The sequence below is a fragment of the Delphinus delphis genome, chromosome 5 (genome assembly GCF_949987515.2).
Source record: "Delphinus delphis chromosome 5, mDelDel1.2, whole genome shotgun sequence".
Taxonomy (NCBI): domain Eukaryota; kingdom Metazoa; phylum Chordata; class Mammalia; order Artiodactyla; family Delphinidae; genus Delphinus; species Delphinus delphis.
The window spans coordinates 110,270,197-110,342,285 of NC_082687.1; positions in this window are offsets into that span (position 1 = coordinate 110,270,197).

Consider the following 72,089-nt stretch of genomic DNA (forward strand, 5'->3'; position numbering starts at 1 on the left):
ACTTACTGAGCACATATTACGGGCTTGGCCCTGTTTTAGGCACTTGGGATAACCCAACAGGGAAACAGTCCCCTGCTCACGTGGAGGCTATATTCTGGTAGAGAATGAGGGCACAGACAGAAAATAAACACAAGACATGATAAATAAGTCAATTACATGATTTGTTAGAGGATGAGAAGTCTCACGGGACAAAGAAAGAACAGAGCAGGATAAGGGAGATGGGGAGTGCTAGGGAGGAGGGAGGATGACGTTTCAAGCAGGTTGTCCAAGGAAGTCTAGTTGAAATGATGTGATTTGACTTTGGGAAGGACATGAAGGTGGTAAGAGAGTGAGCCATGAGGTTATCTGGAGGAAGAATGTTCCAGACAGAGGTAACAACAAATGCAAATGTCCTAAGGAGGGCATGTGCCCATGTTTACCTGAGGAGCAGAAAGGAAGGCAGTGCCGGAGCAGGAGTGGGTAAGGATGCAGTAGAAGGAGAGAGGTCCAAGTTGAGTTGGGAGCTTGTCCTGTAGAACTTATAGGCCTTTACCATGACCTTGGCTTTTATACTGATTCAAGTTCCTGGGAAGTGACACAACCTAAGTTTTTAAGAGAAATTATGATTTCTTTGTTAAGAATTGATGGTCAAGTGGTAAAGGGTGGAGCAGGGAGAGCTTTGGAAACTAATGCATGTTCCAGAGGAGGGCAGGGTGTTGCAGTCATGCTGCTAGATGAGTTTCACTGTCTACCAAATGTTAACTTCTTTAAATTTAGTTTTTACAGATGATACAAAACGTTATTCTCAATTGTCTGAATTTAGTTTTTAGATACTGTGTAAAAGTTTGTTTATAGTTTCCCTAATTATTTGTTTATTATTCTTTATTCATGTTCCTGATTTACATATAATGAGCTAAAATGCATATTTCATTTTATTTATTTAACATCTTTATTGGAGTATAATTGCTTTACATTGTTGTGTTAGTTGCTGCTGTATAACAAAGTGAATCAGCTATATGTATACATATATCCCCATATCTCCTCCCTCTTGCATCTCTCTCCCACCTTCCTTATCCCACCCCTCTAGGTGGACACAAAGCATGGAGCTGATCTCCGTGTGCTATGCGGCTGCTTCCCACTAGCTATCTATTTTACATTTGGTAGTGTATATATATCCATGCCACTAAGCTGGGACAAAGTGAGTGAGTGGCATATGTCATTTTAAATTCTACCCTTGGATTCCACAGATAAATTGTTCCTATAATATTTTGTATCAGTGGCTCATAATTCCAAGTGAAAAACTATCATTTACTGGCAATTTCTGGCAGTAGAAATAGTGTAATAGAAAGCATTGAAATGAGGTGGGAGGTAGAGAGTGGAGGGAACAAGAGACATACAAATACCGTGGCAGTGAAGATCTGGGCGTAAAGTATAAAAAACCTGAAGGTAACAAAGAGTACAGGTGTGCCTTGCTTTAAGAAAAAGAGATCTATAGAAATTCACATGTTCAAGGCAGAGTATCTAATATGATGACGACAGAGAGATCAGGTTGTCAAACCCTCTCACTTTACATATGAGAAAATAGGTGTCTGGGAGAGCCACGTGGGGAGTTCTGAGAACAGTGAAGATTTCCTGTCTCCTGGTATGTTCCCTGCTGCGCCCCACCTGCTAGTCAATTAAAGGGAGGTGATTATGGGTGTTGTAAAGCTGTTCCTGTTTGAACAGACCGTTCCCCTAGTGATTTTAAATATTTTACATGCCATTAACTACACATTAAAAAGACTGGTGGCTATAGAAATGCCTACCAAGCTCTTGCAAATATCGATGAATTAGAACAAATAAGAAGTTTTGAAATCAGAATTTTAGTTAATAGGAAAATATGATTTGATTTGTAAACATCAATTAATATGTAACCAGTACCATCGAGTTAGATGTTCGTCTGTGGGCTTGCAAAGACTGGCACCTCACAAATTCTACAAGCAAGACAGAGCCAGCTGAAGACGGAGGACACGTTTTTGTTTTCTTTCTGCCCAATACAGGGTCCTTGATGAAGACTCTGGAGTTGATTGTTAGGTGAAATTCAGTTTAATGTACAGACTCTCCTTCCCACACAGGAGCCCAATGGCAACATTACAAACATATTTACATATTATATACAACTTGGTCGGGATTTTTCTTAACTATACGAAAATTGAAATAATTTGTTTTGGGTTATCTTTTCAAACCTTACATTCACACAGAACATTCTTTGGCAATTAAATAATTCAAAGGGAAATGTCACCTCTTAATGAGTGCAGCCATATATACAAAACCCCTCAAATGTATACCTACATATATATTTACTTATTCTCACTAATGGTCTTCTCCCCACTCCAAAATGTCTGGAATGGGAAAAAGGGGGTGAGAAACAGAACAGTGAAAAGGGAAAGAGGAAGTTCTAATATTTCTCTATAATATCCTTTTCCTTTTTATGCATTTATACTCTTATAAACTGCTGTATATTTGGATATAGAGAAGTGTGGCATAGCAGTTAAGAATATAGCCTCTTGAGTCTGACACTTAGCCTTGGACTCCAGGTCTGCCACCTCTTCTTTGTGGGTCCACAGAAACTCACTTAACCTGTTTGCAAAATTAATGTGATAACAGAACCTACCTACTTCATAAGGCTGTTGTGAGTACATTAACCCTTAGAACACGTACACATAGTAAACTTTTACTAAAAGTGTTAAAATCATGGCTATATCTCCTTCCAATATAATTGCATTTCATTTTAGGTGGGTAAACCAAAGTGCAAAATAACCCTTAAGTGTATTGTTCTGCTCTTTGGCAATGAACTTACAGCCATAAAAAAGTCATTGTCATCGAATATTATTGTGGAATGAGTAAAAGGGAAATTCTGAAATGTAATAGATGAATTGGAACAGGAATTACACTGATTAATTATGAAACTGCTCACACCCCATTGCATTTTGATATTTTTATCTAAAAGCAAAGACCTGGATAAATGAATAGAAATGTTAAGGTAGAGAGCAACTAAAAGTTACTAAAAATATACATTTGAAAGAACTGTTTAAAAAGGCGTGCACTTATGTGAAGGAATTTACAGACATAACCTAGATAACTGATTTAAATTCTAAGACCACAAAATTTTAAAACTGACACTAGGAAGCTAGAGAAGCAAAATTCCAATCTATAACTTTAAAGATGTGGGAACAAATGTGCAAGGTGGTCTATGCCTTGTTTCTGTTGTGAGGCAGCACTTATTTCCCTCCCTTGGGCGTTCCTTCCACTGGGAGGCGACTCCTTTCGGTGCATCACTTCTGGCTTTGCTCTACCCGTCCACGTGAGGGGGTGAGGTGCTGTATTAGTTTCCTTGATGGTTTAAAACAACAAAATAGTATTCTTTCATTGTTCTGAAGGCCAGACGTCTGAAATCGAGGTGGCAGCAGGGCCATGCTCCCTCCAAAGGCTCTAGTGGGGGAACACTTCCTTGCCTCTTCCAGCTTCTAGAGGCTCCAGGCATGCTTTGACTTGTGGCCTCAGAACTCCAGGCTTTGCCTCTATCTTCATATGGCCTTCTCCTCTTCTCTCATAAGGACGCTTACCATTGGAAAGAGATTTTTCCACATTCCTCCCCCTTAATCATCTCCAGATCCTTGACTTAATCATATCTGCAAGGACCCTTTTCCTAGATAAAGTCACATTCATAGGTTTTGGGGTTTAGGACATGGACATATCTTTTTTGGGGGGCAACCATCCCACCCACTACAGGTATGTTTTCTATCTTCTAAGTTACTGCAGTCATATGTTTGCTGGTGGTTCTGTCACTGTATAATAGAGTTGGCCTATTTTTCCAGTCTCCTAATAGCAGTTTCTTTACAACTTTTATATCCTCTATGAAATTTCCTCTTGTGTTCTATCTTTTGCCCTCCATCCAAACCTAAAGTCAAAGCCACATATTTTAGGCATTTTTTTAATGGTAGCACCCCATTAAAGATACATTTCTGTATCTTGCTGGGTAAACTATTCCAAAATGTAATGACTTGAAGACAATAACCATTTCATTTGCTTAGAAAAAATTTAAGTCTAACAAATTGTCCTAGTTTCAGCTGGACAGTTCTTCTAATGGTCTTGTTGGGGTCTTTCATGTTGTTACAGTCAGAGGATGGATAGGCTGGGACTGAATGGTCTAAAATGACCTCAGTCACATGCCTGGGGCTTGGTGAAGAGAACCTGCTGAGGTTCTCTTTCTCCACTTGGTCTTTTATCTCAAAGGGGCTAGTTGTAGAGCAGGAAGATCTAGCTACCAATCCCAGGTGAGGATTCCCAATGCATGAGATGGCAAAGATTATCACAATGCTAACCCACAGTCCTTGGCCCGCTGCTTCTTGTAAGGGGTTCTGACCCCCTAAGAATGATTCAACATACAATGCACTGGTTAGAACAAACTTTACTTGCTTTCCAGGCATCTGCAGCATTCACCCGGCTCCAGTGACCAGCGGGTCTCTCCTGATAGCCCACGCAGGGCAGTGGGCTGCACCACCCATCTCTTGCTGCAGGCAAAGACCCTGCTCCCTTCTGGGTGGGTGGGGTGGGGGACAGATGTAATGATGGGGCTGGCCAGGTGCCGTATTAGGCACATGCTTAAGCAATACAAGGAAGTTCACTGCATACCCACAACAGGGGAAAGCTTCTCATAATAAGGAAGAAGAATCTAGGGCCAAGGAATGACCAGGCTTTCATATAGAAGAATGTTCCAGGCCCAGGGCGCCTTTCGGACAGTCCTGGAGAGGAGCGGCTCAATGGCTGCTTCTGCAGTACTAGCCTGGGTTTCACTACATGTGGCAACATTGAAAGAGGACAAGAATGGAAATGCAATAAAAATCGGGGTCTAGGTTCAAAACACATAATATTCTGTCTACAACATTCTATTGACCAAAGCCAGTCCCAGATTCAGTCGGTGGGGAACCTCTTCTGTTCTCACTTTTTGGAATCTTCCTGTGCACAGAAAGCATGCATTTTGTTCTCTTTCTCAATACCATGGGTTAGAGAAGCAGTCTCCACTTGGAGTTGTCCAGCTGTCTGTCAGTGTGTGGGTAAACTGTCCTATTCAGAGGTTTAGACCTAGGAAACCTATTTGTCTGCAGGTATATGTCACATTTTCTAATATCAACCTTATAAGTAACGAAAGTGATATTTTGCCCTCCTTCTGCTTGAAGTCTATAGCTCTTTTTTAATTGGTTCAGAGCTCATGTAGAGTGTAGGGACGTTATTTACTGAGCTTTACACAAACTCAATGATTTTGCAAGCAGTAAATGGCCAAGTGAGTCCTAGGGCTCAGGTCTCTTGACTTGAAGCCCAGGGTGGTTTTTCTACTGTATAGCCCTGGTGAGGTAATATCCTGAGCATATGCAAACATCGAACACTCTCTTATTTGCATCTAAAGTTCTGTGAAGTTCAGAGATTCTTCTGGAAAATGCTAATGAAAAAATTTAAATAATTCATATAATGAATAAAGCTGCTTCATGAGGGGAATGTTTGAACAAAATGATAATGCAATTAATTGTATGTAATGTATCCTGCACGTGCTATAAATACTGTACTGGAGGATAGGCATGCAGATAAGAAAAATACGTAGAAAGTTTTAAGCACTCTCACTTGACAAATGAAGCATGACAGAGTGGAGTAATAAGGTTGGTAAACCTCTAAGTGATGTCACTGTTTCATGCTGCTCCACATAGGATATTAGCAACAGACATTTATGTTATTTATTGCTGTCATTATGCATTTTTTTCATCCATGGCAACTTTTCAGAAACCATATTATTAGTTCAGATGAGGAAAGATACTATTTCAGGTTTTGGTCTAAAGCATTCTAGTGGTATTTTTATTATACAGAGGACCACACACTGTTTCAGACCATATCTTGCAATTTCTACGCTTGTTGAGTTTGCAATTAATACTCATGTTTTCTTTTAACTTCAGATATATTTGTAATATTGCTATATACTAAAAGATGGACACTTCTGTTTTCAACTTTGGTTTTCAAATGAATTATACCTTTAAGAATAAAAAGAAAGAAGAAAAAAATATTCATCCTGTTCCAAAGGTTTGAAGGCAGCGATGGACTATGTAACTCTGTGTCTTTGTTTTTCTATGTATCTCATTTAGACATTAGGTCTCTCAAGTCTAGCAGATTTAAAGCAAATCCACAAGACATGAGAGAGCATGAATGAAAAAGTAATTGTATCAGAAGAGCAATTCTGCTCCTCTTTTGTTATTGTTGTTGTTAAAATGATTTCTGCACTGAAAATCTTCAACGTAAAAGAATGTGGCCAAACAATCCTTTTCAATACAAGAATTTTAAGTATTTGTATATTTACACACACACACACACACACACACACACACGTACTCACACGCTTGATACTGGGTGAATATTTAAATATTTAATCTGAGCTGCTCACTTTGTTAGAAAATACTGTTCTTGAGACCAAGGTCATGAGTTCAAATTCCAGGTGGTCAAGAGCCTTTTGCCTGGAAAAGGACCTGGTTCCAAAGCCATGGTTAGCCTCCTTAATGTCAGTCCAGCATGCAGCATTTTTATTATTATACAGGTCAAGTCAGGACTGAAAGATTCATGCAAACCTGTCTCCAGGACTAGACTGACCACTCAGTAAAAAACAGAACTGGTCAATCACCAGCATTCTCTCTGCCTGTAAATAGCCTATACATTTAAGATGATTTTCATGTTTACTAAGCCGAAGGAAGATTGAAGAAAAGCTCAAAAGTAATGTCTACTTTTGTGGGTCGTCACTAAATTGTTGGTTTGTGGAATTTATTCTGAGAAGAAAGACTTCAAATCAAAATATCTATAATAAAAAGGGCCAAAGGGAGCCATAAAAATCCAAACCTTTAATAGTATTGCCTGCATTCCAAAGAATCCTTCTGTTCTTCCTTGCATTTCTTATTTCATCTTCTCCATCGTCTAGCAAAAATTATAATTGATATATATATATACACACACATAACATAGAACTCGAAGTTGTTATAAAAATTCATATAGACGTAAAGTTTCAAGACCACTGAAAACCTTCCTTTATGTATGAATGAAGTAGCTTCGTTCATTGCTTGGGAGGTCAGGGATGCAAATACTAAAGAGCAGTGAACTATTGAGCCAAACCACATGCAAATAAATAAACAGAAATAAAAATATTCTGGCTTCTGAAATCAGCTTTTTTTTTTTTTTTTTGCGGTACGCGCCCCCCCGCCGCGGGGTACAGGCTCCGGACGCGCAGGCCCAGCGGCCGCGGCACGTGGGACCCTCCCGGACCGGGGCACGAACCCGCGTCCCCCGCATCAGCAGGCGGACCCCCAACCACTGCGCCACCAGGGAAGCCCTGAAATCAGCTATTTTAAAAAGTTTCCTCGGAACTGTTAAGATCAGTTGCACTCAGTAAGTGAGTTCTTTAAGTATATTCATCTGGTAAAGCTCACGCACTAAAGAGATTCAGAGGAAAGGTGTGTTAAATCTAGGCTTGTGTTGCTGAGCCACACGTATTACTGAATTCATTTTCCGTAAAAATCCTTTTTCTCAGTCGAATGCAGACTAGAACTTTAGGTAAGAGGAGAAAAGTGCCACTTAAATTTTTGAAAGTTCATCAGGTAAATGTTCTCTTTCAAGTTGATTTCAAGTTGATATTATGTCTAGACTATCAAACTGGGATTAAACATCAAGTTCAGCGTTTGAGATTGTCCCTGATACCCTGAATGCTCCGTAGCCCTGGTTCCCTCACTTCTCAGGGCAAGCGTTTGCAGCTTATGAAGTAGCACTGATTGAGAAATGCCCGCACGAAACGTCAGTGAGTCTAATCCGAGTAGGTCAGAACACTAAACTAATTGAATCTTCACACAAATTGAGGCTAAAATGTAATTTAGAAGTAAAAAAAAAAAAAAATCTGAGAGCGGGAGGCCTTCCTCTCAAGCATCCGGAAGACATTAAGCTTGCAAAGGTATTTCCCTAGGAAGGGGATTGCTTTTTTGTTCTTGTTCACTGCTGGTTCATGAGAAAGCTTACACTGTCTTTGCATAAAACTTCATGGGGAAGGGAAATTGAAGATAAATGTAATATTGTTGGTTGGGCTGACAACCACAATGTTACTTACATTTTAGAATTTGGAAACCTGAAGCACACTGAGGTTAAATAAATTGTTCTCAGGTAGCAATAAAGAAAGATAATAAATCAGCGTAAGGACTCAAGGTTTTGGCTTTAGTCATATTCTTGGGGGCACTGATCTACACACTTCTTGTGTAATTTATTCCTTTCTTCTGTTTTTTTTCAGTCATCATAAATTTTGTTTTAGGTTTGACCCCAGAATTTTTATTTGTTGTAAACTGAAAGTGTGTATGAGCATGTTTGTAATTTAGAGAGACAGAGCTTCTTTACAAGGGTTTTCCTCAAAAGGGGACAGGGTGTACTGACAGGGATCAGAGCCTATGCTAATCTTCAGGCACATCTCCTCCTCTGGTGGCAAAATTCTTTTTGTGTAAAGAATCTCATATGCTGTTTAGGACAAAATGAAATCGGACAGTCATATACGTGTATATATATATATATATATAAAATATTATTCTATATATTATATCTGATCCTCCCAAAAATTGCATCCCTGACATCATATATTGATTTCTCTTCAACAACGTGAGGAGAGTTTAAATTTTAGGTATGACACATGTTCATATTTTTCAAATAAATACTAGGTGGCAGGGGGTGAGCAGCTCTGATAAGAGATGTGTCTGGTGATTATTGGTGCCAGACACTGATGTTAAGTGGCGAGTGCCTCTCAGGCGCACACAGCTTTAATGACATGATCTCTATGTCTTTAATAATTATAAAAAAAACCTTTATTTTGATGTATAGGGAAACTAGGGTCAAAATAGTTAAATGGCTTTGTAGTGGTATGTGGCAGTTTAGAATTAGATTTGGGACCTAAATATAACAGGAGTTTCCTAAATCTGCAAATGCTATTTTAATATTTGAATACTAATTATATTGACAGAAGAGCTATGCATACAAAAAAACATAGCTGCCTACGTGTGCAGTTTATTTGTTAAAGGTCCCATTTCTAGGAGTCGTTGAATAAATAATTTAATTACTGAAAGATAGAAATCAGATCACTTAAATTTTTTGGCAGTTACCAGTGGTTAATTCCAAGTTCTGCAGCAAATTCTCTAAATCATTCCCCCCAAATAAAGCCTACTTAAATGTTATGTTTCTTATTAATGTTTTTAAAGAATTACTGGCATAAGCAAAAACTGTGCTTTGTTTAAGCCCTAAAGTTCATCATCAGTTGACCCATATTACCCATCATTTATCCTGAGTGTTGTAGCCTATAAACAGACTAAAACCAAAGAAGACATACAGTTATTCTGGGAATGAACATGGTGTAATAGCTGTAGGAGTTTACTGGAAAGACCTAGAAGTCTTAGAGTCCAGATCTGGTTCTTGTACTGACTTGACATCCTCTCTTGGATGTTTCAAAGACACCTCAAAATCAGCATGTGTGAGACTGAACTCGTGATCTTCTCTTAGACGCGGTCATCTTTCAGTGTTTCCTATCTCAGCAGCAGCAGTAGCATCCACCTAGTGCTGTAGCTCAGAAACCTAAAAGTGGTCCTGTACACCCCCATCTTTTTAACCCCACCCCCATTCAATCCATCACTTGAGCCTGTGGATTTTACCCCTGTAATATCTCAAATCTGCCAGTTTATCTCCATCTCTGCTGCCTCCACCCTAGTCTAGGATGCCATTGTCTCTTGCCTGGACTCCTGTCTTCTAATTGGTCTGTGAGTGGTCACTCTGTGCACACTGCGGCAGAGTGATGCATTCAAAATGTAAATCTACCTCTACTTCCCTGTATAAATTTACTTATTTACTAATTAGTAAAATTTACTAATCTTCAGATAAATGGAGGGTGGAGAAGGATCTTCAACAGTAGCGGAAGGCACCACATGCTGTCTGCTACTGATCCCTCCAGCTTCACATTGCGCATTCTTCTTTCTCTGTTGAGGCCAAATGAAATCACCTTTCTTTTGGTCGCTCACGTTTTAGCTGCCCCAGGGCTTTTGCACTGGCTTTCCCCCTGCTTGGGACTCTTCTTTCTCTTCTCTGCCTTGTGAATTCCAACTCATTTTTCAGGTCTCAGCTTGCATCAGTTCCTCAGCGAAATCATCCCTGACATCATTAAACTTCCTACTTTGAGATTATCATTGCCCTCTATGTGGCACTTGTCTTGGTAGCACTCTTAAATACATTGGTGTGGTTAATTACTATAGTAATAGCACTTCTCACCTCCCTCCCCACTAGAGACGATACATTTTATAAGAGTGGAAAAAGAATCTATGTTTCTTTATCAGTATGTTTCTAGTACTTGGTAATATGCTGGGTGCCTAATGCTTAATTGATAAATATTTATTGAATGAATAAATGATCTATCTATATCTTTGGATAAGTTATTGACTACTTGTGCCACAGTATCCTTATCTGTACAATGGAGGAAGATTTAATATTTTAAGAAAGTTCTTTCACAGTTTTTTTTCTAGTTGCATCCAAAGTATTGCTAATTTGAAACTAAATATGTGAATTAGTTTGTAAAACCTGTTCAGCACTCACTCATTGTACCAATCCATGACTGTTGGATGGAGAAGGGGTCCAGGTAGAGTTCCAAGGGGTCCAAGAAGGGAGAAAAAGAGAGTGAGGAGAAGGGAGGAGAGAGAAGATGAATACATCTAACAATCTGCAAGGAAAGCAAAGAAATGAGAGATGGCTGAAGTTGAAAGTGGGTAAGACCAGAAAAGAAGTATCATCTTTACTCTGCACATTTAAGGAGAAAGAAAGTTTTAAGTTCATATAGCGAAGTACTTTCAAGCTTCCATGCTCCTCCCCACAACACACATGCACATGTGTACACACACGCACACCCGGAGCTCTCTCTCTGCTTGACTGAATTAGTGAGCTAATGGAGGATTTGTGATCTGAACTCAGGATTCCTGACTCCCAGTCTATTGAACCCTTGCTTTTCCTTTCATCAAATTAAAATCTCTGCACATCTTTTGTGTATGGGAGTAATGAGTTTAAAGTATATTTGAGCTGTCGTTTAAAAATTTGTAGTCTATAAGGAAATTAAGGGAGAGGAAGAAAAGAGAGAGAAAAATCTGGATCGCATTTTCCTGACCCATACAGGATTTTACTAAGAAAACAGACTTTAATGTAAACAACCTGTATATTCTTCAAGTTGTCTTTTAAAATAACAATTCTGTAAATAACTTACTTTTCCTAAAATGCGTTAAGTTGGATTCCTAAGGCCCTGCCTTTGGAGACTTGTTTCAGGGTTTCAACCAAACACAAAATCCTCCAAACTCTTGATATTCTTTTGCTCCCAACAGCTTTTCAAAAGGTAGATGACTAGGAAATACACTTTCATTCTCCGCTTAGTGCTGGAACATTAGTTTGACTTTAATAGGCTGGGATGATTTCAGTTTATAAATCTTCAACTGGAGGATAAAGTTCAAGTAGATAAAATCAAACAGATGTTGGTGGGAGGATTTCTTCTTGACCCATAAAAGTGCTATCATCAAAGCCGAGAATCATTTGTTTTGAATTATTACACTGTTATCAAAAGGACTGTAGCAGTCTGTTTGTTGAGGAATTGGATCTGTTTATCTGAAAACAGAACAAAGATGCCATGCTAAGGCGTTCCTGGGAAAGTGTGGTTCAGATGATGGCTGACACGGTGGGGTAGCTCTGAGACACTTTGATTGACGTTTGTCAGCATGCACGGTAGTCAGGGCACGTCATTGTTGAAGCAGTGTGGAAGAGCCCTGTGTTAACCAGAACTTGGCCAAAGGCAGGGTGGGGGTCAGTGGGAGGGAAACCCTCTAAGTCCACCAAGAAAGCTCATTCCTAAGTGAATAATTAGCTGTTAGTGGGGGGAAAGGATTAATTTACTAAATATTTAAATAGATGGCAAGTAAATGGTACTGAAATGTTCCCCCAGGAGCACTTGTCCTGAAACTGGTGTCAGCACAGAGACCGTCTCATCTCCATCCCATTTAAATAGGAATAGTTTACACTTGTGTACAGAGGCAGGCCCTTGCTTTATAACGTGACTCTCCAAAATGTCTTTAGTCATTCTATTAATCTGGTTAGTTGGACCAGGCGTGTTTTTGTGTTGGATACACTCTGAGGGCAATGCAGAAATTAAAAATATTAAACTAAAACACAAAGAAATGACCTGCTTAAGCCTGTAGGTAATCATGTTGCTACAGGATGAAAACAGTGAGTATCAGAGTTTCTTTTACAACTGATACATTCAGAACACCTCCCTTTAGTTATCAAAGTTGTCAGATATGTACAAAATTATACTAGTAGCAGAACTGAACTGATTGGAGGTTTTCTGCTTCACTGATACTAACTTCCCCCTTTGGATTTTTGCAGATCCTCTATAATCTGGCCTCTCTCTAATGAACCTAACTTTTCTTCCCTTCAATACTTACGATGTGCTCTGCTCTTTCTTGTTCTCGTGCTCTCATTACTGTTGCCAATTTCAAGTGACTTGTCTTCCCCTCTCACATCTGTCTGTCTATGATTCTCTGCCTTAAAATTCTTAATTTTATTCTTTTTTGCTTCAAGAGCTCTTTAGAGGCTTTGATAAAAGCGACAATCATTTTCTAGAAAACACAATTATATTTAAAATTTTGCATGCAATTTTAGGACATCCAAAGATCTTATGTCATTTTTGTTCCCCATCCCCACTCCTCAGGAGATGAGCCACTGATAAATCCTTTAAGACCCAACAAAAGCCCTATTTCTCCATGAAACTAAATTTTGCAATTCATAGTGTGGACTATTTTATACCACACGTGGTGAAGAAGGCCTCAGGGTTGAAGAGGCTGGGTTCTAGCCCTGTTTTCTACTAGCTCTGTAACTCTAGGACCCAGCCTCTGGAATTTCCTGCACCATAAATCGAGTAACTGATCTTTCATTTGCTCCAAAAAGTTTATGATTCATGGCTTGTTCTTATCGCCCTAACTAGATTGTAAGCTCTTTGTGGGAAAGAGCCATATTTTACAAGTTCTGTCTATACTGTAAATTATCTAACATAATGCTCACTTCCAGAAATTAACCAGTAAACATTTACCAGTTATATAGTTATAACAAAATAAAGCAAGCAGCATACTACCTGGCTTTTTCTCTGATCTGAAATTTCTTTGTGCCTAATTCAGAAGCAAAGGCATTTTAACTTAAATGAAAAAAATCACATGTCATCCCCTTTGCTTTATTTCCCTATACTTTACCCTTTTTCTCCAAAAGTTCAGTCTACTTTGTCTACAATACTGTATTAATGAAGAATCTACAATATTAATGAAGAATCTTGGTTTTCATTGCTAGAAAGTATTTTTCTTTTTCTTTTTGGGGAATGTATATGGAAGTTGTTTTAGTGGATATACAATCATACTACATGAATATCGTTTCACATTTGTCTCTGAATAAATCTATTCCAAACCCATTTAATTGCAAACATGCAATGCTTTCCCTATATAATTTTTTCAAAGGACTAAGAAAAGCAAACACTATAAGTGGGAAAGTGTTACATGAGGGGAACACTGCTTGGATGGAAATGCAGTTGCAGGCCTACAGTGTCCCCAGAGAGGGGCACATTTAAACAGACAGTAGAGGTCCTCCCTTACCTGATTGAGCTGCTGTTGGGGATATGGTGGTGCTGGGGACACCTCTAGACAGCTGGTCTAACATTCTAGAGATTTTCACAGTGAAACTTACTATACCTAACATTGTCTAGATCATTAGGTAGCATCCAAAGCTCGCTCTTTCTCTTCTCTTCTTGTCCCAATGACATCCTTCAAGAAGACGAGCTCTGATATGAATCAAAGACTCAAGGGGTGACCGTAATGACAGAGGATTTCTGTAGGAGAAACAAAAAGATTTAAACAGAATTGATAACATCGGGAAAAAGACTCATTTCTCTTTCCTTTTTGTTCTTTCTCTCTGAGGGCCAGTGGTTGGTATTTCACCTCTCCATGGGGCTAGTATTGTGGATATGTTCCTCTTCCACCCAGGTTTCCTCATCTCTCCCTTTAACACCCACACAGAAACACACACACACACACACACACACACACACACACACACACACATTCATGATTAGGTGGAGCTCAAATAAAGAAGAATAGGTAGTAAGAAACTTAGGCAGGACATCCTCATGATTTGGTTGAGTTTGTCTTCCTGGTTTATTTCCTACTTAGCAAGGGTCAAGATCGGGGTGTAATCCTAGAGGAAAGGGAGCAAAGGGGCAGACTGTGGAAGCCTTAAGCTCAAAGAATTAATGATCCTCTAGGGACACTTTTGATGGAACCAAGTTTACCAGCATTGAAATTAGCAGTAAGTTGGAACAAAACCCAACTAGTGGAAAATAAAATAAAATAAAAACAGAGAGAAAGAAGGAAGGAAGGAAGGAAAATGTTCATTTATCAGTGGTGTTCTCTGTACAAATATCTTTGAAAATCTAACATGATGGGTTGGAAAGAGACTTGTGAATGATTATTTTAATCGCTCTCCCCTTTGAAGACCACTAACATTTAACTGAAAACAAAACGGAATAAAACAACTTAAAGAGCTTTGGCCATACTCTGGACAAAACTTGTTTTGTTTGGCTACCCACACAAGTGGGTTTTTGTTTTGATTTTTTTTAATTGCCAATATTTAAAACGAGAAATTTCAGATAAAATTTTTAATTTCAGGATTCTTCTAAAAATTGGAAGTTCTAGGAAATATGGATTCAAGTTCCCCCAGAGTACATTTATCTGGAGCTCCTTTGCAGCTGACTGTGTAGGGAGGGAATGCATTCTCTGGTTTGCAGCAATCCTGATCATTCCTTAATGCTTTTACCTACTAATGCACTCATTGGGGATCATCACCCCACTCTGTGGGCATTTGAATATGCAAACAATGTTCTTAAATGTTTCCAGGTAATGTCTGATAGTATATGTTCTTCAGTCATAAAAGTTATGTAGGGAGACCTTCAATATGGTGGAGGAGTAAGACGTGGAGATCACCTTCCTCCCCACAAATACATCAGAAATACATCTACATGTGGAACAACAACTACAGAACACCTACTGAATGCTGGCAGAAGACCTCAGACTTCCCAAAAGGCAAGAAACTCCTCATGTACCTGGGTAGGGCAAAAGAAAAAAGAAAGAACAGAGACAAAAGAATAGGGACGGGACCTGCACCTCTGGGAGGAGCTGTGAAGGAGGAAAAGTATCCACACACTAGGAAGCCCCTTCACTGGCGGGGATGGGGGGTGGTGGTGGGGGAGCCTCGGAGCCACGGAGGAGAGCGCAGCAACAGGGGTGCAGAGGGCAAAGTGGAGAGATTCCTGCACAGAGGAGCAGTGCGACCAGCACTCACCAGCCCGAGAGGCTTGTCTGCTCACTCGCTGGGGTGGGTGGGGGCTGGGAGCTGAGACTCAGGCTTAGGAGGTCGGATCGCAGGGAGAGGACTGGGGTTGGCTGCATGAACACAGCCTGAAGGGGGCTAGTGTGCCACAGCTAGCCGGGAGGGAGTCTGGGAAAAAAGTCTGGACCTGCCTAAGAGGCAAGAGAACATTGTTTCGGGGTGCATGAGGTGAGGGGATTCAAACCACCGCCTAAACGAGCTCCAGAGATGGGTGTGAGCTGTGGCTTCCAGCGCGGACCCCAGAGACGGGCATGGGATGGTAAGGCTGCTGCTGCCACCACCAAGAACCCTGTGTGCGAGCACAGGTCACTCTCCACACCTCCCCTCCTGGGACTCTGTGCAGCACACCACTGCCAGGGTCCCGTGATCCAGGGACAACTTCCCCGGGAGAACACACGGTGTGCCTCAGGCTGGTGCAACATCACCTGGACTCTGCCACTGCAGGCTCGCCCCGCATCCGTACCCCTCCCCACCCCGGGCTGAGTGAGCCAGAGCCCCCGAAGAAACTGCTCCTTTAACCCCGTCCTGTCTGAGCGAAGAACAGACGCCCTCCGGCAACCTACACGCAGAGGCGGGTCCAAATCCAAAGCTGAACCCCAGGAGAACAAAGAAGAGAAAGGGAAATTTCTCCCAGCAGCCTCAGGAGTAGTGGATTAAATCTCCACAATCAACTTGATGTACCCTGAATCTCTGGAATACCTGAATAGACAATGAATCATCCCAAATTGAGACGGTGGAGTTTGGGAGCAACTGTAGATTTGGGGTTTGCTATATGCAACTGACTGGTTTCTGGTTTTATGTTTATCTTAGTTTAGTATTTACTTTATTATCATTAGTAGATATGTCTATTATGGTTGCTCTCTTCCCTTTTTTTAATATATAGATTTTTTTTTCCTTTTTCTCTTTTTGTGAGTGTGTATGCGTATGCTTCGTTGTGTGATTTTGTCTGTACAGCTTTGCTTTTACAGTTTGTCCTAGGGTTCTGTCGTTTTGGGTTTTTTTAGTATAGTTTTTAGCACTTATTATCATTGGTGGATCTGTTTTTTGGTTTGGTTGCTCTCTTCTTTCTTTTATTATTACTTTAAAATTTTTTAATTTTTAATAATTTTTTTATTTTAATAACTTTATTTCTTTATATTTTACATTTTTCTTTCTTTCATTTTTTTCTCCCTTTTTTTCTGAGCCATGTGGCTAACAGAGTCTTGGTGCTCCAGCCGGGTGTCAGGCCTGTGCCTCTGAGGTGGGACAGCCAACTTCAGGACACTGGTCCACCAGAGACCTCCCAGCTCCACATAATATCAAATGGTGAAAGCTCTCCCACAGATCTCCATCTCAACGCTAAGACACTGCTCCACTCAACAACCAGCAAGCTACAGTGCTGGACACCCTATGCCAAACAACTAGCAAGACAGGAACACAACTCCACCCATTAGCAGACAGGCTACCTAAAATCATAATAACATCACAGAAACCCCAAAACACACCACCAGACGCGGTCCTGCCCACCAGAAAGACAAGATCAAACCTCATTCACCAGAACACAGGTACGAGTCCCCTCCACCAGGAAGCCTACACAACCCACTGAACCAACCTTAAGCACTGGGGGCAGACACCAAAAACAACGGGAACTACAAACCTGCAGACTGCAAAAAGGAGACCCCGAACACAGTAAGTTAAGCAAAATTATAAGACAGAGAAACACAGAGCAGATGAAAGAGCAAGGTAAAAATCCACCAGACCAAACAAATGAAGAGGAAATAGGCAGTCTACATGAAAAAGAATTCAGAGTAATGATAGTAAAGATGATCCAAAATCTTGGAAATAGAATGGAGAAAATAAAAGAAACATTTAACAAGGACCTACAAGAACTAAATAGCAAACAAAAAATGATGAACAACACAATAAATGACATTAAAAATTCTCTATAAGGAATCAATAGCAGAATAACTGAAGCAGAAGAACAGATAAGTGACCTGGAAGATAAAAGAGTGGAAATAACTACTGCAGGGCAGAATAAAGAAAAAAGAATGAAAAGAATTGAGGACAGTCTTAGAGACCTCTGGGGCAACACTAAACACACCAACATTCAAATTATAGGGGTCTCAGAAAAAAGAAGAGAAAAAGAAAGGGACTGAGAAAATGTTTGAAGAGATTATAGTTGAAAACTTGCCTATAATGGGAAAGGAAATAGTCAATCAAGTCCAGGAAGCACAGAGAGTCCCATACAAGATAAATCCAAGGAGAAACACGCCAAGACCCATATTAATCAGACTATCAAAAATCAAATACAGAGAAAAAATATTAAAAGCACCAAGGGAGAAACAACAAATAACATACAAGGGAATCCCCATAAGGTTAACAGCTGATCTTTCAGCAGAAACTCTGCAAGCCAGAAGGGAGTGGCAAGACATATTTAAAGTGATGAAATGGAAAAACCTACAACCAATATTACTCTACCCAGCAAGGGGCTCATTCAGATTCGACAGAAAAATTAAATGCTTTACAGACAAGCAAAAGCTAAGAGAATTCAGCACCACCAAACTAGCTTTACAACAAATGCTAAAGGAACTTCTCTAGGCAGGAAACACAAGAGAAGGAAAAGACCTACAAAAACAAATCCAAAACAATTAAGAAAATGGTAATAGGAGCATACATATCGATAATTACCTTAAATGTAAATGAATTAAATGCTCCACCAAAAGACACAGACTGGCTGAATGGATACAAAAACAAGACCCATATATATGCTGTCTACAAGAGACCCACTTCAGACCTAGGGACACATACAGACTGAAAGTGAGGGGATGGAAAAAGATATTACATGCAAATGGAAATCAAAAGAAAGCTGGAGTAGCAATTCTCATATCAGACAAAATAGATTTTAAAATAAAGACTATTACAAGAGACAAAGAAGGACACTACATAATGATAAAAGGATCAACCCAAGAAGAAGATATAACAGTTGTAAATATTTATGCACCCAACATAGGAGGACCTGAATACATAAGGAAAATACTAACAGCCATAAAAGGGGAAATCGACAGTAACACAATCATAGTAGGGGACTTTAACACATCACTTTCACCAATGGACAGATCATCCAAAATGAAAATTAATAAGGAAACACAAGCTTTAAATGATACATTAAACAAGATGGACTTAATTGATATTTATAGGACATTCCATCCAAAAACAACAGAAAACACTTTCTTCTCAAGTGCTCATGGAACATTCTCCAGGTTCCAGCATATCTTGGGTCACAAATCAAGGTAAATTGATTTGGTAAATCAAATAAATTGATAAATTGGATTTACTTGGTAAATTTCAGAAAATTGAAATCATATCAAGTATCTTTTCCGACCACAATGCTATGAGACTAGATATCAATTACAAGAAAAAATCTGTAAAAAAATATAAACACATGGAGGCTAAACAATACACTACTGAATAACAAAGAGGTCACTGAAGAAATCAAAGAGAAATCAAAAAGTACCTAGAAACAAATGATAATGAAAACACGAGGACACAAAACCTATGGGATGCAGCAAAAGCAGTTCTAAGAGGGAAGTTTATAGCAATACAAGCCTACCTCAAGAAACAAGAAAAATCTCATATAAACAATCTAACCTTACACCTGAAGGAATTAGAGAAAGAAGAACAAAAAACCCCCAAAGTTAGCAGAAGGAAAGAAATCATAAAGATCAGATCAGAAATAAATGAAAAAAAATGAAGGAAACGATAGCAGAGATCAATAAAACTAAAAGGTGTTTCTTTGTGAAGAGAAACAAAATTGATAAACCATTAGCCAGACTCATCAAGAAAAAATGGGAGAAGACTCAAATCAATAGAATTATTAATGAAAAAGGAGAAGTAACAACTGACACTGTAGAAATACAAAGGGTCATGAGAGATTACTACAAGCAACTATATGCCAATAAAATGGACAACCTGGAAGAAATGGACACATTCTTAGAAAAGCAGAACTTCCTGAGACTGAACCAGGAAGAAATAGAAAACATAAACTGACCAGTCACAAGCACTGAAATTGAGACTGTGATTAAGGATCTTCCAACAAACAAAAGCTCAGGACCAGATGACTTCACAGGTGAATTCTATCGAACATTTAGAGAAAAGCTAACACCTATTCTTCTCAAACTTCCAAAATATAGCACAGGGAGGAACACTCCCAAACTCATTCTACAAGGCCACCATCACCCTGATACCAAAACCAGACAAAGATGTCACAAAGAAAGAAAACTACAGGCCAATATTACTGATGAACTTAGATGCAAAAATTCTCAACAAAATACTAGCAAACAGAATCCAACAGCACATTAAAAGGATCATACGCTATGATCAAGTGGGGTTTATCCCAGAAATGCAAGGATTCTTCAATATACACAAATCAATCAACGTGATACACCATATTAACAAGTTGAAGGAGTAAAACTATATGATCATCTCAATAGATGCAGAAAAAGCTTTTGACAAAATTCAACACCCATTTATGGTAAAACCCCTCCAGAAAGTGGGCATAGAGTGAACGTACCTCAACATAATAAAGGCCATATATGACAAACCCACAGTCAACATCATTCTCAATGGTGAAAAACTGAAACCATTTCAGGAACAAGACAAGGCTGTCCACTCTCACCACTATAATTCAACATAGTTTTGGAAGTTTTAGCCCCACCAATCAGAGAAGAAAAAGAAATAAAAAGAATCCAAATTGGAAAAGAAGTAAAGCTGTCACAGTTTGCAGATGACATGATACTATACATAGAGAATTCTAAAGATGGTACCAGAAAACTTCTAGAACTAATCAATGAATTTGGTCAAGTAGCAGGATACAAAATTAATGCACAAAAATCTGTTGCATTTCTATACACTAATGATGAAAAATATGAAAGAGAAATTTAGGAAACACTCCCATGTACCATTGCAACAAAAATAATAATATACCTAGGAATAAACCTTACCTAAGGAGAGAAAAGACCTGTATGCAGAAGACTATAAGACACCAATGAAAGAAATTAAAGATGATACAAATAGGTGCAGAGATATACAATGTTCTTGGATTGGAAGAATCAACATTGAGAGAATGACTAATCTACCCAAAGTAATCTACAGCCTCAATGCCATCCCTATCAAACTACCAATGGCATTTTTCACAGAACTAGAACAAAAAATTTAACAGTTTGTATGGAAACGCAAAAGACCCGGAATAGCCAAAGCAATCTTGAGAAAGAAAAACGGAGCTGGAGGAATCAGGATCCCTGGCTTCAGGGTATACTACAAAGCTACAGTAATCAAGACAGTATGGTACTGGCACAAAAACAGAAATATGGATCAATGGAACAGGATAGAAAGCCCAGAGATAAACCCACGCACATATGGTCACCTTATTTTTGATAAAGGAGGCAAGAATGTACAATGGAGAAAGCCTCTTTAATAAGTGGTGCTGGGAAAACTGGACATGTAAAACAGCTACATGTAAAAGAATGAAATTGGAATGCTTCCTGACACCATACACAAAAATAAACTCCAAATAGATTAAAGACCTAAATGTAAGGCCAGACACTATAAAACCCTTAGAGGAAAACATAGGCAGAACACTCTATGACATAAATCACAGCAAGATCCTTTTTTTTTTTTTTTTTTGCAGTATGCAGGCCTCTCACTGTTGTGGCCTCTCCCATTGCAGAGTACAGGCTCCAGACGCACAGGCTCAGCGGCCATGGCTCACGGGCCCAGCTGCTCTGCAGCATGTGGGATCTTCCCGGACCAGGGCATGAACGCCCGTCCCCTGCATCGGCAGGCGGCCTCTCAACCACCGTGCCACCAGGGAAGCCTAGCAAGATCCTTTTTGATGCACCTCCTAGAGAAGTGGAAATAAAAACAAAAATCAAGAAATGGGACCTAATGAAACTTAAAAGTTTTTGCACAGCAAAGGAAACCATAAACAAGACGAAAAGACAACCCTCAGAATGGAAGAAAATATTTGCAAATGAAGCAACTGACAAAAGATTAATCTACAAAATCTACAAGCAGTTTACGCAGCTCAAGATCAAAAAAACAAGCAACCCAATCCAAAAATGGGCAGAAGACCTAAACAGACATTTCTCCAAAGAAGATATACAGCCTGCCAACAAACACATGAAAGGATGCTCAACATCACTAATCATTAGAGAAATGTAAATCAAAACTACAATAAGGTATCACCTCATACCAGTCAGAATGGCCATCATCAAAAAATCTAGAAACAATAAATGCTGGAGAGGGTGTGGAGAAAAGGGAACCCTCTTACACTGTTGGTGGGAATGTAAATTGATACAGCCACTATGGAGAACAGTATGGAGATTTCTTAAAAAACTAAAAATAGAACTACCATACAACCCAGCAATCCCACTACTGGGCATGTACCCTGAGAAAACCATGATTCAAAAAGAGTCATGTACCACAATGTTCATTGCAACACTGTTTACAATAGCCAGGACGTGGAAGCAACCTAAATGTCCATCGACAGGTGAATGGATAAAGAAGATCTGGCACATATATACAATGGAATATTTCTCAGCCATAAAAAGAAACGAAATTGAGTTATTTGTAGTGAGGTGGATGGACCTAGAGTCTGTCATACAGAGTGAAGTTAGTCAGAAGGAGAAAAAATAAATACCGTATGCTAACACATATATATGGAATCTAAAAAAGAAAAAAAAAAGGTTCTGAAGAACCTAGGGGTAGGACAGGAATAAAGATGCAGACGTAGGGCTTCCCTGGTGGTGCAGTGGTTGAGAGTCCGCCTGCCGATGCAGGGGACATGGGTTCGTGCCCTGGTCCAGGAAGATCCCACATGCTGCGGAGCGGCTGGGCCCGTGAGCCATGGCCACTGAGCCTGCGCATCCGGAGCCTCTGCTCTGCAATGGGAGAGGCCACAACAGTGAGAGGCCCGCGTACCGCAAAAAACAAAAACAAAAACAAACAAGATGCAGACGTAGAGAATGGACTTGAGGACACTGGGTGGGGGAAGGGTAAGCTGGGACGAAGTGAGAGAGTGGCATGGACATATACACACTACCAAATGTAAAATAGATAGCTTGTGGTAAGCAGCCACATAGCATAGGGAGATGAGCTCGGTGCTTTGTGACCACCTAGAGGGGTGGGATAGGGAGGGTCGGAGGGAGACGCAAGAGGGAGGAGATATGAGGCTATATGTATATGAATAGCTGATTTACTTTGTTACAAAGCAGAAACTAATACAGCATTGTAAAGCAATTATACCCAATAAAGATGTTTAAAAAATCTGTAATAAAGTTATATAATAAAAATCTGTATCCTATTCCAAACACCTTCACTTTTATGAAGGCATTATGTCACCAAATAGCCATTTCTTATGTAGGGAAAATAAGAGTCTTTCTATTTAATAATTATTTTCTAGGGGCATAATCATTTTCACTGCTTTTCAGACTATCTTTACAATCTATAGAAATCCAGATTTGGAAGGTATTAAAACCATGTGAATATAGACTTTCCTCAGTTTATATTAAGAACAGTATTAGGAGAAGAGTACTCATTACAGACTCAGTATACAATGGCACTTCACATCTCTGAGTAGTGTTACATTTTTTATTTAAGATGTTTTGGCATTTTCTAAATTTGGCTGAAATTTATAGTTCCTTTTAGTTATGTTTGGTGTCTGTTTGCTCCATCCATCTTACCTACATACTTACCTATGCCACAGTGAGCAACTAAGATCATTAATATTTACAGATGGGGAAGCCAGGTTCAATCTTCTTATTTTAGGTTCATTCTTTCACTTTTTTATTCTTTCACTTATAAATCTATAAATATGTATTTATACAGTCTATTTTATTTCAGACACTGTGCTAGATACTAAAGGAATAACTAAGTACGAGTCATAATTTCAGATTTCAAGATTCAACATTTTACTGAAAAGGAAAGTGAAAGCTGTAGCTGAATGGTTTGTCTACGTTTGTGTAATTAAATAAGGTAGAGCACGGTTTTGAACATTAGTCTGTTGGATTTGGAAGTCCTCGTTTTTTCCATTATGCTGCATTCCTTTCTAAGTATCACATAATCACAGGTAATCAGCCATAAATAAGCATGACTTATAAGATGTAGCTGGAACATTATTTGTGATTTCTCTAATTGTCCCAGTTCTTGGATGTGAACTCTGGCAGATTCTATGACTTTTTGGGTCATTCTTAAGTAAAAGAAATCACAAGCAAAATCTCAGTTCAGAAATCAGAATGTCAGATGGAATATATGAATCAACATCCCCCCTCCTCCCCTCTCCTCGTCCTTTGCTCCTCTGTCTCTCCATCCTCCAGCACATAGCTGTCTGCATTCTGCAATCTCGCCTGTGGGTGCATTTATACATTTCATAAAATCTCCTCTCTTGGGCCTTTTGAACTGTGAGGGCTTGTAGTCACCCAGCAAGTATCTCTGTTTCCCCAGAAACATGATATTAAATTCAAAAACAAACAAAAACAAAGCAAACAAAAAACTAACAGAACACCATGACAAATTGAAAGAGAGAGACCATGAAAGAAAGGAAAAAAATTACATTTTCGCATTTCCAGTGGTACTTTTTTCCTGCTTTTTGAGTATTCAAAGGTTCCTGCAGATTCCATAGCTTGCCTTGTGTTGAGACTAGACAGCGTGGCCAGGGTAGAAGCTGTGAGACCATGAGCAAGCATGGTATTAGGCTAGGCCCAAGATGGTGGTGACTTGGACCAAGATGGAAGTAGCATGGGTTTATTTCTGATATAAATACATATATATATATATATATCTCCTTCTAAAATATATGTACATATACATATAGATGTATAGAGAGACATGTTGTTTTTGCAGGATTTTCTAGCCTCACTTCTGCTCAAATGGCAATTCAGATAATCCTTAACTCAAAGAGAAGATTATTAAAAAAAATCTTTTGATAAATTAGATAGAACAGGCATTGCCAATTTATGGTTTTCTTAATTTATTTTTTATTGAAGAGTAGATGGTGTATGTTTCAGGTGTACAGCAAAATGATTCAGTTATACGTATATATGTATATATACACACATATATATTTATTCTTTTTCAGATTCTTTTCCATTATAAGTTATTATAAGACATTAAATATAGTTCCCTGTGCTATCCCGTAGGTCCTTGTTGTTTATTTATTTTATATATAGTAGTGTGTATCTGTTAATCCCAAATTCCTAATTTATCCTCCCACAACCCCTTTCCCCTTCGATAACCATAAGTTTGCTTTCTATGTTTGTGAGTCTATTTCTGTTTTGTAAATAAGTTCATCTGTGTCATTTTTTAAGATTCCACATAGAAGTGATATATGATATTTGTCCTTCTTTGTCTAACTTCAGGCATGGACAATTTAAATGTAAAAATACTCCCTAAAACACTTTTCTGCTAAATCACAGTAGAAATTACACTTAGTAGGTGTTTCTTATTCAGAAAATTATTAACATCGTGCTTTGTTATGGTTGATAGTGGCACTTCCTTGTAATAGATCGTAAATTCATGTAAAATACATAAGCAGATTGAACACACGTGTGCATAACTCTCCCAAGTGCAATATCAACTCTTCTGAACCAAATGTTATGTGACCATTCAAAAAAAAAATTAGCTCTAACATAAAGAAGACCTAAAACATTTATGGATTTTAGAAAAGCTCATTTGGCTGAAAAGGAACAAAATTTCCCTTATGTCCACTGCTGTGATTCTAAGCATCATTAAGTCTTTTTAAAAGCTGGAATGAAATCTGTTGAGTTTCTTTTTCTTATTCCTGATAAGTCATGATCCATCCCAAACCCGTTTGGGGCATCGGCTCAGGTGCTACTTACCTGAATGCTTCCCATGGGATTCTTTTTCTTGGGCAGCGAGGCAGTTATTACCATCAGGATATAACTTCTGTTAAAGAAGAGGGTTTGTGCTGAAGAGGTAGTGAAACGAAGCAGGGGTTAAGCAGAGACTTTCCACAAGTAAAGTAATTGTGTACCTGCATTTTGGCTGGATCAAGAATTACAGCAGCAGTGCAGTAATTAGCAGTGCATTTTTGTATTTTGACACTCGAGGTCCATGACTTCACTTTTTTTTTCTTTCTTTCTTTTTTTTCCTTTTCTTCCCTAAGACTTGTCCTAAAGAGAAAGCCGAGGGAGAAATGAAGTGAGAATTAGATTAAAGCTGCCTTGCACTGGCAAATGCTGAGCCTACATGAGCTGTTGGATCAAGGGCCAGCCCTGGAAAAGCTTTACTACAGTTGCTAAAGGTAAGCACAGCATCAGAATTTTGTCCTTCTCCAGTGCTATCTGCTTTTAGTAAAGGTCACTGGTGGTGGTGGGGCCTCGCTGAAAAATCAAGGATAAAGAATAAATAACTGTAAGCCTTAGTGGCTCAAACAAATTATTTTCCGGTTGGCAGACAGAGCGCTAAGTGAGAAGCAGTGAGCTTGAACCTGAGAGTCTTGATGGGTGATCAGTGTCTGCCCTTCTCTGTGTCTGAAAAACTTCCAGCTAAAAACACATTATCAAGTTTGAGTAACACTTCTTGAGCACACAGAAAGGCACGTAGGAAAGACATTCAAGTACTATGGGATAAAAGAACCATGTCATTGTCCAAATTTTTTGTGTGTTCTTGCTGTGGGACTTAAAAGATGTACCCTGGGATAGGGAGGATGGGAGGGAGATGCAAGAGGGAGGATATATGGGGATATATGTATATGGATAGCTGATTCACTTTGGTATAAAGCAGAAACTAACACACCATTGTAAAGCAATTATACTCTAATAAACATGTTAAAAAAAAAAGATGTATCTTGGATGACTTCATTACTTTATATATGGAAGAAATATTTTAGACAACTCAGTTATTGAATCGTGAGTTTCTTCCGATTAGTGGTATGGAATTTGATATGTCTTTTGTTCACCGCACATTTTTAAAAGTTGGCAAATTTTAGACAGTCAACCTCAAAAAAGCTTTTTTTCTTCTTTACTGGAATTTCTTTTACTACACTTGTCATGCAAATGTCTGAACTGTTTTATTGAAATGCTGCATGTTCTACCAGTGGCTTCATATATATATTCAAAGCAACTATTATCCTGAAACTTATAAAATTCAAGGACAGAAAAGAACAGCCCTCCAGCTGAATTTCCATTTGCTGGAAATTCATTGCTGGATGGCAACTCATATAAACATGTCTGCTCCTTGGGAAGTTGACAGCCACAGCCAACCTGTCAAGGAAGTACTTACGACTATTTCTCAGTTTCTAGTGTGAGTGCTGAAAACTTACAACCTCTTTGGGAATTTCACTTTTCTTCGTGAAGCTGTAAAGGAAGCCATTTTATGTACTTTTAATTATAAGCTATTTCAAATGTTGAAAGTTCTTTCCCAGCACATAAAATTAGAGGAGACTTTGAAAAATATCTCTAATCACTCTAAAACAATGGTAAGCAACTTTGCTGGAATTTTCTCTAGCTAAAAATGGTACATAAAAACTGAGGTACTTACAATGGAATCATCAGTAACACTGACAACAATTGTCACTTACTTATTGAGTGTTTACTATGTATTGGGCACTATTCTCCATACCTTGCATGTGCTAAAGTTACATTTAACTTTCTCTCCACAGTCCTATGAAAAAAAATATTATCATCCCCAGTATGAAGCACAGAAAGCTTAAGAAATTGGGCCTAGGTCACATTGCTAGAGTCTTAGTCTGTGTGGGCTGCCCTAACAAAATACCATAAACTAGGTAGCTTATAAATAACAGAAATTTATTTCTCACAGTATCAGAGGCCAGGAAGTCCAATATCATGGGACTCGCAGTTTCGATGTCTGAAGCGGGCCATCTTCTTGGTTCATAGATGGCCATCTTCTTGCTATAACCTCACAACTGAAGCGGGGAAGGAGCTCTCTGGGATCTCTTTTATAAGGCAGTAATAAAGCACCTTCCAAAGGCCTCAAATCCTAATACCATCACATTAAGGACTAGGTTTCAACATATGAATTTTAGAGGGACACAAATTTATGGTCTATAGCTGCTAATATGTGGTAGCTGACACATGTAGCCCAGATCCACATATTTAAGCATTAGGTTATACGTAGTTATATGTTTCATTCCAAATGATTAATTTCCTTACTTCCTAAAGTTTAGAAATTCTGAAAAAATAGTAAATGCTACATTTGTAAAACATAAAGACTCTTGAGTTCTGTTACAACTCTATGGAGACTATTATAAGTTATCAAGATTAATTGGGATTCTGAACCAATATTGTCTTTAAAATACTAATGACTGAGAACATTCATAGCCCACAAATGGGGCAGTCATGGGTTCAAGATAATAAAAAATGAAAAATTAAGGGAATGCCCATAAATGGAGGAATGGTTGAAAAATAGTGGCAGATCAATACCTTGAAATATTATGCAGCCACTCAAAGTCAATTGATTTGGAGGAATTTCCAAAGTATATTAACTGTGAAAGCAAAATTCACAGAAGCATTTATAGTATGATCTCATTTTGTAAACCTAACAATGTCAAATTCTCCTGTATACCTATGGATGTGTGTGGATGGGTGAGTGGGTGCATGTACGCATATGTCAGTATTTCTATCAGTATGGAGAAATGTGCAGAAAGATAACTGTTAATATTGGTTCCCTGGGGATAATGAGCGGGTATAAGGTTGTGCCTAGGTGTGTAGGGAGGTGTGATTGAGCAGAATGCAAGAGTTAGAGAAAAAAGAAAAAGTATGTGTGTATAGATAGATGCATAAATAATTATTGTAATAATAATAGTAATAACAGGGTCGCAGGCCTAGCAATCAAGAACCATGGGTCCTAATGCCAGTTTTGACAGTGCTCACTGTGGCACCATAGATAAGTTATTCTTTCTATGGATCAACTTTCTCATTTATAAGATGGAGATAGTTATAGAGTTTTGATCTATTTTGCAGAGTTATTATTACGATAAATGATATGTGTCAGTGTGTTTTGAAAAACCTGAAGGACCACGCATGCATAATTATAGCACTGAATGCTATATATCCATTTTTGATACTGACAGTAGGAACTAAAATTTTTTTAAAAAATAGATCTTCTGTTTAGGTATCGTGGTTGCCAATTATTTGCCTAGTTTTTTCTTGTGTTGGTTTGGGTTAAAACTAATGTAGGTTCTACTCCTGGAAACACAATATTGCCCTGAGCAGGAATTATGCTTATCGTCAAATAAGAAGCTATACAAAGTTTTAAAGGTTTAAACATCCAGTGTTCCCAGAAGAAAAAATGAGTTATCAATATTATTATTATTCGATTTTATATAATATTATAGTTAGAATTTCAAATTAATTATAATAAAATCTACTCCCCCAAGTTAAAAACGTATCTTTTTATATAATAAGGAAGTATGTCTCTTCTGTTAACACTTTAAAAAAATGATCGGGCTTCCCTGGTGGCGCAGTGGTTGGGAGTCTGCCTGCCGATGCAGGGGACACGGGTTCGTGCCCCGGTCCAAGAAGATCCCACATGCCGCGGAGCGGCTGGGCCCGTGAGCCGTGGCCGCTGAGCCTGCGCGTCCGGAGCCTGTGCTCCGCAGCGGGAGAGGCCGCAACAGTGAGAGGCCTGCGTACCGCAAAAAAAAAAAAAAAAAAAAAAAAAGATCAATTTTAGCCATTGTGCTGGGAACTCATTGATGTATTCCATGCTTTTTTTTTTTTAATTGGAGTATAGTTGCTTTACAAGGCTATGTTAGTTTCTGCTGTACAGCAAAGTGAATCAGCCTTACGTGTACATATATCCCCTCTTTTTTGGATTTCCTTCCCATTTAGGTCACCACAGAGCACCAAGTAGAGTTCCCTGTGCTATGCAGTTGGTTCTCATTAGTTGTCTATTTTATACATAGTAGTGTATATATGTCAATCCCAATCTCCCAATCCTTACCACCTCCCCACTTCCCCTCTTGGTATCCATACATTTATTCTCTATGTCTGTGTCTCTATTTCTGCTTTTCAAATACATTCATTTATACCATTTTTCTAGATTCCACATATATGCGTCAATAGGCGATATTTGTTTTTCTCTTTCTGACTTACTTCACTCTGTATGACAGCCTCTAGGTCCATCGACATCTCTGTAAATGGCACAGTTTTGTTTTTTATGGCTGAAAACTAGACATTTGCTGAAAGAACTAATTAAGAATATACTACAGTAAGAAAAAAATGAACTTAGAAGAAAAAAGTGGATTACATGATGCAATAGTGAACAGAGAAACTGGTAAAAACATGGTAGTAGACATAAATAAATACTGACTCCTAGAAATAATGAGGACTATAACAGATAAAGTGGAGGAGTGTTAAAAATATGGTGATGCTTAAATACTTGACAACAGTAGAATGAATGATGGAAACTGAAATGTTGTAAAGTCCTTATCCTGTAATAGCAAGACTGCTAAATTTTAGACCCTGTTAGAAAATTTTTAACTTCCAGACCAGTGGGGGAAAATGGGAATGGGTACAAAGAAAATATAATCAAACCATAATATGCCATGTAAAGAGAAAAAAGATGTAAAGAATTAATATGGTAGATTAAAATACACATTAAAAGGGGCAGAAATACACTGAAATATGTTAGTAATCACAATAAGTGTACATGGACTAAACCTTGCTTATTAAAATAAACACTTAAATCAGATTAAAAAACAAAAACAATTAAAAATGGTCAAAAGTGAACATTTACCCACTGAGTATCGAAATGATGATAAGTATCAAAATTTTACAAATAAGCTATGTTATCATACTTATGTATCAGAATTTTACAAACTTTTACAGATAAGTTCATTTTTTTGGCCATTGTTGTCATCTTTTATCTATAGAGGATATAACATGAGATCTGTAATCTGCATCTATATCTATCTATGTCTTTCCATCATCTACCTATATTTAGCGTATGATACAGGAAACGGGATGCAATCCAAGAGAGAGATAAAGGTCATAGCTATGAACTATGTGTGAGAAGATTTGGTCCAAATTGGATCAGGTCAGAAAGGTTCAAGGAGAGATTTCTTTAAGAAGATGAATATGAAGTGCTCCTGAACACCATAACGATTGACAGAAAGTTTGGATTTTAATTTATCAAACGTACTGAAAAAGTACTGAAAACTAGGCAAATTAAAATTATGCAATCACCAGCTCCAAGGAAGTTAGAATATTATGCAGAAAAGTAAAAGAAATCATGATGTATCAGTACAAATGCTTTAGCTGTGGATATAGTTTTACAGAGACACAAGGTAAACCCAGCATAGTTTTCCGTCCACTATTATGTTGTAAAATTTTGAGATGATGGAGCACAGGGAGGATGTATCTGTGGCATGTTAGGTGGGGAAGAGGTACCATTAGTAAGAAAAGAGCTAAATCATAATGTCCCAAGTGGGAAATCAATAGATGATGCCTGTAGCTGAAAAGCCAGAGTAAGAAGAGAATATCATTTAGAGATAGGAAGGTATTTGACAAAAGAATCAACTAAAAGAGTTGAGAGGGGTTCTCTCTGGGATGCAGACATTGAAAAAGAAGCGCAAGAGCCTGACGTTTTTGTTTTGCTTTGTTTTCTTAATGCCATTTGACACTTTAAACTATTTATATATAAAACTCTGTTAAAAATAATTAAATAATATTAATTTAAATCATTTTGCAATCTGCATGATAGAGCAAAGATTTTGCATTGAATTTTCCATGATCTCTTTGTGATTCATTGATGCCTGAAATGATCTATGTCAGTCTTCAGACATAGATCATATTCTTTATACCACAGAGAAAGCATTTGGGAAGATAAACTCGTACATGTATTTATATTTGGGATATAGGCAAGTAGGAATTCACTGGATCTGGCCTTATTTCTTCATAACTGTGGAATTTAGAGCAGAAAGTGACCTTAAAAGATCATCTCATTTAATTCCTTCTTTTAACAGATAAAGAACATGAAACTCAGCTTAAGGAATGTGGCCAAGCATGTTCTTTAAGTTACTTCAATTGTGTAAGAACAAATATGTTTTGTTGACAAATAAATATTTAAATAATCTAATAGTTTTGAGGCCAAATATACTTTAAAATATAGATTGAAATCTATGTTTATAGTATTGAAAATAGACAAAGTGTTTTTATTACCTAATGTTTGCAAATGTTGCCTTTTGCAATGAATCCATTTTTAAAATAATTTTTATGCTTGAATCCAAATGATGACATAAGGGAGAAAGTTTCAGGATACGTCCAAGTACAATTAGGGGAAAAAATGTGGGGATGGGTAGTCTTAATTCCTAATAAATGAAAGTCAACTTGATTTAATCATCACAATATTTTCTCTGTTTTGGAAACACCATCTTGATCAGATGAATTTAACATATGGATCTGGTGGAAATCATCTTGATGCAAATTTGAAATATTACCTCTTTCTCTGTCTCTCTTTGATCTGTTTGTTTCTCATTAACTTACACTTCAACATCAGTGTTTCTTGGGTTGCCTATATTTAACTAATGGTCCACTGTAGATATACATTAAAACATAGATGACATAGTGATGTCTTGTGCCCACAATCTAGAGCAAAATTGCTCTAATGGCTAGTGATATTGACATATTTTCATGAGTTGTTTGCCATCTGTATATCTTCTTGGTGTCTTTTACCCATTTTCTAATTAGATTTTTTTTTTCACTAAGTTTTGAGAGTTCTTTATATATTCTAGATACAAGTCCTTTTTTCAAGTATGTGGTTTGCAAATATTTTCTCCCAGTCTGTAGCTTATCTTTTCATTCTCTTAACATAGTCTTTCACAGAGCAAAAGTTTTTTTAACCTTGATAAAGTCCAATTTATCAATTGTTTTTTTTAGCGGTACACGGGCCTCTCACTGTTGTGGCCTCTCCTGTTGCGGAGCACAGGCTCCGGACGCACAGGCTCAGTGGCCATGGCTCACAGGCCCAGCCGCTTCGCGGCATGTGGGATCTTCCCGGACCGGGGCACGAACCCGCGTCCTCTGCATCGGCAGGTGGACTCTCAACCACTGCGCCACCAGGGAAGCCCAATTTTTTTTTTTTTAATGGATGATGCTTCCAGTGTAAAGGTTAAGAACTCTGACTAGTTCTATATCCTGGAGGTTTTCTCTATTCTTTTTTTCTAAACTTTTTATTGTTTTACGTTTTACACTTAAGTCTGTGATCCATCTTGAGTTAATTTTGTATAAGGTGTGAAGTTTAGATAGAGGTTCATTTTTCTGTCCATGGATGTTCATTTGCTCCAGCACCATTTGTTGAGAAGTCTGTGCTTTCTAAATTGAATTGGTTTTCTACCTTTGTGAAAAATCAATGTGGTTCTATTTCTAGGTTCTCTATTCTGTTCTATCAATCTATGTGTCTATCCTTCTTCCAATGTGACACTGTTTTGATTACCGCAGCTATATGGTAGACCTTAATATTGGGTAGAGTGATTCCTCCCACTTTATTCTTCTTTTTCAAGGTTGCTTTAGTTAATCTAGGTCCGGTGTCTTTCCATTTAAATTTTATATTAAGCTTGTCTAAGTCTGCAAAAAAGCTTTCTGGGGTCATCTAATTTAACAGCTATATTGAGATATAATTGACATACAGTAAAATTGCACATATTAAAAGTATACAGTTTAATAAGATTTGACATATATATAAAAAAACAAACAAAAAACGTAGATGACAAAGAATAAGCATGATTTAAAACTGCGTAATATTTAGAATCAGCACAGTGGCTGGCAGTGTTCAGCAGAGTGATAAACTGAATGACTAAATTATAAACATACAAATCTGGTCTTCCAGTGTCTGCACATTTCAGTCTCTCAATACTTGCCATTATGAAGGCATAACATATTTAAATGATTGTTTAATTTTTAGTTAAAAACTAGAAACAAAATAGATGCCATAACTGCCAGTAATGGTGTGAACCCTGTGGAAACAGGCCTGTTATCTGCTGTGTTGTGGAATCACAATTCTTGCACTATGCTCTAGGTCTCCAAGGGAGTATGTGTGTATGTGTTTTAAACACTTTTGAAATCATACTTGGCTTTTTCTCAATTGCATCATAAGCATTTTCCAATCATAAACATTCTTTGATAGTGTGATATATTTTTCAATAAAATATTTCAGTGAATGAAAGTTTCTGGTTTGTATCTTAGGAATTGTTTGATTACAAGGAGCAGAAACAGACTCAAGCTAGGTTGGGAAAGGGCAGTTCTGGGTGGGGTACAGGGAGCTCTCATGAATCATGGAGAGCTGTTCAGAATGCAGAGCAGAGTGAAAACTAACTCCATCTCCTTTGCTTCTGCACTCTCTCTTTCTCTTTCTGGTTATAGACTCTGGTTTTGCATTCTGATTGAACATCTCTCTCAGGCTTCCTCTGTGTGCAGACTAAGACCCTCTGCAAGGCCCTTAATAACATCTACCTTCCCTGGAGCCTTCCTTTCATGTGATTTGGGCTGGCAGAGAACCAACTCTCGTCTCTGCTCTGAGCTAACTTTACCGTTACAGACCTTACTAGTTACATTCTGTTATGTGTGTGTGTGTGTGTGTGTGTGTGTGTGTGTGTGTGTGTGTGTGAGTTCATATTCTGGAGAATGAATCTGCTTGAAGGTGGGGAGCCATGATCTGGAGTGTTTTAAAATCACTCCAGGTTGAATGTGCTGTAAAGATGAGTGGGCATGTGGTTCTAGAACTTGTAGCCCACTTTCCCCTGAGCTTGGTCTCTCAAGCATAGATTTTCTGAGAATGAGTCATAGTCAAGGGAGGCAAACTGACTGACTTAACTACTCCATAGCCCCAGGCTTCCTCCCTCTTCTGGAGTCTTAAGCTTTGAACAGCATCCATTGCATTGCATTTATCTGCCCATCTTTGTTTCAGTAGCTTCCTTTTCTCTCCCCTTTAAGCTACTTTGTTTTCCAGAGTGAGGCAATATTTGTCCACTATGAAAGGAAAGGGATTTTGCATTTTTTCATATATATCTTTAGTGAACTGAGCTAAAATGGGATATTGTAATTTCAGAGATCATTTTTATATGTTCTTTAGTTATGTGTCTAAGAAAATTTTGAAGGAGTTCTCCCTCCCTAGTCATATGACACATTAAGATGATATTATTTTATTAACTCTACCTTTTCTTATTTAGCACCCCTATTTTCACCTCTAGGTACAATTCACCCCAATTAATTTTAAATTAAGTTTTAAAAAATTTAAGCTGTCCCTGTAGGTACTTAAAGCAAGCAAACAACAAAAACAAAGCAAAACAGTTTTTTCATAGCTCCCAAGGTTCACCTCAATGATAAATATTTGAGGCCGTAAGTGAAGATGCAGGTAGGAGAAGAGAGTTTGTAGGGAGAGGGGTAAGAATAGATGTAAGGATGGGGAGAAGAGAGGACCGTGGTAGAGGAAGTGAAGGAAACTGAGAAAGAACCATGATGACATAGTGTGAAATGAGGAGGAGTTTTCAAAATGGGAAGACAAAAGGAATCAATACAGAGCTCAAGAAGATTTAGGACTGAGGAAAGCTCAGTGGAAAAATATGGTGAAGCTAGTTTGTCCATATTTTAATGGTTTGCAGTGAAAATTGGTAGTATATTTTATAAGGCAATCTGACAGTACATTTCAGGAATACTACATATAGTTGTATCCTTTGACCTGATTCATACTCTTGAAATTTATTTTAAGGATAGAATCTTAAAAATGGATATATTAAGTTGATGAAGATATTCTTCCCCAATTTTTTTAAATAATGAGAAAGTGAAAACTCATATATGTCTAGTTAAAGGAGAATAGCACATCAACACATCAGAAAAATGGGTATCCTTGTATATAAAAGTGACAGTGATAATGTAGCAACTTTTGATACTAGAGTATAAAAACTCACCATTATTTACAACTATATGAATGCATATATAAGAACTGAAAGTAAACAGAAAAAAATGGAGACTGTTGATTCCTAATATGGTGAGATTCTGTGTGATTTCCATTATGGAAAAGGCTATTTGATTTGGCAACTATAGGAAATTGTTAAAATTTGAGATTGTAATTTTTATATATTATGGAGAAGAAAGCAAAGCTTAAAGGAGCAAGTTGTGAATGGATGGAGAAGAAATAGAAACTTAGGAAAATTGCCATTTGGTTGTAGAAACATGGCTATGAAAACAAAGGAGTAGCATCCTAACAGGAGGTAGACTGTAGTAATGACAGGAGGTGGACTACAGTAAAAGGCTGATCCAAGTGATGGAAACTGCATGCTTGAAAGCTGAGGGAAAAACCAGTGTAGAGAGAAAGATTGAGGATGTCAGGGGTGGTGGTGATAGGTACGTTAGAGAAACAAGATGTAGTCAAGACAAGAGGGAGTTCATTCATTCAGTCATTCAATACATATTTATTGAGTGTGCCAAGTGCTGAAAATGAAGTGATTAACAAAGCAGATATATTTCCTACTTTCATTGAGCATAGAGTGTAGTGTGAGAGAGAGAAGTTACGCAAATGAACACAAAATCACCAGCTGGTTTAAGGAACACATGGGAAATGTGCAGGGTGTTGAAAGAGAAGTAAGAAAGTGGTGATCAAGGAAGACCTCTCTATGGCAGGATGTGTAAGCTGAGCATAAAGGATAAGTAGAAGCTAACTAAACCAACAGAAGAGAAAGGGGGTGAAAAGAGTATCCTAGGAAGAAGGGGCAGCAAGTGTAAAGGCCCTGAGGAAGGAAAGAATTTGATGTCTCATTGAACTGAGCCTCAGTTTTCTTCCCTATAATATGAGTATAATGTCACTAATCTTGTATAGCATACATAGAAAGTTGTGAATGAAGGAAGAGAGGGGCATCAGATGAGGGTATGCTCTGAGTCAAAACCAGATCATATGGAATTGATAGGTCATAGTAAAGACTGGATTTTCTTCTAACAGTAATGATAAGACATTGATGGGTTTCAAGCAGAGTATGACATGATAAGGTTTGTGATTTGAACTTCTTAATCTGACAGGTAGCAATGTTGAGTATGGAAGGGATGGGATAAGAGCAGAAACCAACACACCAATTTTCAGGCTATTGAAATGGTCCAGTTGAGAACTGATTATGTTTTGGGCTAGGATGGTATCCCTGGAGATGATGTTTAAAACAGTGTTGCTTTTCATTAACCAGGCTTTGAAACTGGAATTCCTAGCTCCAGGAGGTCTGTTGCTATGTTATCATAAAGGTTTTTTGCTCCCCTAAGGAACTTTGCTTTATGAAAACAGTGCCATCATGTGATTTATGTATTGCTAGGTACTGTTCTGAGTATTTTACATATATTAACTTATTTAATCCCCTTAATTTATTGGTTTAATTGCTATTGACAGCATACAGAATACCAGTCTATGATAAATTCATTATAATGTACAAATGGTCCTTTAGGTTATTCAGAATAACAATCATCTAAACATTCTATTGCTTAGACTTTGTCCTCCTCAAACTTTCTTATTTATTGGGAAGAAGATTCCCTTGCCTTAATGTGACTATTAGAGTAGTTCATTGCTCTCAAGATTTCCAATATGTAGTCTAGAGTCTAGAGTTGAGCTCTCCAATATGATAGCCACTAGCTTCATGTGACTATATAAATGCAAACGATTAAAACTGAAAAAAAAAATCAGTTCTTCTGCTTCACTAGGCACATTTCAAGTACTTAATAGCCACATGTAGCTAGTGACTATGGGGTGGATAGTACAGATATAGAACATTTCTAGTATATAGAAAGTTCTGTTAGCACTGATCCTGGAGATTCTTGACTGGTTCTTTGCACATATAACTTCCTATCATCTGATTAACTACAGTGACTGGTCTAGATTCTTCAAGAATATTATTTGCAGGTTTTTGATATATTCATAATAGTAGTTGTATATTTTTCATGACAATGGCCATTGTCTTTTAAAAAAATTAGTTTACATGCAGCAACATGGATGGACCTAGAGATTATCATACTATGCGAAGTAAGTCAGAAAGAGAAAGACAAATACCATATGATATCACTTATATGTGGAATCTAAAATATGACACAAATCAACATATCTATGAAACAAAAACAAACTCACAGATACAGAGAACAGACTTGTGGTTGCCAAGGGGGAGGGTGGAAGGGGAGGGAAGCATTGGGAATTTGGCATTGGAAGAGGCAAACTATTATATATAGGATGGATAAACAACAAGGTCCTACTGTATAGCACAGGGAACTATATTCAGTATCCTGTGATAAACCATAATGGAAAAGAATATGTAAAAGAATATATGTATGTATAACTGAGTCACTTTGTTGTACAGTAGAAATTAACACAACATTGTAAATCAACTATACTTCAATTAAATTTTAAAAAATTAGTTTATATAAGTCACCAGAACAGTTTTATAATACAATAACGCTTATATATTCAATTAGATTTTTGAAAGAAAATAAAGCCCTAGAACTAGCAATAATAATGAAAACAATGATTAATATTTATTGCTAGGTACTGTTCTGAGTATTTTACATGTATTAACTTATTTAATCCCCCAAACAACTCTACATTTAACTCTAAGAGATAAGAATTCCTTTTTTTGTCAGATGAGAAAACCAAGGCACAGATGCTCTCTCTCAAAGGAATTTTTATTTGCAAACTCTGAACCTCAGATTTTTAGGAAAAAATTGCTTAACCTCCCTGAGCCTCAGTTTCCTTCCCTATAATATGATTATACTGTCACTAATCTTATACAGCATACATATTGATCAGCTTTTCTGAGGTTATGTTTTAGTAAGAAAGAATCCTCAAATCTGAATGACTTACAATAGAGGTTTACTTCTAGTTCGCTTTACATGTTGACTTTTGTATTTCCTCATTCTGGAGGCTAGACTCAAGGAGCTGCTCCTATGTGGGACATGATTTCACGGCAGAGGGAAAGAGAGAGAGCTGGAAGAAAAATACAATACTTAGTAAACTTCTGCTTAGAACCCACACCCTACCACACTGTTCACGTTACTGGCCAGAGCAAGTCACATGGCCAAACTTGATGTCAGTGGGAGAGGAAAGTGAACCCCTTTTGCAAGAAGACACTTTAAGTCACATGGCAATAGACCAGAGTCTATAATCTTCTTACAGGGAAGAGGGGAGCTATGCTTGGGACCAATGTCACGATCTACCACAACATGGACTAAATATAATACTATAGAAAGACTTATCTCAGTGCTTGGCATCTAATTCACCATAGTTACAGTTATGACTTCCTTTTTTCTTTCCTTTAATGCCTTCAGGTAAATCTTAGAGGTTTGAAATAAAGTACTGATTATAAAATGGACCACTGATAATTACTCTTTCCTCTTGACTCAGAGAAAGTTTAGTCATCACTTTGCATCATTAAACATATATTTAAAAATATTTAGACTTATATAAGGAGGGCTTAGAAAAAAATTTCAGATTGTTTTTGTAGCTGTTTCCACTGACCTGGTGTTATGTAGTTAAGAGGTTTAACTCATGGAAAGTTATATTCTAAATAGATGGTGACCAAGAGGTAATTTGGTCATAATCCATGCAAAGGTGAGAAATGACCTAATTATTTAGGAAAACAATTAAGAGCATTTTTCTTTTTTTTTCTTTTACCAAAATAAAAAGAGAAGAGAGAAAGAAAGAAAGAAAGAAAGAAAGAAAGAAAGAAAGAAAGAAGGAAAGAAAAAGAAAGGAGGAAACTTTAGGATTGGTTAGATATCATTTCTAAAAATGTAACATGTATTTATGAAATGGGTATGAAATTATGAAATAAATAATAAAACTGAATAAAAAGAAAACGATCTGAATGAGTTTCATGTCCTGTAAAAGGATCTGTTTAAAAATACTCTATTATGGTTGCTTTAAATTAGTTTTGTTGTTGGGCTTCAAAGAATGGTTTCATATACGGGGACTTCTAGATTTTATTTTGCATATTCCATAATAATGTAGTTCATATCAATGTAAACATCATGTGGTTCTCAAAGTCAGTAGTTAAATTCTTTATGCTGATTTGTAATTTCAGAAAAAAAACATATAAATGAAATTTTAGGCCTAAAATATACGCATAGTCCTTAGTATGAAAGAACTATTTTCCACCACTATCGGTAAGGGGAAGAGTTCAACGGAAAAAAACAGAACTGTTTGGAAAATGAAGAAAAATATTCATTCACCATAAATAAAATAGGTTTTATTAGATAAATTCAATTATTTATGTTTAATAATTTTGACTATATTGATTCTATAGAGAGACCATATGAATATTATCAAGGCAGTAATTTGCCAGCCTATAGGTAATTACTTCCTCATACTTTGTTTTAACATATCGTTTGTCTTATTTCAGGAGGATTTTGTGTTTCTGGAATTATTGATGAGTTATTATTAATATCATTAAATGGACTGCAGATATTTTCTTGGTTAGGAGGTTGGGATCAACATATACACACTACTATATATAAAATAGATAACTAACAAGTACCTACTGTAGAGCACAGGGAACTATACACAATATTTTGTAATAGCATATAAAGGAAAAGAATCTGAAAAAGAATAGCCATATATATAGGTGTGTGTGTGTGTGTGTGTGTGTGTGTGTGTGTGTGTCTCTGTATAACTGAATCTGTTATATACCTGAAACTAACATGACATTGTAAGTCAACTGTACTTCAATAAAAAATTTTTTTAAAAATATTGTGACAGGGCTTCCCTGGTGGTGCAGTGGTTGAGAGTCCGCCTGCCGATGCAGGGGACACGGGTTCGTGCCCCGGTCCGGGAAGATCCCACGTGCCGCGGAGCCGCTGGGCCCGTGAGCCATGGCCGCTGAGCCTGCGCGTCCGGAGCCTGTGCTCCACAACGGGAGAGGCCACAGCAGTGAGGGGCCCGCGTACCACACACAAAAAAAAATATTGTGACAGGTTTTTGTAGCATAGCCTATTCTTTAAGGGATAAAGATATTTATGTCACTTTCTGCTGACATAACCTTTTCTATACTGAGTTCTGTTGTATCCTGTTAGAGGTTCATTCAAAAGCAAGAAAAGCTCAGCAAATCTGTCTGTAGGATTATCTGTTGCATTTAGGAATTTTTAGCACCAAAAACCCTAAAGCTTCTATTATTTACCTTTGGTGAGGACTACTTTGATGTCAAGGAATATCTGCAGTCCAAAATAGAATAAAGAAAATAAACATTTATGTGCAAGGGATTTATTTTCACTGAAAAAAATTAAAATGATTATGAATACTGTTTTGTTGCCAGCAAGAAGAAAATGATCATAAGCAGAAAGCAAAGAGATTCATTGAAGCTTGACAGTCCTCTGGAAAAAGTTTAAAACTACTTGAATATTACTGCCTCATCAATTTCTTTGTTTAAGTATTAAAGTTAGTAAGAGACACCTGCATTACTATACATTTAATAATTATTATTTAGAGAAACATTTTTCTTTGCAATGAAATGGAAAATTATAATTTAAAAAGCTAATTTTCATGGTTAAAAAATATATGTAAGAAATACCCTCTCTCAGGATGTTATTCTGAATTGAATATTCTAGATTTTAGTTAAGTAATTGAATAGGAACAGAGGCAAAAGAAACATATTTATAAAGTAAAACATGGCTACATGTTTTCTTATTATTAGATTATTATTTGTGTTGAAGAAAATGTCTACAATATTTCAGTTCTTATCCTCATACTTTAATAATTTGCTGTTTTAAAATAATAGGGAATAATAAATGGGATAATTTTATTACCATAAGGTGTTTGAAGGATGTTACATAATAACCAGGTAATGTGCTTGATATAGTGTTTGGCACATTGTCAGATTTCAATAATTATTAGCAATAATTTATTATTAGTAAAACAATTTTGCTTTGTTACCAATTCATTGTGTTATCTTGGGTCAATCCTTTATCTTTTAGGCTCTCATTTTCTTCATCCGGAAAATGTAAAGATGAGTTAGGGTAGATGACCTCTAAGTTTCTTTAAGCTGTAATAACTAAATACTGCTATTTATGATGTACCAAAGGTGAATGACTTCCAGGGTCTTGGGGCTCGGTTTACATGGTATAGCACTTGTTCTATAAATATGCTGGATATTTTTCATATAGATACCATTTAAGTATATCTTTTTCTTCCCTAGAAATGTAATTGGCTGCCATTAATTAATTTTTATAAAGAGCTTTGAAGATGAAAAGTGGCATGTAGTGGTGATTCATCAAGCATAAGTAGTTCAAGTTCAACACCACTGTAATACAGTCAGACTCTGAAGATAAGATTAAATTATAATGACTTTTAGTGACACAAAAGAAAATCATGAATCCCTTTTCTGAAGGAAAATATCGCACAAAATTATACATATGTGATAAATACTTGAACATTTTATTAAATACATTTACAAAGACAAAAATGCTATTTTTCAAATCAAAAATTTCTGAAATGTATATTAAGCATAACTGTTACTGAAATATAGGGGACATTGCTTTTGAAAATTTTTTTAAATAAATTTTTTGCTACTTATGATGTGCAGATGGGTAATTATGACTAACACCTTTTGGCTAACCAAGGCAGTCAAGGTCTCTACACAGTTCCATTTCAAGAAATAATTTGATTCACAGTATCTTTAAATATATGGAACTATGAACCATGCAAACAAATAGTGCTATCAGGCTATGTGATGTGAAAGACTTAAGACATGTAAGCGCACACGCAAATTTGACTCTACTACCATTCATTTTATGAGTATATTTTAAATGTGCTTTTACGTTAGCATTTTTTTGATCCTATATATTATCTATTTGTAGAAGCTTATTGCTAAAACAGGATAAAGTATGCTCTATGAAACACTACTTATATAATTTGTAAGTCCTAGGATGCTTCCTTGGGAGGATAGAGAAGCAAGAGAAAAGGGTATCTGTAACCCCAAGCTATGCATATATGAAGTAGTCTGTATATAGAGAGGAACAGATAATATAACTATTCTGTATATGTTTTTTGACTTGTGTCTTAAGAAGAATGCCTGAGATTCATCTTAGTGTGTCATTATATTTTATATAGGTGTATAAAACATATAATCCAAAATGTATTATAATTAAAATTATTATATCTAAATTATATCATATACTCACTTTTTCAAAATCAACTGATGCTTGGTGGTAGGTTCATGCCTATAATCTTCCATTTTGGTACACAAAGGAAAAGTAATTTAGTTTCACATTATAGGGCATATAAATTTCCTGATATAAATTTTGTACTAATTCTGATCATTTTTCATGGCACTATGTAGAAAGATATTCATCAACTAATCCAAGTGTTTCTTAATCTTAAATGTTTAGAAAAAAATATTGGCAAAAGAATTATCATCATCTTACAATAAAAACACACACAAAATGAGGATATGATTTGTGTAAATATTTCACCATTTTGTATGGCCAACCTTAATTTCTCATAGCACATATTTTTCCTTCACAGTAATCCAGTGTTTGTGTATTTAACAAAGTAAAGCTGAGAGATTTTGAGTTTCATAAACTTCTTAGCAGAATCTGTTGGCATCATAATTTGCTTGTTGACTTTTAGTTCTAATTGGTTCACTTATTTCAAGATGAAAAAGCAAAAACGTAACTTGCTGGTTGATGTCTTACCTTTCATATTATTGCTCTTTCTTAAACATTAGAATATAATGTTCAGGAATATTTGTTGTAAGCATGTCTCTGAAGACATTTCCCCAAGGCAATATTCAGTTTCAAATTATGATGATGATCTTCATGAAAAAAATTGATGCTATAAAATGAATTTGTATAGGTCAGTCAACTGGCCTTTCTATGACAATAGCATTTGTTTTCTCAAGGCCTTAGCAGGTCTATGAGAAAAGCCAATGAAAAAAAGATAAACTAGATTCAAAGTATTAATGTACCAATACATAATATATTTCAAGTTTTTTCCCCATATTTGAGAGTTGGGATTTAAAAAAAAGAATAGTTGGTGAAATTTTTTTTTTTTTTTTTTTTTTGGTCAGGGGTACAGCAGAAGTTGGTGAAATTTTTAAAGTAATTTTCTAAGTAGTTTGTCAAGATTGATTTCCATAAAACATTTATAATCTACATGAAGTACTACTATTCTTTAGAGTTGAGATGCATGAAAGAACAAGTAAGTTTGTGGGAGGATTCTATAATAATTAGTCTAAAGGTGAAAATTCTGTGAGCCAACAACTATTTGTGATAGTTGTAGCTTTAGTCACGGCTTAAATCTCATTGAGATCTCCTACAAAAAAACATATCTCTTCCTTTGGTTTCAAGTATTCGGCAGCAGTCCATTGTTTCAGACACCTATATCTAGATTTGGCCCAGTTTCTTCTCTTCCCCTATTGCTAAAACTCTTGGAAAGAAGGTGTGATGGAGGAGATGATAGTTCCATGAGAAGAGAAAGAAAATAAAGGCAATCAAAAAGAAGAACACAATGGCTTGACATGTTAGAGAACCCTAAACATATTTTCATTATCTATCTATCTATCCATTATCTATCTATCTTCTATCTAATTCATCCATCAATCAAACTTCAAAAGCTCATCTTTTAATTCTGCTCTGATTGGAATGATTCCGCCTCCTGTTGATGGATAGTGTTACAGGGCTTGTTGCAGTTAGTTTCCACATCACTGTACACAGGAAAAAAAATCACACTATGTGTAATAACAAAGCTCAGTCACATTGAATATTGTGGTTTCTTCTACTTGATCCTGACTTGGCTTACCAAACACCTCTCTTAGTGCCTCATTTTCTGAAAAGACATTTTAATTTTACACATGGAATTGCAGTAATTTTGAAGACTTAAATATCTAGACTTTTCCATTCCAGCCATTGTTTTAAATATAAAATTATTTTGCTGACAACTGTTGAAATATAGAAACAGTTGACATCAGCATGTCCTTAATGATTAGTAAGGACAAATTTTCTCAGATCCTGAATAGTTACTTAAGTTGCATTGCAGACGTTTTCCTAAGGAGGATCCAAAGTTTAATATTCAAAATATCTACGAAGGTATTTTCATCTAAATATTGGATATATTGGAATAAATACAGGTAATATTATTAGGAAAGAGTTAAATCATGATGATGTTATATAAATTTCTTCGTTTATCAAATATTTCCTTTACTCCTTAAAGTAAGTATATTATCATCAGGTTTAAAAACTAACGATTTATTAACTATAGAGATATTTATTACCATCGTTTTTGGCATGATGGAATTTTATCTTTAAATCAGGAATAACAGCCTCTGGAAAGTTTTCCTAAATCTTAATTTCTTAAGTTAATAGAAGTAATCATCTACAATTTTTGGGCTTTTTTTTCAAAATAAATATCAATATTCATCTGATTCTTTTTTTTTTCCCTGGCTGCGCGGCCTACAGGATCCTAGTTCCCCCAACCAGGGATCGAACCTGAGCCCTCAGCAGTGAAAGCATGGAGTCCTAAACATTGGGCCACCAGGAAATTCTCTCTCTTTTTTTTTTTTTGATTCTTGATATATTGATTAAAAAACAAATTATGCCACCATTTATTTTCTTACGTAAAATGCATCTTCCTCTCTTTGCTTGTACTGAATAGACAAGAAAAAGGCATATTTTAAAGGATAGAAATGCAAAGCATTCTTTAGAAAAACCTGTCATAATCACTGATATTAATTGTCGCTAAGTTGACGCTCAGTTTCTCACTGCTTTTGTCAACTATTCAGAGGCACACAAATTATAACATAGCCAATACTGCTTTTAAAGAATGGTTTAGAACAAAACTCAACTGTTCTAATGTCACATAGACCAAGACTGGTACCAAAATAAATACTTTCCTTTGTTAATAAATGATGTATTATCACTTATTGAAGTTGATCCTCAACTAGGAACATAGAAAGAAGTACACTTAATAGCATGATTTATTTTGTACAATTTAATGAAGAAGCTGCAGCTGATTCAAACAAGTCTGTTGGAAATAATTTCTCAGAGAAGTAAACATTTATAAAGTCATGTCATGTTAATTTTTAAAATTTTCATAATTTATTGGAAAATATTTTACTTTATGCCTTTTCAATGAGTCCTATTTCAGACATATGCATTGCATAATTTTAAACTATTTGAAATGCTTTTGTTTTTGTAAACAATAAATGTATCTTTTCAAAATATTAATTTTAAATTCTCTCAAACAATACTATGTATTGGAGATCAGTATTTTTTAATCATCAAATTAACAAATTAAATAAAATTTTTTACATCTTTAGAGCTGCTCTTTTAAAAAAGTTATTTGCCAATATGTCCAAGAATAAATAACTTCTTTACCAAATTATTTTAGTAGCTTTGAGCTACCACCAAAAATACCCAGCATTTGCAGGCTCTGGCAGGAGAGCATAGAGATATGAGCTTGCAGGTCCTGGGAAATTTTCTCTTCCCACAGGTACATGTACCCACTTAATGAAATTCAGAGCCTTCCCAGGAATAAAGCTCTCAGGAGAACCCAGACCTTCACTATTAATTGTGAGATTTTAGAATGCTGTATTGTGTAAAGCAATCATTGCAAATGTATACTAAAACAAACAGCAAAACCAAAAGGGGCCAAAAAAGTCTGTGTCCGCTGATACGTTGCTTTTTTTTTTTTTTTATGCGGTACGCGGGTCTCTCTCTGTTGTGGCCTCTCCAACTGTGGAGCACAGGCTCCGGACGCGCAGGCTCAGCGGCCATGGCTCGCGGGCCCAGCCGCTTGGCGGCATGTGGGATCTTCCCGGACCAGGGCACGAACCCGCGTCCCCTGCATCGGCAGGCGGACTCTCAACCACTGCGCCACCAGGGAAGCATCACGTTGCTTATGTTTTTAAATGAGTTCTAAACTGTTTATTTTTATCTCACATGAAATCTAACCAGACTAGTTACCCATGTCTTAAAAAGGCAAATCCTGTGTGACCATCAATGCATTGGTCAATTTTTTTTTTTTTAATTGCACTTGTCATCCCAACTTATGTGCTTTCCCAGTATTCAAGATATATCAATACTCTACATGTGTATGCCTGGGTATTAGGATAAGGAACAAATGTATTTAGATGCAATACACAGTTGATTTATGTGCCTAAAACATGATTTTATTACTGGGAAATTAACATCTAAAATAAAATTTCATTCAAGCATCGCATTTTTTTAAAAAAATTTATTTTATATTGGAACATAGTTGATTAACAATGTTAAAAATTCCAAATTTTTAATATTTATATGATTTATAGAGTTTGTGATTTCTTAGTAGTTAAACATACAATGTATATCTTGAATTTAGTGATACACATTTTTACCTGTATGGAATGCTGGGATTGTGATGGAAAGTTGAGATAGGATAGTGTTGAAATAAAGGAAACTACTCTAAAAGACTAACAAGAAAGATTAAGAATGTTATGAATTGTTTTCTGGCTTTAAAGTGTGCCACATTTAATATGTGTTTGTCTTATATTGTCTTTCTATGGTTTTATTCTTTGACAGAGTGGTTAGTGGCAAATTCATCTCTCTTTTTTATCTGAAATGATTTAGTTGTAATAAGAAACTTGTTTTTCTTTTCTCCCTTTTACACTTTTCCTGCACAACTTTGCTTTATTCTTTAACCCCTCCTCCCCAAATCCAAATGAAGTATCATGACTTTGACTTCAAAGCAATTTTTTAAAAAGTCCAGTTACTCACTTGAAAGAAGGGGTAACTCTCTTCTATGCTGTGTATGATTTTTTTTCTTCTAAATAAGATACGTCAGCAATTTGAATTTATTTCTAGAATACCGATGGAAAATTGATTTAAAATAAAACTAATGGTGCATTAAAAGTTTGCTTTTTTTCTAGTTTAGCTAGACTGGTTTAATAGTTAAATAAAACAGGTGTTAAGATCAAAGTTTGTTATAAAAATAAAGCACTAAGAGTTTTGGAACTTATTTTGCAAATGTAAAAATGTTTCTAAGTTTGTTATCAGGATACGATTTAAAGAGTGAAAAATTATCAGACACGGTAAAGTATGAGCTAATATGGGTAAAATCCTAGAAAGCGCAGTCTGTATACGTTTTATTGACCAACTGTCTGGCCCAGTATTACGCATGCAGAAAACCATCAATATATACTTCTGGAATTGTATTGAACTGAAGATTGAGGATAGCTGATCAAGGTCTCAATCACTGCAAAAATTCACATCTTAGGACTTGTCTTCCTTATGGTAAATGAACCTAAGGAAACCTAAACTTTGAAACTTACTTGCTATTAATCTTTCAGTAAAATTTTAATTTTTATTCGATAATCCTCAAGAGATTGTCATTAACAGTTAATAAATGAAAGACAATGCTTGCCTTGACAATAAACCAAGAGGATTTTTAGTACAAATTTAGATATTTTCATTTTTATTCTTCTCTTCCAAATATGTACTTTTTTTGCAAAATGTAATAAGAGAAGGAACTTCAATTGAAGACAAAGCTTTCTACAAGTCTTTTTACGTTTACTCTCTTGATTGATAAGGACATCCCTTTACTGGTTTAGGACCTGTTTATGATCTTCAAACTCAAAACAAAGATATTTTTTTGTAAATAATCCTTTATAATTTAATATTTTCTGGTAGTAAATCTCTAAATATATTCATGACCACATTTAGAAAAAAAACACTGACACATAGTTTTTCTCTACAATGACTAATGCTTTGCGTTTTCTTTAGTGTTTAGCAAAATGCCTTGTACACAGTAAGAATTTGCTAAGTTTGTTCTGGTAAGAAGAAAACAGTCCCTTTGGACAAGACAATAGGTGTGACAATTACTACTATTGTCTACTATAAAGCCTGAAAAGTAGAAATTTCATATATTCTATCACTGGAAGTACTTTAACATTATATACATTTAAAAGACTGCATCACTTTTAAAATCTCTGAAATAAACTAAAGAGATTCAGCTCGTTTGTAGGTGATCTTACTCTATGTTAAAGTTGCCTCTTCAGGTATATACATACACGTGTGTGTCTATGAGTCTATGTATACACACATTTAATATGTACACATAAGCATATATACTGTGTGTGTGTGTTTGTATACATAGGAAGTAAATACATGCATGAAGTATATACATGCATTTACCGTAAATCATATTTTCTATTTCACATGCTGGTTCCATGGGTGCTTTATTTTCCTCCTTTTTGATTGATCTCCAGTTGGCAGTGTCTCCCAGCATGTGAGCTCTAATTTTTTTGCCCCCATAGCCTCTTTGTCAAGTAGCTAATGATCTGTAAACAAACACTTAAATAGGGAGCTCTCTATTTACAGGAAGCCATCTGTGAATTCTTTTGTGATGTGAATAATCACATCCTAATTTATCTGTTTTCCAAGTTATCTGGCTTCCTTGAAGCAAGGCTATCTGGAGGTATTATTTTAGAATAAGAAAGCAAAGAAAATTGATCTCTCAGGTACTCCTGCTCTTTGAAAGTCTTGAAGAAAATTCTACCAAGATTTAAGAACATATTTGATGAGGTGAGAAACATATAATTAATAACAAAACAGAATTCTCAGTTAGGACCATACAGATCAAGGCCATTGAGGAAATTCAAAGCCAGGACTGCTTAATATGCAGTAATGTGTTCCTATAATTCATGATAATTTGTTGTGAAGATATAGAGAAATGTTACTTTATATTTTGGAGTAAAATAAAACCCGTATTGTTTGAGGAATATACTGCTCGCTTCTCTCCTCATATCTCTTTGTATTTATATAAATATGCTTATTCTTAAAAATATTGTGAAATTGAGCCCTTGGTATATATATCCTGAGTAATTTATTTCACCATCAAGTTTTCAGTGGGCAGGGAATCACTGATCTGGTGTACAAAAGCTTTTATAAAGACCAATGGTCAGAGCCACTGTGGCTTAGAAAAACCTGAAGTGGTTTCTATGGAAACCATGAAAGTTAAGCAATGAAATAATTTTAGATAGTATTTAATATCTGTGTCTACTTCCTCTATAATAAAAATAGCAACCTAAACTTTTCAGGTAATTATATATTTTTTCCCAAAGTGCTTCATTTTTAAATCCTTTGGATTATATAGATACAAACATAAATTAAAATGACAAAGTACTGTATCTATGAGGAAAAGGGAACACATCTTGTTTCTTCACATACATATAGACAATTTTATTTAGGAGCTGTATGAACCTGATACCCAAAGTACACTAGCTAAACATTGTAGTAAAATTTGGAGGAAAAATGCAGAATTTTGTTAAGATACTGAATTATTGAACATTGAATGTACATATTACATAAATTCTATATGGTATACAATTAAAGTTAATAATTTTATTAATCTGTATATGACTAAAGTTTTATTTTTTGTTGGGGGGGCTTGTTAATAGAATGTAGTTCCTTGTTCTATGAGAGTAAAATTAAATCTTTTTTTAAAACTTAATTTATTATTTATACAGCAGGTTCTTATCAGTTATCTATTTTATACATATTAGTGTATATATGTCAATCCCTGTCAAGTCTTATTAACTAATATCAACGTCTTGTTTCAGGAGAATAGAAATATGCTTATTTAGTTACATACTTTGATATACAGTAGATCCATGTTGCTTGAAGGTCATATGGAGTGTTTAGAATAAATTTTTTGCTAGAACTTCCATTAAAGGCTTGAATATATATTTGAAAATAAGATGATTTTTTATTTTCTAAGAATATTTGTTCTTTTGTGTGTGTGTGTATGTGTGTGTGTATATATATATATATATATATATATATATATATATATATATAGTTCTTGGAGCTTCCCTGGAAAAACTAAAAGATCTCCAGTTTTTATTTTATAAAATCTTATGATATTTTAAAATGTGAAATTCATCAAAACATGTTTAAACTAGCATCTTGGAATTTAGTTTATAATTGAAAGCAAATACTTTTATGAAACATCCAACTGTCTTTCTTAAAATGGCATAAAAATACTTTGAGTAGGGAATCTAAGATATTAGTCTGTAGCATTATTTTCGTGATGTGTGTTTTCTCCCATCTTTTCTGTACAATCATAAATTTTATAAGCAAGTGTTTGTGTTTCAGATATGATTTCAGAAATTTGCTCTCCTATTTGTGTAATATCAAGGGTATCTACAAGAACCTGAAAAATAGGATATAGTTGGAGATAATCCACTATAATGCCAATACAAAAATCAAGGGAGAAAATGGTCACAGCAATAAATTATTCTTTCATTCATTCTTGTTACCTTGATTCCACCAATTTTCTTCAAATCTCTCTGATTAAGGTCACTGCCCCCCACCTCACTCAAAAAATGTTTTTTAACTAAAAATATGGGGAAATATCAAGTAAACAAATTAGGTCAGCATTTTGATTTGGTTTTAGAATTGTGAAAGTCATTTAAAGTGTTCTTATGTGACAGGATTATGAATATGGCATGAACCAACAGTTTTCAATTTCCTATTATAAATTGTATAAAGGGCCAAAATGTTTAGAATATGGCTCAAATATTCCAACCTCAAAATTCTCAGTGATAAAGTGGATAATGTTTTACTTTCCTCATTTCAGTGCATAATAAATTTAATGTTTTCAAAAGTGAATATTTATTTAGGGATACAGTATAGACTGTACGTTAGAGTTACATTTTACATGCCCCTCTGTAAAGAATAGAATGGTTATCTAGGATTAGTATAGCCAGTTTTCATTCAAAAGCCTATCAAGTTAAAAAAAGGTTAACATATTACACATGTGAATGATATTAAAAAGTCTTCCTTAGTACTCACAAAGTTTCAGAAAAAATGACAAGGACAGGATTGTGAGAGAACTCAGTGCCTCACTAGAACACAGTGGCTTTAATAGTCATAATGTCAATCCACACTTTTTAAAGATTAAAACGAATCTGTTGTTAGTATTTAGCAGATTGTAAATTCCAAAGCCTTCCCATTTTACAGCTGCTGCAGTTGAGATCAGTAAGGTAAAGTTTCTTTCTGAGCTCCTATAAACACCTTGTTTTTATTTTCTGTGAACATAGCAGCACTTCTGGGGGTAGGGGCTTATTGTCTCACGACTTTATTTTCTAGGTAGTTGGATTCTGGTGAGCAGGTATTCACAGCGCAGTGTACCAGGTCGCTGAGTATGAGACTCCCCATTTAGTATGTTTTTACTTTACAAAGAGATTCTTCAGAAGTTCTGAAGTTCCTGGATTCAATTAAATTTAGTCTTTTCATACTTAACATATTTATTTTCTCTCTTAGAAATAAATGTTTTCAAATCTTATATAATTACTCAGATTCAAAATGTCCAAGGAGCAAAACAATTTTATGAAAATGTATTATTTCTTAGCATCACACTTTCACAGATTATAGAATGCTTTGATGTGTGTTAACAGTGCTTCGATTTGTTTAAAAATGCAGCTATTTAATGTTTTTATTGCTAACAATAAAAACTGACTCTGCAATATGATCATTTTTGTTTCTGACCCAATATACAAAACAAAAGCTTTGCTTATTTATTTGATTAAAATGCAAAAGTGCAAGTGCATTCAGGTTTGTGTTGTATAGAATAGAACTTATTTTATCAGTCACTTTCATAACCTTTAAAGAGCCTTAAATAGTACATATGAAAAACACATTCATATCAGGGTCCCCTTGGGGAGTTTTTCTTTGGTTTAAGAAAATTTTATTAAAAATTGGCATTGCAAATAACATTTTTCATAACTATATGTAGACCTGTTAAAATTTTTATTAAAAGTGGAGTTCGGCCTGTTCTTTTTCATCATTCTATCAGATATTAAACTCCTGCAGCAGCTGTAGGAAATAGAGAAAGGGATTTTCAAAGGGATTTGAGTCTCCCTGTCTCTGTGCCTTTAGTGATCATATTATCATAACTATCACACATAACAAAGCTCTAAATCTGTAATTCAGATAAAGTAGTCAGGACTCTGAAATACAAAAATCCAAACATATGCCATAACATATTTTTGCAATGCTGGCTCCTTTAACATGGATTTTGTAAACTTGGAGAGGCATTCAAGAGATCTTGTATACGAATACAAACTAAACAACATTGTTAGCAGGATGTTTGACACAGATTTAATTAGGGGTATTTTCATACATCCAAGGAATTCCATCAAAAGACCATGCCTGCATGTGCTAGCAAATTATAATCAAACCTCTAAAGGTTAATAAGAATGAAACCAGAAGCTTGTTTTCAAACCAGGTCTATACGCATCTATGTATAACTCTTCAACAGGGTCTGAGCTCTCTCTCTCGAGAGCAGCATTCCTTAAACGCAGTGTTAAAAATGGTAAGTGTGACCACATAATTCCTTTGTGAATTAAGTAAGTTAAAAATGAGGGTAATAAAATTGTGAATGGGCTGACATGCAAATTAAAATTATACAAAAAGAATTATACGAGTTTTTTCCTCACATTTATAGAACAAATTTATAACAATGTCTGCATGAAAAGAAGATTTGAGCTGTGAAAAGTTAGTAAAACTCTCATCAGAATTTCCAACCAGTTTGTAAATGAGCAGCTATATGTATATATTTATTGTAACAGTGCCTTCTACTGGTCACACCTTATTTATGATGTAAGTGAATATACTGAATAGTAATGAAAACTTCCACTTACCCTAAATTATTCTTGGGTATATTAATTGCCTTTGTTAAAGTATTTCTGTGAATTGCAACTTTTATGCATAAAAAATATAGCATGTTAGAGATTAACACATTTTATTTCTGTTATACTTTAGCAATAATTAGACCTTTGAAAAGTTTCTCCTATGGAGAAAAGTATTTCCTAAATAATACAACTTGAAGTTTGGAATATTTTCACCTGTTTATTTTTATTGTCTTTCTGATTTAGAAATCGATCTTGTACTTACTGGCATTTTTCTTTTTAGTTTTCCAGTCATATTGTGTCTAATTAAAATTAGTGGAATCTTTATATATTATCAATATCTATAAAATTTTGGAATCATGACATTTATTTGTAAATTGAGAAATACAGCAGAATTTAAAATATAATTTAACTGACAAAATGTTTAACAATATTTAGTGAAAATTGTGAAAACTTCTTCTAAATATGAAGGCATAACAAAGATGGTTGGTGTTAAATTTGCTTTGAAAAAGAATCAAATAATCAAAAAGAGAAGCATTTAGGATTGTGAATAAAAGTTGTATTTTTTTCAGAAAAATATTATAGCTAGTGTGACATTAATTCATCTTTAGTTATACAATAAAGATGCCAATAAAATCTATTTATGAGCCCATATTATTTCAATTTTAATTTTAAATAATATTTAACAAAGGATATGTATAAATGATTATAGAATAATTGTTTTCTACCAAAAAATGCTCCAATTAATTTTAGAGAGGTATAATTTACACTGAATGAGCTGTCTTGCTGAAATAACCTTTTAAAGAAATTCTGGACATGGACATTTGACTATTTGTAATAAAATTAAAATCTATACTGTGGGAAAAAATATTTTACTTTGGTTTCCTAAGTGTGAAATCCTTCCTTTATTGCTTGAAGCAACATTTTTAAGAAGCTTTATCACACAAATTAAAAATCTGAGTGTCTGATAAAATTCATTCTATTTCATTAGAAAGAATTACTTCAATAGGGACAATTCTGCTTATGTTAGAAATAATGTAAATCGGAAGGAATCCTCCTGATTCCCTATATCACAAAGATTGCACATGAGGGCTCACTAGTGCTAACTCGACTAAAATCAGAGAAACTTCCTGAAGAATATATCCCAATGGGGGAAATTGTTAGGATGTTCAATTCAGAATTTGGAGTAACCCACATGACCATAAGATTCAATGGAGAAAACATATGTTTATTTCTCCAAAACTATTTATTCCAATAATTGTCTTCTCTAGGAGTGAAATGCTGTCATTATAATTATATCTTAACATGGATGGAAGAAAGGTAAGAATGAGAAACACTTAGTACAGTATTTTTAGAATAGTGTTCCAGTGAGATTTCAATCAATAATGAAAAGAATTGTTTTAATGGGAGAAAAACCTAGAAAAAGACTTGCGAAAGGTGTAAGGGCTCTGTTTCAGGTTTAGAGAGTAACATCTTCAGCCTCTCCTGTGTGAAGAAACCCCTCATTTGCTTTATAATAAGGGAATCCGTTTTGTTTACCATGCGGCATCCATAACGAGGGTAGAGGTGTTTCTTGTAAAGTTTTGTTTTTTGGAATGAAGTACATATATCTTCACAAAACAAGTGTCTAGTTGCTATTTATCCATGGGTGACTATTTCCATATTATATGTGCACATTTACACTTGCATAGATGCACCCATGAATAATGAACTGTGGAAATGTGTGCGCAAGGACAGGGAAAGAGACAATACATGACAGTGGGCCGTTAATGCACTTTCATTTCCATGAGTTAGGGATAATTGCATAATTCATGAATGGCAGAGAAAAGTCACAAGTGTGAATTGCATATGGGCAACTTAATATATGTTTAATGGTGAACCTACCACGCTAGTTAAAGGATACATTTAAACTTACATCAATTTTAGTTTGGAATTAAACCATTTTAAGTGGCGTTATCGATAGGAATAAAAAAATCTGCTCGACATAATGTAATTCTTTCCTAATAAGGATAGACTATTTATAATCAGTATATTCTGTTTTTGCTTAATTTGCCAGCACACTAGTTTTCATATCTTTGTATTAACTATGATTCATTCATATTGTATTTTATGCAAGGCATTAATGTAAACAAAATTGGGTTCTCATTTTTTTTGAAATTACCTTGTGTCATCACTGAAGCTGTTAAATTCACTGAAGACGTTCAGGTCATATTTATACCAAGTTTAACATAGACATTGTAATGATGATGTGTATTCCATAGAGAATAGTGATCTTTAGTTAGAACTTTAGACATCTCAGTAGTTTCTTGAGATGTATAATAAGTAGAATTCCCTATGCTTTTGTTTTTCTTGGTTGGTAGATTTAAACCATAGTACTCAGTAATTAAATATTCATTGAGAAATACTTTCTAGTATTATTTAAATAGTACAGACAAATGAAGACGTTAAGACCCTTCCATGAGAAGAGCAATGGATTAGCAATTTTAAAAGATTTTGAATACAAAGTGCTGTCTGGTCCAACAATAACACGGTGTCATTATGGGGAATAGGTACTTGTATATTTACACACTTGGACACACTGTGTCCGAATACTAAATCCAGAGGCCAGTTGACAGACCTAAAATTATGCCTGAGAGGTATAAATTTTTATCATCACTCTGAGAAGTCGAATTTAACCTTATCCTTTATAATTAAACTCCAATATGCAAGGAGATCTCAATGCCCTCCTTTCCTGGGCAGCTTCACAAATACAAATTGGTAGTTGTTCAACCAGTTCCCTGTGCTCCTACTGCAGCCTGTGTGTCCCTGTACACCCGGGAGGAAGCAGAAACAGTGAACCCGTCATCTCAAAGAAAAAAGCATTCAGTATTTAGACAGAAACCCCCAGATATTAGTTTTCTAAGATCCACAATACTTAATGAAATAATGTATTTTCTTAAGTAGGAAAAAAAGCACATGAGATTCAAATCTATCTTCACTTACATTACATAATTATAAAATGTACTAATATAAAGTATTACTGGAAGAGTAATATTTTAAGTACAATGAACATAACACGGTGCTATTAATGAAATAACGGCACAGAATTTCTGTCTCTGTCACTAAAACGTCTACAATTTGTTAACATTTTAAAGCATACTTTTCCTCTTCTATTAACTGGAACAGACCAATGGCACATTTTCAGGGTGGTTGTTGGAGATTCCATAGGCAGTATTTTTATAATCATTCTTGGGCATCAGACAGGTATTTAACAGTTTGGTTCAGGTTGTCTAGGACAACAGGAATGTTGCTATGCTGTATCTCCAAGCCGCTGGGATGAAATCATTTGTGACAAAGCAGTGAAGATTAAATTTGTAACAGATACAACACCTTTGAAGTACTAGCTTGTGATTTCACAGTGGCATTATAAGTCTTATTGCAGTATTTAAGCAGTTAGAAAGAATGCTGGTTACTAGCAGTTGAATTTTGTAAAATAGGATTTTATTGTCTTTAACTAGCCATGGCAGCAGTTTGTATTACCCTAGCACAACATTTTTATAGCCATGTATTAGAGCTGGTGAGTACTTTTTCACGCTCTTCATTTTCCAGGTAAATTCTTTTATCTGCATGACCCTATGTTATATAAATATAGGGCTATATAAATATGTACAAGTACAAGCATATATAATACATAAAATATAAATATACACATATATCAATATAATGTATTTGGAAAATTTAATAGTATTTTATAAAAGGCCAAAGGAGAAAACTCTGTTTTATTTCTCCCAAATGACATTTTCATGGTCAGATATCAAAGTATTTCAGAGCTCACAGAATTGCATGTCTAAAGTAACTTAAAATATATAATACCATAAAGCTGAACTATTCCCTTAATAATCTTGAAAGTAAAGCATCAGTGATACAGAAAGCATTATGCTTTGTTACTAAATCTGGTCACTTCTAAATTTCCTGTCTTATCATGTGTCAGAAAGAGTCTGGTTCCTAAAAATAATGGCTAGAAATTTTGAGGCACGTAACAAACCGCTTCTTGATGGGGAATATGATCTCCACAGATGTTTTATTAGGGAAGCATCTAAGGTTCAAATCTGAATGCCAAAATTTTATGTAAGTTAATATTAAACTTGTGTAATGCCAGTCTGTTTTAATCAGTGTACAGACTTCAATGGGTTAACTTGGTATGAGGGTCAGGTTTTATATGTTTATATTTTCTTAGCCTTGGTCAGGAGAAGTGGCTTTGCTTGCCCTTGTGCGATGCCGGAGTGGTAGGGTTTCACTTCGTTTGAAAACCTAGCACATCCCAAGAGGTTACCTTGGTGTAGATTTCTCTCTTTCTGTATTAAATCGCTCATTGTCGCAAAGTGACTGGTGCTGCTGGGCTTTGAAAAGAACTTCTAAGAGGTTAAAAAAAGCTTCTGTATGAAAGGATTTTTTACTTCTGCAGACAGAATACAGTTTGCAGCTGTTTGACTTGCGACAGTGATATGGATCTGATTGTATACAGTATAGCAGGAGCCATGGATGCAGCTGGAATAGAGGTTATAAATTTTAAAAGCAATGCAGATTTTTGCCATTAATTGGCGCTAATAAAAGCAAACTCAATGGCTTCTAACTGTGGGAGCCTGTGGCTCTGTATCTGATATCAGGAATTCATACACATTACACAGTTTTAGTGATTCAGACCACGACTAATTGAAATATGAGGCATACTGATCAAATTTAGCATTACCAGCATGCACTATGGTTTGGGACTGTATGGCGACAAGGTAGCATTTATTACTTATTCTCCATAACACTGCTTGATTGAAATATCTAGCTATGTTGTCAGCAGAGGCCCAGCTGGGCTTTAGTACAGCTAATTAAGTCATTAAAAGAGAGGTCAAGCAATCTAATTCTTGCATACTAAAGTACAAAAAAGTCTTTTATTATATTTTTTAATAAGTTAAGATTTGAATTTTTAAATGAATTTCTTTTTAATAATAAATGCATTTACTGGTTTATTTATTGAAGTCTTAATTTAAATATATAGAGGTAAGAAATTACGAACTTGTCAATACACAATTTCCAAAGCAGTTTATATGGTTATGTTCTTTAAGAAGTACATTGTGCCTGTGATTTTTGAAAGTTGTTCAATAAATTAAATACTGATATAAGGGGTATAGCTTCTGATGCTTTTCAACTGATTATTTCAATGTGGTGGTCTCTTTTAGGGAAAATTTTCCAAGATACACATAATTGAGTTTTTTTTAGTGCACCTTTTACAACTCAAAGCAAATATATACTATGATAGTTTTGTTTTGAGGGCTTTTTGGGTAAAAATCTGAGGTTCTAATCTTTTATTTCTCTGTAATTTATCAAATGCCTTTCAAAGTCCTTTCCATTTCTCTGTTGGAGAGAGCCCATGAGCTTCTGGGTGCCGATGAGTCAGTGCGGATGGAAGCATTCATTTATTTGGGTGGACATGTGTTAAAACTGCTCAAAAGTTTTTTAAAAGTTGTGGGGATTATTGACATATTACCAAAAACACTGCTTATTTCAAAGTATCTGAGTGGTACAATGAAAATCTAATATTTTGAATGATGACCATTTTGCTTTCCTTTATTACTTTAATATGTATGAATAGTCCAATTTATATTTTCTCATGATAGGCTCTTAAGGTAAACACTGAACATACTAAATATTCCAGAGATGATTAACCAACAGATGAATGAATAACTTGGGTGCACAGTGTCAATTGTTTGGAGGAGAATATATAACTCTTATGTCTTTTTTTCCTTTCACATTAGCTCTCCATTATTCACACTCTCCAAAGCTAGGGTAGAAGATAGTGCATGAAGCTAAAATCTGTTCATTTTATTACTGTATACAAATGGCCTGGGATAATGTTTATAGAAAAAATTGTTTCGATTGTATGTTGAATTAAATTAACAATGAAATTAATTTCTGCTTGTTATTCCTGTTCCTATTCAGTATATATCATTAATAATTAGTAGAATTAGTAGATACCATTGATTGTGTTTTTCTTCTTAGAGGATTTATTGTATTACAAAGAAAATTCAAAAATCAAGAAAGGAATAAGAGAAGCGTGATGAGAGAAGCTTTAAAAAGTAGGGACAGAATGATACAAAATAGTTCAAATTACAAGTGCTGCCTTAGTTCAAAATGGCTCGAAATATCAAGTGAGGTCTGCTTTAGAAAAATCCTAGAACTATAAAGAGACATAGGTCTTATTCGAGTTTTCATATCTGTTGAGGATCCACTTTCAGCATGCGATTGGCATGGGACAACTGTTACTAATTTTTACACTTTTATTAGAGGAGAGCCTGCAGATCTAAATAAGCTACTGCTATTTTGGCAGGAACTGTGTGTTTTCAAGTAAAATCTGCACGGACATCAAATATTTTTGTGATACTAGCTTTCCAAAGATGGAGAAACTCTGGACTATTTAAAGATAGCTGGTTGTTCCATAGCCGTAACTGCTTAAAAGCCTTTGGAAGTAACATTGTCTAAGATGCAGCTTTCCTTGCTAATGTGTTTAATTCTGTTGGAGTCCTTGTTATTCATACCTATTGGAGAGTCAAAGGCAGTATCCTAGAGATTGGAGCACCTGTCATGAGACGTAGAGTATAGGAAGCACATATTCATAAATCAAGTCAGGAGAACAGTCCTTCCCTGGGAACGCTGTATAAGTTCTGTTAAAAAGAGATTCTTGTGGTGACCACACTGAAAACTCTTCTTCACTGCATATGCAGTCCGCATTCCAGGTTGTCTTTTCTAGAGAAGAGTAAAAACATGCCGGACTCAGAATCATACGAACAAACACAGGAGTAGTTGATTGTGGTTCAAAACTAATATCAGAATTTTTTTCTTTGTCCTAAAAAATAATTTTTGATCTCTTGCAAAAGTAACTTTTTACATAGTGGGTTTCGTGAATAATAATAGATCTTACATGAACCATTTGAGAGACGCATTTAATGAGACACATGATAATCAGACCAAAGAATAATCATATTCTTGGAAGGGTAACTCTCACGGCTCAGTTCCTGCAATTAGAGTGACAGAAAAATTCCTTGTCAACTCTCCCAGCCCTCCTGCCTTTATCTCAGGCTACCTCTCAAAGGGAGTCATGGAGGAAGAATCACACTAGTTAGGCACCTATTACTGATGTTCACAGATGAATTAGAACACGCATGAGGAGTCCACCGGTCCCCCAAAACCTGTTCAAAAGCTAATGTTTCTAATGTTACTAATGTTTCAAACTGGATGCAAAGGACAATGTTCCTAAGAAATTTCTCTCTCTCCTAGGAAAAAACATATTGCTTGCAGTTTTCCTTCAAAACTTTAAAACTGATTAATTTTGTTAGTTATCTATCGAAAGTAAGTATCTCATTTTCCAGGATTCTGAAAGTTTCCAATTTCTTAACGTAAATTTATTGTAAGGACTATGAGTATGGAATATGACCTGGTCTCAAATGAATTCTAGCTCAATTTTAAAATCAGAAGTTATGGAAGGTTTTGGGTAAGCCCGAGAATCTCTGGGCGCCTGTCCAAAATGAACCTCTAAGTCTTTTGAAGTCTACCCATCACTAATATACACAGTCCAGTCTAATCCAGCTGTCTGCCCCTTTTCCTGTTTCCCTTTCTCTTTCTTCAGTCTGTCTTGAGGTACCAGTAGCTACTTACTGTGGGAGATGTTTAGTAGAATGAACATTGCCTCTTGGAAATGTTCCTGTACAATGTGTCTAGGGTTTGTTTGGGGGAGGGGGTGGGGGGAAAACAGGTAATATTTTAGTCATTTGTTTTTCTGGTTGACATCCATTTACACCATAGTAATTCCTACCCAACTTCTCAATTACAAAGTATTTTAGCTATCAGTAATAACAACAATAACTTTGCAAGATTTGTTTTCTGTTTCAACAAAAGATCATACAATTTTAAAGAGCAGTGCAGATTCACAGATGAAAGTAAACAAATATAATTTTAGAAAATTAAATTAACACCTCTTAATACTACAAGCATTTATATTGTATACTATTAAAATTTTTGCACGGGTTAAGTCAGTGGAATTAAAAAATTGTTTTTACATTTTACAGCAGATAGTTTGGTTAGTGACCTTATTATTTTAATATGTGTTTATTTCAAAGTCTTTTTCTTAAAAATCATCTTTGGTTAGGAATGGATTTTGGATAAAGATAGAAAAATTTAAAAATTCCAGCAAAGAAAAATATAAGCCTAGTTTCTAAGAAACCTTTGTGATATATGCATTGAAAAATTCAGATTGTGGTTAGGAGGTATTTCAACTAACCAAAATACTTAAAATAGTGTGCCTTTTGAAGATCTTTCCTTTCTTGGTCATTTTGTACTGTTCATAATTGGATATTCATTTTTTTGGGACTCATTCTATTGAACTGTTTCTGAGACGGAAATTCTTTAAATATTTCTATGCATATCTTCCAAAAACAGTAGCAGAGTCAATTTAAAGAATTTTATGTTATCACAGAACTTCACACAAGTTAACTAAAAACACAGGGCAAGAGCAGAGGAGCCAGTTTCATCACTGCTCTGACTTGTGTAATAAAGCCCGATTTTATGTAAATAAAAGACCGATGAGTTGGAGGGACGAAAGATCATGACTGGAGAAAAGACTGCAAGTTCAGGTAAAGAAAATATGGGAGTCTTTTCTTTTTTCTCTATTCACCATGCCCTTCTTCTTGTTTTTCTCCCCCTCTTTATGATCAAAATCACCAAAGCACTGAGCAAGCCTTGTGTGCAGATCACCATACCAAGGGCTGTGAAGTGCTAGTCATGGAAAAATGGATGTTCACAGTCTTAAAAATAAGTAAATGACCAAACACACACACACACACGCATGTGCATGCACATGTGCACGCACGCACACACACACGCACACATAATTTAGAAATTTCGGGGTTTGTTGGGAGAATGAGATGAGAAAATGTCTGTTAAGGAACTTTTGAAGATTTAATTTCATTCAAAATTCCAACAGGGTTTTGTGGGAAGCTTACAAGCTGATCCTAAAATTCACACAGAAAAGAAAAGAACAAAGAATAACCAAGACACTTTCTGAAGATTAAGAAAAGGGGAGTATTGGTGCCATTAGGCTATAGTAATCAAGATAAAGTGTTACTGAAACAGTAGACAAACAGACCAGAATGAAGAGCTTAGACAGAGACTCCTTCATAAACGGAGACTTGGGCTAGAAAAGGGGCTGCTTCATGATATTTTGATGTATTATTCAAAATGATGTATTACTCAGAAAATGGCAGTAAGGCAAGTAGTTTAGCCACATGGAAAAAAAAAGTAACAAAATTTGAGATGAATTAATATCTTAATGTGAAAAGCAAAGACTTGAATCTGTTAGGAGAAAATATTGGAGAAAATACAATATCAGGGCAGAAGACCAAACAAAACAAAACAAAACAAAACCCACACACAATATAAAGAGAAAGGTTGATATATTTGATTATATTAAGTAATACAAATTTCTGCGTATCAAAGGATTCTATAAAATAGGAGAAGATAAAGTAAATCTGGGAGAAGATATTTGTGTGGTATATAGGTAATAAAGGGTTAACATACAACATATATAAAGAATTTCTATAAATCAGGAAAGAAAAGACCTGTAGCCCAATAGAAAAGTGGGCAAAAGATAGCAAGAAGGATTTCCTGGGAGAGGCAAACTAATAAAGCAAAAAAAAAAAAAAAAACAGATGAAAAGATGCTTAGAGGCATGAAATGTAGATTACAATGATGAGATATTATTTATATCTATCGGGTTGGCAGAAATTAAAAGGAAAATATCGAGTGTTGATGAAACTATGAACAAGTGGGAACTTCTATGCACTGCTTGTGTGAATGTAATTTGGAACAAATAACCGTAAAGAATATTTGGCATTTTAGTAAGTTGGAGCGTGCACATACTTTCAAAAAAGTTTAGAAAATGGAGATGGTGATTAGAAGACCAAAGAAATCCTCTACCTGCTACTTGTATACAAGGCAATATACAAAGATGTTTATTCCAACACTCTTTGCAATTAGAAAAAAATGTAACATCTTAAATTTCCATCAGTGACCATTGGCTAAATAAAATGTGATATAATTGTGCAACAGAATACTACAGATCAGTTGGAATAAATGATATGGAGGTGCATGTATCAGCAGGTAGAAAACTAGAAAGCCTAATCATAAGTGAAAATGTAGGTTGCAGAATCATACAGAGTATATCATTTTATAATGCTTGAAAAAAACAAAAACATTATATATTGTTTATAGATAAATATATACATAGTAAAAAACACAGATATGCAATGTATAAACCCAACTTCAGAATACTGATTAACTCTGTAGAGGGAGGAAAAGAGGGAAATGTGATCTGGGGTAGGTTCAAAGGGGCTTCAACTCTATTTGTAATATGTTCTCTTTAAAAAAAATTACAATTAGCAACATGTTAAAAATTCTTTATACTCATATTCTATGTATTTTTCTGTTTTATTGAAATAAAGTTTCAGGAAATTTTTGAAGCAATTCATTCACATTTATTTAAAATAATAAAATAATTACTCAAAATTATATAAACTTTCAATCAAGTGAATTATGTTAAGAGGTTGGGATTATTACAGTTTAGAAGCTTGGAGGAGGAGCCATGCAGAAGTGGAATTCAACCTCTTTGGGGGACTCTGGCTGGCTGGAAGGGGTGTCTCTGAGCAGAAAGATGAGGCTGGACTGGGAATATGGGAAGTCACCTTCTGCTACTGGGACTAATATCCACTGCCAGGTTGAAGAGGATTGCTGAGGTCATGATAGAGAGACAGGAAGGACCAAGTCCTCTGTCCCTCTTCCGGCCTCCCAGTCTCCCTCTGGTGTCCCCCCTGCCCAGTGTCGGAACTTAACGGGGAACAGCTGGCAAAATTTAACTGTTGTTTGCTGAGTCCCAGCCCCAGAATCACAAAACAGAGCATGTAAGTGTGGTTTTAAGGCTGAGAGGCAATAACTTGATAACAGATGCATCACAGAACACCTACTTCCTGTCATCTCACACTGCAGAATATCTCTCTGTTTATAATGGTAAAAGTAAAGGCTGCTTATTCTTCCACGACCTATTTTATATAGACCTGCAAGAAGTCAGCATTATTCTGATCTCCCCTGCTGCTTCCTTGTGGGCAATTCTACTTCCACCCTCATAGGAATAAATGAGAACCCATGTCTATTAATAGACCCTCTATATCCCCTTGTTGGGGTTTTCCACAGATTTCATTCCCACAAACAAAAACTTTAGCAAGTGACTCAGCCCTTCCCTGGACCTCAACTCTTCCATGATCATGAGGAATAACAGTGTTTGTGTGAAAAACCCGTGAGAGAACCTATCTCAGAGTTCTTCCATCTCACGGATGTCAGTACCTCCATCTTGACTTCACGAAAGCAACCCAGCCCCGCTGCTCCACCTTAGATTTTGTGATTTCTTGAACATCCTCCTATTGTCAAATCTTCATCTCTACTTTACATTTTTAGAGTAACACATAATCACCTATCTCTTCCTGAATCTTCCTTCCACTTTGCTTGTTTTCTGACTTCATGAAATCACTACTATCTTCCTTTAACTCTTCACTTTTCTCCTTGTCTGTTGGTGCCTCTCTGGGATTACTCATTATCCTACTTGCCTTAGACCTTAAAAACAACGCTTTAACACTATTATTATAATTACTTTTTACTCTCACTCTCCAGCCTTATTATCTCACCATAGACCACTTGCAGACCATCACTCCTGGATCAATACACAGATCAAGAATTTTTACTCCTGTACCAGGAGTGCTACTGGGGTCACCCCAGATTCTTGTCTTTTCAGCCAAGATTCTTCAAAGTGTAGTCTGCCCTTGCTATCTCCATGTTTCATCTCTACACACTGCAGTCTTCCCATTACTTTGCTGAATCTTATTTAAGGTAAGGATTACACTCTAATTTTAGAATCAGAGAAAACTTTTAATCATTATCCTACTTGGTCCCTCAATATATTTAATATTATTGAATTTTTCCTCTTTAAACTCTACCCATATTTGGTTTCTGTGTTGTGATTTTCTTCAGATCTTCCACCATTCTGCTCTTTCTCGGTGTACTTTTCAAGCTTTCATTTTTCAGGCTGCGTCTTAAATATTGGTGTTTCTTTGGCTCTTTCTCATATTATATGCTTTCCTGCTGAGCTATGTCTTTCATTCCTGTAGTTTCAATGACTGCACAGTTGATGCCTCATCTCTCTCGTCTGGCTCCAACCCTGCACATCCACATTTCTGTTGATGTGTCCCATATCCATCTTGACCTATCCCGCTTTGTCCCTTATTACTATCTAGTCAGTTTATCAAGCCAAGGATATGGGTAGTGGATTAAACCCCAGCCTTTCTCTCTTGTTCATTCTGAATATTTAACTGTTACCAAGCCTTGAAGAGTCTACTTTCTGAAAACCTTTCAAATAAGATCCTTTCTCAAGTCATTGGCCCTTCCTTCTAAGTCTTCTCCCTTCCTCCATCCTTGTTCTCTTCTAATCCATCTTCTACACCACCATGAAAGTGATATGAAAAAAATATAATCTTCTTGCCTAACATCTTCCTCTATTTTTCCACTGCCTACAGAGTGCCTTTGCAAGGTATACAAGCCTCTTTGAAGTCTGACCCCTGCCTCCTCTGTCTTTCTCCCCAGTACAGGGCCCAGATGCAGCTGTTCTGAACCTCTAGCCAATCCCTAAATACATTCAGCATTTTCACATCTCTCCATGTTTGCCCATGCTGTTCCCTTCATCTGGAAAAACTTCTCCCTCCGCCCTCTCCATCCCTGCTTAGTCTGCTTGGAAAAGTTGAACTTCCTTTCTTAGCCTTTAAGTCTCAGATTAAACATGTTCTTCTCTGTGAAGCCTGTGGAGGCATCATGTTTAACATGAGAACGTGGCTCTTGGAGTCAACCATGTGTGGTTTTTTTTTTTTTTTGCGGTACGCGGGCCTCTCACTGTTGTGGCCTCTCCCGTTGCGGAGCACAGGCTCCGGACGCGCAGGCTCAGCGGCCATGGCTCACGGGCCCAGCTGCTCCGCGGCATGTGGGATCTTCCTGGACCGGGGCACGAACCCGTGTCCGCTGCATCGGCAGGCAGACTCTCAACCACTGCGCCACCAGGGAAGCCCAACCATGTGTGGTTTTTAAACCTGGATCTGCCCTGATATAGTGCATAAGTAATCTTGATGAACCTTTAAAATTCAATGATAATATGCGCTTCACAAACTTTTTGGGTAGGATTACATGTGATAAATGGTAAAAGAGGTGAATGAGATAACATACCCAGCCAGTATTGGGCATCTGGTAGACGTTCAATCAGTGGTTGCTATCATTAATGTGACTGTGAATATTAATGATAAGGGTGATATTATCAATAGTAACATTCCAGGTACTCCCAAGCAGAGTTCTAACTCCATCCTATAGATCCTATATAGATTTATACAGCCCATCTAAATTTTGAGTATGTCACTCTTCCTCTCAACACTGTGAGCTCCTTCAAAACAGTGGCCTCCAAGTTGTGAATTAAATACGTCAAACCTCATTACTGAGAGGATTTGAAGCAGTTTACCAGAAGAGAGATATAACAGTGGAATAAAATGTATAGGTGTAAGAATTATGCCAAAAGAGAAACACAGGTTGGTATAAAATAAAGCCAGAGTAAATTAGTTCATAAAAAAGTGTGTCATATAGTCCTGTGCAGTTCCCGGGATAGGTAACAGATTTATCTGTGAGCTTCCTAGTGGGTGGGGTCAAGAGTGAAACAAAATTTACATCATTTACAAGGGAAGGGTCAACCAGTTACTGAGGCTAAACGTAGCTTTTCCTGGAACTGAGAAAATTTTTTCATGAATTCATCAAAAAGTGAAACTGGTGGACTGTGAATATTTGCTACTCGTATTGTGGTTCTTGGGCCAATATCAATAGGAGCTTGTCAGACATGTGAAATCTCAGGCCTCACCCCTAATTACTACAGTCAAATCCACATTTTGACTCGATTCCCAAGTGATTTACATGCACATTAAAGCTTGAGAAGTGCTGCTAGAGAACAATATTGCCAATAACTTCCTCAAATAAATTTAAGGAGTTTTATGTGGTCTTCTTCATAAGTTTAAGTTTTGGATTCCAAATTCCAAATATTTAGAAAAGTATTGTAGAAAATATAATCCAGTTCGCATATTTTTATGAAAGATATTTTTCATATCTTTTCAAATATGTTTTATGTCTCTCTTTCAATGAAGAAATAAAACATTATAGATATATTTACATTTCTTCTCCACTCACTGTCCCCTGCCTCCCTCCTTGAAGGTAATCACTACTGGGAGGTTAGGGAACTTCATTCCTATGCAGGCTTTTACCACTTGTGTATATTTCCATAGGATACCATTATTATTTAAGTAACTACTTCTTTTGAAGATCCTCAATGGAAACCCAGGACAGAGTGTGAAAACACAATTCAGTAAGAGCAATTAATACAAAGTATTGTATAACATCTGTGTGAGGGAAGTGCTTTCTGGCTTAATCCAAGGAAAGAATTTAGGTTTTAGAACTATGAGAATGGGTGGAAAAATGAAAAAAAAATGGTTGGGCAACATATTGTTTTGGTAATGTCCCAAGAGAAGAATTGAACATGGGAGAATTTAATTTTATATTTAGTGGTTGCAATATTGGAGCAAAATGACAGTTTTGATTGTCAGTATTAAATTCCAATATTTTGTTTTCCCTTTCTTTTTTTTTAAATTAATTTTTATTGGAGGAGTATACTTTTTATTGGAGGAGTATAGTTTTTACAATGTTATGTTGGTTTCTGCTGTACAGCAAAGTGAATCAGTTTTTAAAGAAAGAGATGTTTACCAACTTTCACTACACTCTGTCTTTAGATACCTGCTCCACTTGAGAGAGAAGCGAGTGCCAGGTGTGAGGTCCCACTGAGCTAGGGGGAAAGGTTCTGATTAAATTACATTATCCCAGAGGAAAGTAACAAGGGCTTTAGAGAAGAGAGCTGGCCCTGCCTGGAGGAAAACACGGCAAAGGGAGAGAAGGAAATCTAGATCAGAGGAAGGGCAGGGAATTGGCCCTGCTAACACCCTGCCCATTCTTTCCTCCACTCATCCTCTAATTTTCCTACCCGGCTATTTTTCATTCTCCAGAAAATTCTTCCTTCCTGCCTCCAATTCTATTAGGACTCTATCAGGATCTTCTGGAAGATACGTGCCTAAACCAGTTCTGGAGAAAATACAAAAGACTAATTAACATAGAAAACATTTTCAAATTTACTAGTAAGCCAAGAAAAGGTAGTTAACATAACACACCTTGGAAGAGTTTTAAACCTAACGGGAAGTGGTCGGAATACTTTCAAAATGACTGCAACTTTGTTCAACTCTTAAGCAGCTGTAATTCTCTAGGTCTACCTTAAGCATAAATTATTCTGATTTGAGGCAATTTTTAAACACCAAAAGGAACAGTACCACACACACAAAGTGAGCCTTTTTGCATTTAAAAAAAAAAAAAGCATTTTGGATTTCAGAATTCCAGACTTCTGAAAACCAGTGATGCAATCACTAACTGCGTTCTCTGGTAAGAACCCGGCATGCAGATATTTGCACTACAAGCAAAGGTGAAATCTTTATTCCATTGGGTATAGTCAGCGTTTCAAAAAGCATCATGGAAATTGTACATTTACACATTGTAAAATTGTGCAGCATAATGAAAATGTAGACATTAAAAATTTGGTAACTGGGGTAATCTACATTGTATACATTATCTTTTGTTCATCTTTATGTGTGGTCTTTTGCTAATCAAGTTTGACTAGCTGTGGAGGGCAACACAGGAATTTGGTGGTGGTGGGAGAGTGAACCAAAAGGTATCTTAGGTGGAATAGTGCTCTGGACCATTGGACTAGATGTTCATTAGGATCTCTGATACTTGGGTAAGTTTGCCCCATGTCTCTTCTATAAACTCTCACATATGTGTAGTCCTAGTGACAGGCTCTCCACACCTGTGTCAAGGGGGAAGATGCATTGCACTGGTCTGTAGAGTTTATTATTATTATTTAAAAAAAATTTTTAAAAACTTTTATTGAAGTATAGTTGATTTACAATGTTATGTTAATTTCTACTGCACAGCAAAAGTGATTCAGTTATACATATATTTCTTTTTCATATATTTTCCATTATTATTATTATTATTATTTTGCTTTTCAGAGTCTTTATTTTTGACATGGTCTGAATTCCCAAGGGTAAAATTTACACATTTCAGGATTTCACTATATTATCTTTTTCTCCCTGTTCACAGAACCTTCCTAGAAAAGTGAACTAAATGCAATACAGGGAACACAGTACAGAAAATGTTCAGGATTTTGATGTTTGTGGAAATGATGCTAACTTTCCCACTTAAATATGTTTCTTAAAGAGAGGGGCTTATTTCGATGTGGTCCCGTCCATTTGGTAAGAGTGTAGTCATTTTTGATGTAATGCCTCTGTGATACTGAAAAGTCACAACTTGTCCGAAGCGGCATTTAGGCTTTCAAACTCTCTTTTAAGGCTCTGTTTATTTTCATTAAGCCTCTTCTTTTTAACTCAGGTGATGTATTTGTGTTTAGAAATGTATAACTTTGGCTTCCTTGGCTATTTTATTCTCATGCAGATTTTATGCTGATAAATGTGCACTGAAGTGCATTTGTATAATTATTTGTTTAATCTGGAAGCTCAGAGCACTTTGTATGCTCCTCAGCACAGTTCCCAGGTCAGGTATTAATAGTGTTTTTTAATGAGTTGATGAGGTTGATATTGATGGCAATGAAAAGAAAATGAGAATTAAATTAGTATAGTGAGATTTAGGAACAGAGCAGAAGTATGTTTTTATCTTTACATAAAGTGCTTTGCAGGAAAAGATAAGTTTTATGCTTTTACCAAAATAGAATATCTGTGGCATTTATGATGTAAATATACTCATGACTGCTTGTTTGTTGACTTAAAACAGGCATAGACTTGTTCTAGATGCTAGTTTTGTAGCTATTTATTCTTAGAAGACATGAGAAAAAAATCAGCTTTCTGTATTATTTGGTAATATAATAAATATTTAAAAATTAAATATTTATTTCTTATAATTCATAGTTTATAGGGTGCCACTAGAGATTGTTTAGTTCTCTTTTTAGATGGACTAGTCTATATTATTCCAAACAGAAGAGAATATATTTTGTTTTTAAAAATCTGCAATAAATGTCATTTTCAGCTATTCTAGGATACAAGTGTTACCAAACAAATTCCCTGATTTTACTGTTTTGGGTATTGGTCTAGAAATTGTCATATATATTTGTAGGATTTTTTGTCTCTATATGTTCCTTAAAGTATTGTAATATTGCTCCTTTCCCCAAGTGTGCTATGAAAACTTTTAATTGTTGTTGTTATATATTGTAGATTAGTTTTATTTTTCTTTAACTGGTTATGATTTCCGATCTATTGGCCCTGCTACTTGGGTCTGCAGTATCTTTTTTTTTCTTCTACTTTTCGTAAATGTGTACTAGAACCTAGCCTAGGACCTAGAAAGGTGAGCTGAGTATTTGGATGAGTTGGCCTGCTTTCTTCCCACATTTTTCTGCTCTTTATTACTAGACCTTGCTTAAGGCTGAAACACCTACACTTGAATCACATGGGCGGACTCTAAAAAGTGGAAGTATCAGGGCCCTGCCCTAGGTTTGCTTAAATCAGAATGTGTGTTGGCGGGGTGTGGGCAGGGAATATACACGTTAACAAATTCCCTAGGTGACTTGTGCATATTAATGTGGGGACCCCCTGGACTGGTACTCCCTAATCCTGCTTTCACAACCTTTCATTCTGACCACAAAAGTATAGTTGACCGTCAGAACAGCCTCTCGGACTCCAGCCAATCCATGGATAGGAACACTTGAATAGCAATATTGTGTTAGATTGGATTAGAGTTTGATAAGCTGTCTTGTGGTTCATATTAAATGACATCTGAGGCCTCTCTGGGGTGAGGGGGGTGTTGGAGCTAGCGGGACAGCCTTTCTGTCACAGTTACTTTGTCCCAGCCTCCAACATGTTGTAGTTTGACTTATTCCTTACTTGTTCTTTTTAGCGCAAATGGGAAGTCATCAGAATGTTTTGGGTCTACTCAATAGCAGCCTTGGGATGGAATATGACACTTTCTCTAAGAAATGAGAGTGAAGATATTAAAGTGGTGATAATAGAGAGAATATGAGTTCTTCAGCTGCCTTCCAGCCAAGTTACACATTTATTTGCATCTACATTTAGTCTTTCCTTTTTCCCTTTTCTTAAAATGGAAGAAGTGACATTGTTGACACCCAACTAGGGCTCTTCCCTCCATCTGTGCCCTAGATCCCATGTTTTCCACTCTCTAGGTGAACATGATTTATGGATTATCTTCTTCTCCTAGATCAACAATCTCTTCCTATTGGCTCCTCCTTCTCGGATTTTTACCATGCTCAAATCTTCCTCATGTTTTCTGAATCATCCTATTTCTCTCTTCCACTAATGGTCCAACTTAATGAGAACATCACCTGTGCTCTCACTGCACTTCCTCATTCTCCACTTTCTTCCTTGGCACACTATGATTTTGAGGCGATCACTAAGACTGCTTTGCCAGTCATCGAAGGTCTCTTCATGCTCACTCCAATAGGCACTTCTTAGTCTTTTTCTTATTTGTTATCTTGGCAGCTTGTGATATCATTGACGGCTTCATCTGTCCTGCAATCCTCCCTTCTTAATGAGGTGGTGCCCTTAGCCCTCCGACATCTGCCACCCTTCTTATTCTGGCCCAAGTACACACATTTCAGCTTTAATTTCCTAAAAGATGCACTTATATGTTACTGAGATATTCAGCATAAATGTTCTCCACGGTCCTCCCAAGG